At 43.9% G+C, this 72,089-nt stretch overlaps 2 protein-coding genes and 1 long non-coding RNA gene across 7 annotated transcripts; 1 reads left to right on the forward strand and 2 right to left on the reverse strand.

Moving 5' to 3' along the window:
* Positions 1–8,271: 8,271 nt before the first annotated feature.
* On the reverse strand, positions 8,272–9,539 carry LOC144713675 (putative phospholipase A2 homolog 2). Of its 5 annotated transcripts, none has more exons than XM_078588332.1 (5): positions 9,404–9,539; positions 9,147–9,307; positions 9,027–9,063; positions 8,782–8,904; positions 8,272–8,532 (listed from the first exon to the last, which is right to left on the reverse strand). In XM_078588332.1, exons 2-5 carry the CDS (start codon positions 9,282–9,284, stop codon positions 8,357–8,359), a joined length of 474 nt encoding a protein of 157 aa, XP_078444458.1. In that variant the 5' UTR covers positions 9,285–9,307; positions 9,404–9,539; the 3' UTR covers positions 8,272–8,356. The 5 variants fall into 5 exon arrangements, with proteins under 5 accessions (XP_078444458.1, XP_078444460.1, XP_078444462.1 ...); XM_078588334.1 differs by having other exon boundaries at positions 9,392–9,538; XM_078588336.1 differs by having other exon boundaries at positions 9,408–9,534.
* Positions 9,540–26,042: 16,503 nt separating this feature from the next.
* LOC144713778 (uncharacterized) lies at positions 26,043–28,021 on the reverse strand. The gene is made up of 2 exons (XR_013584147.1): positions 26,847–28,021; positions 26,043–26,769 (listed from the first exon to the last, which is right to left on the reverse strand). It is a non-coding gene; the product is annotated as an uncharacterized LOC144713778 (long non-coding RNA).
* A 14,125-nt stretch (positions 28,022–42,146) lies between these two features.
* On the forward strand, positions 42,147–42,656 carry LOC144713971 (uncharacterized). Its single transcript, XM_078588711.1, has one exon. The coding sequence runs from the start codon at positions 42,147–42,149 to the stop codon at positions 42,654–42,656; it is 510 nt and encodes a 169-aa protein (XP_078444837.1).
* The last annotated feature ends 29,433 nt before the right edge of the window (positions 42,657–72,089 follow it).

Here is a 72,089-nt window from a genome sequence, read left to right on the forward strand (position 1 = left end):
CTTGAGTCAGAGCCTGCACATACGAAAAAGGACACATCACTCATTACATCGTAGTTACATATACCCAATTAGGGTTCTATCCGTCGGACTACCACAACGTCGACATCTAATATCCCTATCTAGCTACCAAGCTATCATCCTCATTACCGACCAGAGAACATCCTCGACGACGTCCAACATCATAATTGCCTCCATGTTCATGTATAAACTTGTTTTCCATGATTAACCAAAGGCACAAAACCAAAACAAATTTTTTACTAATACTTATTATGATGGGGATCATCTGGCTCCAAATACCTGACCTCAATTAGCACAAGTACGAAGAGTGGATGTGAAAGACCTCGCCTTTGTGTATTTGGCCTAGTCTAAGGACCTGAAGGTTCACGCTATCTTCGTTGGTATTTTGGTTTTCTTTTTTCTTTCTTTGTGGGCCTATGTCTTTGTGTGTTTGGACTGGGGTATGTGGATCAATATCTATAATAGAGGATCCATCAAATGTACGGTTCTCTCTCTCTTCTAGCTCTCATTGTTCCCATATGTAAATTTGGAGAGGGGATGGATGGTACCCCCTTGCTTGTTATATAATAAAAAGTAACCGTCTTGCCCTCCTCTATGTTTGATCCACTTTCAGGAACAGCTAAGATAAAGAAAAACAGCCATTATTATTTCGTACCACATCTTGCCCTCCTCTATGTTTGATCCACTGTCAGGAAAATGCTGACGCAACCACCATTCCCCATTTTTCAGAAAGGCCGCCCATGCTCACCCGGAAATTGCTGTCAGAAAAATTAGAAGTGGACACTGCCACAATCAACCACGGTGCTTGTGGGACTACAACACACCAGTTACAGGAACTCTATCATTTTTATAGTGTTAGTACCCTGTGGGCCCCACTACCATCGTCACTCTATAGGACCGCCTCATACCGACGTAGCGAAGAAAATTGCTACTCCTAGTCAGTCCTCATTCACTCGATGGGAACTCCACCACCGTGCCACTACAAGGTGACAATGCGCCATAAAAATAGACTCTACCACCACTCCTTCACCTCTTAGCACCCACAACGACCTGCCCCCCTCGTTGCTAGAGGCCCCATTGGCGCTGTCAGAGAAACTGCCCCATTACAGGCTGCCATTCTGAGGATACTCACACCGATAACCTCTTTGTGCGTAATCATTACATTGGCCAATCAAGCATAATAAAGGTGATGCAAGATGACTAGAAGAGACAGGGTAGGAAAGACTATCTAGTATAGGGTGGGATAATTCTGACCACAATTCACATAATCAAATTCGAAGATTTAAATCCAATGTAAATACTGATGCTGCAGCCCCTTTCCTCGTTCGAGGGCGGGAGTATTGTCTTAGAACCACCGCGGTGAAAACAAAGCAACAATTTCGATAAAGTGGAACGGTCAATCGCTAGAAGATTCAAAGGCCTAATCAACTAATAGCTAGAAGATCCAAAAGCCCAAAGCTAATGCGACGGCGGTGGACAAACAAATGAAGAACACGAGATGAAGAACACCAACACCAAAGAGGGTTGAATTTACCTCGACACTAGAGCAGTGCGTCGCGGCGGTGCGGGTAATTATCGGCGCGTCGTTGGCAGGGTGAGTGACGTGCGCTTTGATAGGGTGTCACGGATCTAACTGGTAAATGGTAAGCGAGGTGCACTGTTGCAAGATGTAGAATCTGAAGGCCTAGATGCTGATTGTAGAGGTTGCATAGGCGGACGGCTGTGAGCGACCGCCACGTGGGCGGGCGGCTGGCCTGCCCGCATGGGCCCAAGATGGCAGCATGCGCGTGCGCGGAGGACGCGGGCAGGTGGCCTGCGCACGCGTATGCAGACGGTGGCCTGGGTGCGGCGGGGGAGGACAGTGGCCTGCACGCGGCAGGGGTGAACGGTGGCCTGCACGTGGTGGGCACAGACGGTGGCCTGCGTGCGGCGGCTGCAGGCAGATGACTGATGCGCGTGGCAGGCGTTGGCAGAAGACCTACGCACGCACGTAGACATGGGCAGGCGTCTACACACTACAGGTGCAGGCGATGGCCTGGGCACGTGGGCGCGGCCGGGTGGCCTGCATGTAGGAGACGAGAGCAGGCGGCTGTTCATGTAGAGGGCACAACAGACGATCACGTGCGCGACAGGCTCAAGAGACTGATGGCTTCCTCGACGGTGACAACGGCAATAGGAGGCAGTGGCGGCAGCTTGGGAGGGATGACGGTTAGGGAAAATGTGGTTTTAGAAGAAGAAACTTCAATTCCAAAAGAAATTCACCAAGTTTTTTCTTACAACATTGGCCTATGTATATGCCTTGGAAGATAGAGAAAATAAGATAACTGGCCATTAAAAATTCTAAAAGTAAACGACGTTGGCGACGTGTCAACGTGTCACGCCAGCGGACGAGCTGAAGTTGGCGTTGGCGCTGTGTCATGACATGGGGGGTCCATGTGAAAGTGGAGGCACATCTTGTACTGGCGCGTCGTTGTGATCAAAAGAGCGCACAGCTTTGGATTGATGTGAGCATGACCTATCATTTAGAACTTCCCTGCACTTCCCGGCCTTATGATTTCTGTATACTTGTGACGGATCGGATAAATAATGACCCATTTATTTGTTGTTTTATGCTTCCTCCACTTCTTCATTTTCGCGACTCTAATTTTTTTTGTGGTTAGAATGACTAGCACACTAATGATATTGTTAAGGGTCCACACGTCTATTTTATATTTTATTCTTTGCTAAAAATATTGCATCTGTTAGGTTGTAGACCAAAATATTTCTACTATTTTCTATCTATAATCGCAGTCTTTCATTAGAATTTTATGGATTATGCTACAACTATAGTGGGAGATAACGTGGAATCATTGAACATCATGAGCCTCCATATTGGGTTTGGTTGTAATCTATGTGGTCAGCCACCTCGGAAACCCACCCAATTCATTCATATTTCCATGCAGTTAGTTAGAGTCTCCAATGACGAAGGCATAATTGCACAATACACTGGATATATGCCTGAGATAATTCATCGACACAATAAGGATTAGTACTTTATTATGTTAGCAAAGTGCAGTTTCACATTTTCTTCATTTAGAATTGAATGCAGGTGAGCTAGTGATAGTAATGGTATGGCTGGATAGGTTTTCAATCAAATGGTCACTAACCTTCATGCTCACAGTGATCAATAGTAACCCTAAAAATGGATTCCGCGTGTTAACTCTTAATACTTATGCAATAATTTTAAAATTTCCCATTCTCTTATTTCCAACTTTCCTCCAAGTACTTTTTTTTATATATGTTCATCAAGCTAGGTATATATAAACTACATTATTCTCTAAACCACTAAATTTCCAACCATATTTGTTTTAGCCAAGGACATTTTAATATTGGGAAGCCAGCTGTATTTATGTATCATTTTTTCATTTAACAACAATTTAACGATATTTCTAAATTTCGATCTCACTCAGATTCTTTTGTTAGGTAGCCAGGTCTTCTCCTCTAGAAATGTAGAATATATGTTTAAGTACGATATGAGTTAGATGAATGGATGAAAATGGATCTAGCTGTTATTATCAGAAAGGAAAGTAATTGTTATTATGGTTTTACAAGTTAAGGATATCTATGAAGGTATGTCTATAGATGGATTTGTAGAATATATTTATTTTTTAATAGGGCACGAAAGTGTTCTCTTAGTGCAGACATTAAAGTGAAATCTATAGGTCATCGATAGGGTGATTAATAATCTCAAGTTTAGGGTTTTGATTCCTCGTTAGTATTTGAGGCTATTAAATAAAATTCATTTAACTGTTCTTACTCAGGAATATATAGTTTGTGATGAGAAAACAGAAATATGAAACTATAATTAGGGTGGTAGTGTAATCCGGTAAAAGGTTGTAATAGTTATGAATCAAACTTAAAATTAGGAAAGAAAAAAGGAGGTAAAAGTAGAATTGATGGAGCAGGCCAGGACGGCCCACCAGAGACGTCTTCAAGGTGACCATACTCGTCATCGACAGCACCGGCGGTCCGCATTCAACCTGACCCCAACGCCAAGGCCTCAGTAAAAACACCCGGGTTTAAGTCCCCGATGCGCGTATGTAATTTTTACATTTTGATCTTTGTCAGTTCGTGCTCGATCGATTCATCATTTTACCATGTTCTTGTGTTTGTTTGCATCTTGTTCTTATCCGTCCTGTCATGTGTCATGTCATTTTCTTACCATGTTTGTTTTCTGATCAACTTATTTTTATTTTGTTTTGTGTTTTAAAATGGGGTCCCTTTGTATAAGGACCCCCTTGTTAGACCCAGTTGGACCCTATTGTAAGTGCCCACCATGGCCCTATATAAGGTCATGATAGGCGACATACAAATCCAGATTTGTTTTGTTTTTGTGGAAGTTACACGCCTGCTCTCAAATGTCACGAGGAGGGGAATAATGGGAGGAAGAGAAGAAGGAAGAAGAGAGGAGAGGGAAGACAAAACAGAATGAGAAGGAGAGGGACGCCGTCATTGCTCCTTCCACTTGGTCATAGTGCCGGGTCTGACGCCCAGCTGCCGCCACCGATCACCCTCCTATGGGAATACGGGCGTCTCTGTCGTTGCCTTGTGTACGCCTGTCCAGTGTGGTCGCTGACCTTTCCAATTGACTGGCCCGACACACGATCGTGCACTACGCATACTGCCCAACTAAACCCATCGATATCAAGGTTTGCACGCACAGTTCCTCACCCCAGACCTCAGACGCAGGCGTACATTTCACCCACTGCCCGTGTGCTTCGCGAGCACGGTGCACGTACGCTTTGCTTGACACGGACGCACCGCCTTAGAAGCAGTGTGCTTATTCAGCCTTCGTGAACTTGATACCACGTCAAGCGCCGCCGCCCCACCCCGTCAGTAATCCTGTTGACCCAACCATTCATTGACCGCTTTGCCAGGATTGTCCAACGACTGCGTGCATCTCTACTTGGCTAGGCGTGGCTTGACAGACTAACGCTTCTATAAATCCACCCAGTAAACATCTTAATCACGCCGCTCGTTGAAGTCGCTGAGGAAATCCACGTACGTGCTCATCATCTACACATGCCATAGGCTCGACATCACCGTCCAGCCGTTAGGCTAGTTGATCCTGCACTCTGTACCACGCTGCTCAGCCATGAACCCTCCGACACATCTCGCCTGGTATCTCTGACTGCTACATGATGTAACACCACTGTCGGGAACGATCAGATAGTGTTACACAATGATCAGACAAACGTAAAACACAAAATGCCGACGGAAAATGATGCATAATTTTAAGAAGTGACGAGTAATTAGATCAATTGTTGAAGGTCGCGAGACGCAGATGAACTATACGACACGTGATGGGTGTTATCACGATCAAGCCAATGACCCGAGTGATCAGATCAAAAGACAACGAAAAAGGGGGAACGAACTCGTCCAAGAACGTCCACACTGCCAACGTAGTTGATCCGACCCGACATCGTCAAGAAATCCTCCAAAACAATTATAGTGGCTAATTCCTAAACTCTGTTTAATTTCACTCGCGACGATGAGCACTTGAGAGATCGATACTGACAAAGGTAAATAACACTTTAAAATGAAGAGGATGGGGGGGAGGGGGGGAAGGGGGAACGTATGACCTTGAGTTGATTGTCGATTGGAGACAATCGTGGTTCGACAGCAGAGCAGAGTAATCCAGCATTAGAAGAAATGTAACCTGGCGCTAGAATCCATGATAAGTCGCAACGGAATTTAGCAGAAGTTCCAAGCACGGTAGTTTGAGCCCAGCATTGACGCAGTAAAATCAAGCGTGGATTCGTTGATGGGATGTAGAGCACCAAAGAATTGATCAGCTATGGAGGCCACCTCGCGGAACATTGGAGCCCAAAGAAATGATCGAGAGCTTTGACCGCGGAGGAAATCCTCCTCGCACACAGGCAGTGAAAAGGGGCGGCGGGGAATAAACCTGAACAGGCACAGGTTGCTGATCAGCTGTACAAAAAACCTGAATGGGTCTCACCCTGCTGGCTTGTTTCTACAATGAATGATGAAAAACTTACTGCAAAATGGGAACAAGAAAGACATCTATCAAAACTTGATAAAGTGGAGAACTCTTGTGGCTCCTTTTGGAGCTGCCACTAGCTATCTAAGAAGAATGACAGCCATGGGTTGACAATGGAAGCAGTTCAATCGAGTTAAATGAGGATCTAACTACTGCAATAAAGTTTCAACTCGGGACCCCTTTACATTTGGTGCATCTATATTCATATCAGAAACCTTCCCCAATAGGCTAAAGCTTCATAAAGTTAAAGATGTGAAGTAAAACTATTCAGACCTGATGTTTAGGAAAAATCTATTTAGGGACACCATAAAAGTATTCTTACATTTATCTGATGGAGCCCCGAAAAAAAGTTATGTTTATTATGATGCAAAACTATCCAGACATGATTTTATTGTATATGCCAGAGCTAATTTTTAAGATAATTCAGTTTTTCTCTTGCTTGACATATGTATGGAATCATCCATTGTATACTTGCTACATTGTCAATATTAAAGTTAAATGTTTCTGTTCTAAAATACAATGTGATAGGATTTTGATATTCTGGATAGGGTTTCGGATCTCACTAAAGACATGTGTCGCACTGTCAAATCTTGAGCTAGGTTTCGTGCTTGGGATTGGCGTGTGCCGGCCTCAGTGCTTCGAGAAGAACACTGAGCAGCCTTGATCTCTTGTAGCGGAAGCTTGTGCAATTGCTTCAGATCGCTTGAAAGGGGTTAGAGGAGATGTTGGTGCTAGGCACCGTCAGTGAATAGGGTAATTGCATTGATATCTTAAAGAGTACATCAAGATTACATGGGGGAAGGCGAGGGGTGTTACAAGGAACGAGACGAGGTGCCTTGCGCCGGGGTACTGTCGCCACACCGTCTCAGGGCCGTCGCTCCGCGCGCGCGTGCCTGCTCTGCCGCTACACAAGCGCGCCGGGCCGGGCGCCGTGCACCCGTGGGCCTGGCAATCACACACGCCACCCCTGCCTTGACGATCACACTCGCCACCAACACCCATGTCAACACTCTAGCGCGCAGTCTGTGCGACGCCGCCGCATTCGACGCCCCTGAGCTGGGCACTGCGCGCCCAGGACTACCCGTAGGAGCGCTACGCGCCCGCTGTGCCGTGTCGGCGTTCTCTGTGCGCCACTTGCCTTAATCTCTTGGCGGGGATGTCCCCCACCGCGCGCCCCGCATGCGCAATGCGCGCGCTGCCTGCGCGGCCGCTGCGCAGCATCTCGCACAACTCCACGCGCTGCACCCGCGGCATGCCACCCGGCCTGTGCATCCCCTACCTGCGCGCAGCACTTCCTGCTCCTGCGCGCAGTGCTCGACGCTGGCGCGTTGCGCTGACGCCCGCGCGTGGCGCTTGGCTTTGGCGCGCGGCGCATTGGCGTGCGCACCCACACGCCGATCAGCCCGCGCGCCCAGCATGCGTGGACCGTACCTGATCCGTCCCGCTCTGGGCGTGGACGGGCACGTGCGCAGTCTGCCGTGAATCACCACCGACAGTGGCAGTGGCCTAATAGATCAGGTATTTGGATATCACTATCCATTATGACTCAGTCCTTAAAATATCGTGAGCCAAAATACAACGGACACGCCCTCCCAATAGGCACGCAGGCCTCTGGGCAGGGAATGCCGCCTAGTTAGAGGAATGTGATAGGATTTTGATATTCTGGATAGGGTTTCGGATCTCACTAAAGACATGGGTAAGAGACACTGGGTTGGTACACTAATTGTCGATGCCCTTAGCAATGAGTCTTAACAATAAAATAATAGGGAGTTTTGGGCTTTTGATGACTTGATTCATTTATCCGGTCCATCGATCTGGACCTTAATTGAAGGTCAAAAGATTTACCTCTTCTTCATTTATGTATACTCCACGTTCATAAACCGTATGATAAAAAGACTAAAAGTCACAAAACTCACAAGAGGAGAATTAGAGGTGATGAAATACTTTACACGAGTTGTAAGATAATCCGTATTCGTGCTTTTATTTTTCAACTTTTTGCCGTTTACATCCTTTTTAGCCTATCTTGTGCTACGATGTACGATTTTTTGTAGAGGGTAAAACTTCGCCTGGCGGACTATTTTTCTGTGTCTGAGACTTGAAAGCAGAATATGATTTTATCGGTCAATAAAGACCCGATCGGGTTTTTTTCTAGAGGGAATGATATTCACGTCAACCTGAATATTTTACGCCCTAGTTCGAACGCGTAGATATGCTCGCAAGATTTGTTGAATCTTTATGATTAGGTTAGCGATAAAGAGGGAAGAAAATACACGGAAAAGTAAGGAGCAGGGCGCTCTATGGCTTCTCCAGAAGCTCGCCAAGTAGCACGGCGGCTTCAAAGTAGGGCGTTACGGCAGAGACGATCTCCTTAGGCGAGCATTGGCTCCCTGCGAATGTTGCCCCCATAATGTTCTTGAAGGGCTGGATACAGTCGAGGAATCCCTGGTTGCAGGATACACTCAGGTAATCACCTGATCACAGATTCTCAACCAAGTAAGCGACAGACAGACGCAGAACAGACGAGCCAGATATGCGACGCAAGAGACAAGGATAGACAGAGACATAGAAAAACCTGTGTGTTTGCATGTTGTTAGGACATCTAGGGTTGTGCAGGTGGAATCAAAGTCTAGAGGAAAGAGTAACGGCGGGCGGAAGGTTGATGGTTTTTATCTAGATTTCAAGGGAGCTCTAATAACAGAGATAGGAGATATTGGAGTCACCTTTGGCCCGAATGCAGGCATCGTGGATCTGGCAACAGGCGTCAAGAGGGTCGCAAGGTGCTTCTCCTGGGCATCCACCATATTTAAAGCCGCAGTACTTGCCGTACCTTAAAAGTGGGGCAACTAAGAAAGAGGAAGAATAACAAGCAACAGTATTAGTTGGACGAAGCGTGACCAAATCCATATAAATCAATATCGAGATGAGGAACAAAAAAGGAACGATCGAGGACTGAGGGGTCACTTACACGTGCAAAACATTGATTCGCACGTCCTGCTGCAAGGCTGCAGTAAAGCCAGTTAACAATGAAAGGGTTAGAAAAAGTCATCATCAAAAATGAAAGTCAAGCATGATCACAAGATCCTACCGTCGGGGGAGATATCGGGGTGCCAGTAATGAGGCCGCCAGCAGGGACAACCGACGAGCAGAGGAAGAGCAAAACAAGGACAAGCAGATGCTGATTCATACTCACTTGTAGCCCCGGCTCACTGGTAGTGGCTGACATTCAGTTCGGCTCCTTGTTCACAACTGCAATCCAATTTGAGATCTAGTAAGAAAGAAAACCCCGAGGAGATCAGGCAGACGCTGGATGGTGGTTATGCCAGGAACAACCATTATATATACCTACAGCGGCCGCGATGCCCATGGCAGAAAAATTCAATTAACACCTTCCGCGAAGAAGTTATCCTGACGGCCGCCACGATGCCCAACACTGAGATCGCGAGTCAAGCGGCGCCAACGGGATGACATTTTATCAAAGCCATAATTCAGAAGGATTATGTGGGCTGGAACCTAATAATATCTTTGTGACGTCAATCATGAACGCAAACCTCCACCGTTGATGCCCATTATCACCTTTGGGTTGACGACTACAGGCCCCCGTTGACAAGGATCCTTTTTATAAGCTGCACCAACTCGTCAATGGCGTTGACGCAATACGGCAAACCATGTGCCAGACATTACGGCGAGAGAGACAAATCATCAACATCACCCGCGATACTTGACCTTTCCATTTCTCGCTTGGAACAGTTTTTTCAATGGCATTTATGGCGATGTTCATATCCGGTTTAAATCTTATCGCGGCACGTCCGTCATATTAAAGTGTAAATCAAGGAGCGCTAATGGGTTCAAATTTATGAAAACTATTATTGGGAGTTACCATGTGGCGTCCAACATGACATCGTCTTTATAATGTCAACCACGAACATAAACCTCCCCAGTAGATGTTCTATTATGACCTCGAGGTTTCTGACTTGAGCTGGTGATTGACTACAGATGAGTGGTGAATAATGCTAAGAAAATACTACAACCTGTCTACTCGGAATGAAAGGAAAACGAGACAAGGTACTACTTAACAAAGCAGTTGAATTCATCAAAAGGATACTCACCTTACGAAGCGGGACCAACATAGTTTACATTTCAGAAATTATGCATGCATTTATTTTCTCGTTATGAAACTTTTGTTTGTAATTTTTGCTTGTAAGTTTTATAAGGGTTTTCTAATAAACTCAAAATTGTGTCGCGTTAATTGATTGTTTTGGACTCTAATAAAAATACTTACGAAACTTTACTCATCGAATATAACCTCACACTCATGAGTAAGGATCCCTTGTACAGGGAATGGTAGCTTGGTAATTTAGGACTATTTGGATGGGGATATAGGAGAAGAGTAAGGATACCTATACCATATAAAATGATGATGGGAATTACTACTTGAGTTTGATTTTGGGGGAATAAGTAAATGGAAGTATGCTTGAAGATGCAGAGTAAATAAAGTGAAAGTATGTAAACTCTGCTGGCCCATATATTTCAGCAGATGTAAGCCAATTTGTAGATTCAGGCGAGTTCTTCTTTTTCTTTTTCCTCTTCAGGTGAGTTCGTAACAGGACATTTTACAGTGGTGCAATGACACTTTATGTGATGACTACATGATGAACCCGAAATAAGTCTTGAAAACATACTCTTCCTAGGATCATTTTTGGACCATTTTACTGATATTGTCTTTACTCTTTATGCGAATTTTAAGTTTTTGTTAGGTTCGAAATAAAATAATTAAATCACACAGTCCGTAAATATACCCTTAAATTGTCCTTTGATGCATTGTTCAGAAATAAATATGAAGATATCTAAGATAAAAAACAAATCCAGTACCTCAAACATCCCTGCTTTTAGATATGGAAAACAGTTGATAAACTAGAATTTGGGATAAATATGAAACTTTAAGGATCTGCTTTATGCAGAAAATTAAAATAACTTTTTTCTTACTTAGTATAGGATATGTAAGGATTGAATCCAAAACGAACCAGTAATGATAGTGTAAATTAAAATTCAAATAAATTTGAAAGCAAACATTTTTAGTGATTTTATATTTTTCCAAATGTTAAACTATTTTCTCAAGAGAAAAATCACTGAGATGAAAAAAAACAAGTCAAAGTTATTTTAAACAAATGATATTAATATTTGCATTAATTTTTAATATTCTTGAGATTTATCTTTAAATAATTTAGATGAATAAATAAATTTTAAGGAAAAAATAGAACCTTAAGTCATCCTTCCCACAGCTAATTAGAAAATCTGCTGGATTGGACGACACAACCGATAGAAATGGGCAGCAATGGGTAGTGGAAAAAACAGTTGTAAATTTTGTTACTAGACATATTTTATAGTGGTATTTTATGCATTGGAATGCATGAAGTTTAGATTGTCCCTAACTAGAAGAAAAAGTTATAGAGTTCAACAAACATTGAGGATATCACAAAAATCTTCTTGTCAGTTCCCACGACTTCCAATAGTGCTTTGTTTCTCAAAGAGTCTTGATCTGCCTTGACTTTTCTCTCCTCACTCTTGTAGACCAATATTGTTTTAAAAAAATATATGATCTATTAGGCCTCGAAAAAAAAATTGGGAGCAGAAATCCAAGATAAGATATAAAGAGTGAGGAGAAGAAATTAACAAGAAACGCCATAATTCGTCTAGCAGTGGATTTTTTCCAAGGGTTTCGAGGGGTAGTATTACTTTATTTACTACTCGTATCTATGTTCCTTCCTTACTAGATTTCAATATAGGCCTCTCAAATTCAAATCAGGAGTTAGTTTTACAATTCTTGCTTTTAATTGACCCAGTTTTATAGAGGTTCAAATGGGCTCAGAGCTGGGTTCTTCTGTGTTGGGCCTCTTCATATTATCTAGGAGATTACTTGGATTTTTACTTTCCTTCCATTTCTTTCCCGAAATCCCGATTTTATTTATATAAGTGCTCTTTTCTGAATAAAATTGATGTTGGACGTCGTCAATAGCGTCGTTCGATGGATAATTCCCTGACAAGGATATGTAACTAGGTGATGGGGTGACCTAGGTGGATGTACGAGCAGGCCCTGCCTCGAGGGGATTTGACAAATTCCAAAGCTACGCGGTGGGTAACCAGCGAAGGTGGCGGTGACCTTGTGAGCTTCGTCGGAGCAACGATGGTGACTACGACGTTGAACGAAATGATTCTATTGTGGCTCGTACATTACGGATGGGCTCAATCTGTACCAGGGAAAATCACTCAACTAGTAGTGTCTTTTCTAAATATAATCTATCACCCATGCTAACCCGAGTGTGGTAGAGTGCAACCGAACAATATACTCAAAGACATAATATAACAGACGAGCAAGGAGAACGACATACCTCGTCGGGGGTATCGGTTGACGTTAAATTCTTTGTCGATGAAAGGGGTCGATACGGGCAGACGTGGTGGAGAGTTGTCGGAGACTAGTCCAGTGTAGCTAAACAAGAGGTGGAGCATGGCACTGAAGCAAAGGCGAGGGAGGGTATCAGGTATGGAGGGCGGCTTCGTAGTGGTACGATCCGGGCAGCATGGCACAGCTTGCCAAGGCGGTAATGCAGCTTGGCTGCACGGATGGTGCGTACCTTGGCATGTGCAGATGGGCTGTCTGACTACGCAACTTAGCCCTCAGCTGCGATGTTGCAAGGATTGACTGCGCGATTGAGCAGCATGGCTGTGTGGTCAGCTATGCGGCCAACGCGGCTGGGCAATGTGACCGTCCAGCTGAACGGTCAGTGCTGGTGTAGCTGGCGTTGCTGCACAGTCCAGTTGTGCGGCTGCATGGCTTAGTTGGGCGGTTAGCCTGGTTGCGGCAAGTGAGGCTGCATGGTCTGGTGGTGCGGCTGCACGGCTCAACTGCACGAGCGGTGCTATCAAGTTGTGTGGCACTGGGGTCTACGCGGCGCATTCATCCACAAAGGGTGCAACGCAAAGTAAAGTATCGTCGAGGGATGTCCGCAACTGTGCGGCAGCGGTACCCACAGTGGTATGTTTGTTCATGAGTGTGCAGCAGGGGAACTTGTCCGTGGCTCGTTCGTGAAGGAATGCAACACAAACCCCGCGTTGACCTTAGGGAAATTATCCCATGACATCCGGAGTTGTATGAACACAGCGTCAATGCGCGAATAAATGATTGAACCTGAGGGGTCGGCATTGTGGCGTTTCATAGAGGGACTGGTGGGCTTTGCCAACCACTACTTCAACGTTCTCTGACCACCCTACAATAGGGTTGGCCAGAAACCATGTAAGCTTCAACACATCCTGAGCTTGAGCACCAAATAGCTCCCACACAACCAGGACTCTTGACAGCTTCAAGAGGTCCAGAACTTAAGCACCTGATAGCTTTTACACGACCAGGACTCACACTAGGAGCAAAGCACTCTCGCATGGAACACAAGAAAACAAAAAAAAACATAAGGTACTAAAAAAAACTGATGTCCACAATTCATCAAACACCTTGCTCTTTACAGAGCAACTACAAGAGCGAGAAGAGAGAATTTTGATAACTAACTTCACAATGTGGCAGGTCCCTTGCAGACTCATGTGACAGCTCAGATCACCAAAGCCATTCGTACTGCTGACTGGCTACGCTTAAGCCTGAAAAGAAATAACTAACACGTGAAAGAGAAACGGATATCTGAACTTAGTTTCACCGGACTGGATCAACTTCATCAATCTCCTCCTTGATTCAGTCCTTTTCTTGAAACACCCTGGATTCCAATACGTTCTCTCACATCAATAAATTTTTATCTGCCATGTGATTTAGTAAATATGTCAGCAAGTTGGTCTTCGGTCTTCACATAATCCACCGTGATCAATTCATCTTCCACACATTGTTGTATGAAGTGATAGCGTGGGTCTATATGCTTGGTGCGACTGTGATAAACTGAATTTTTGCTGAGGACTATTGCTGACTTTGTCTAGAAGAAGCTTCATAGCTTTTCTTCCATTCCTCTAAGTTCTCTGATAAGTCGATTCAACCAAACTCCTTAGCATGTAGAAGAAGTAGCTGCAATGTACTCTGCTTTTGAAAGGCCCTACTGACCAAAGATCTGTTGAAGAAAAATACTTTCGTAGAGGTATTCTTCCTATCTTGTTCATCGCATGCAAAGTCACTATCACTGTACCCAATTAACTCTGCTCTTGTATGGCCCTTTTCATAAACCAACCCATAGTCAATTGTCCCTTTTACATACCTCCGGATTCTCTTGAGTGTGGTGAGATGTTTCGACGTGGGATGCTCCATAAACCTGCTTAGGAATCCCACATAGTAATTCAAATAAGGGTGATTGTGAGTCACATACGTTAGAGTACCAATAAGGTTCCGATAATAGGTAGTATCAACCAGTTACTTAATTGATTGACTAAAATTTATCCTCACTTCCAGGGGAGTATGAATAGAATTCAATCACACATTTGAGCCAAATTCAGAATACATATTGCATAAGTGCCCTGGGATAGAGTGATTCGACCTTCTTCTTTACTCACATTAATCCCTAGATAGGAGCACAAATGTCCAAGGTCAGTCATCTCAAAGTGATGCTTCATTTGACCTTTGAATTCATTGATGCCGTTTTCCCTTCCACCTGTGACAAGTAGATCATCAACATATACTACAATGATTAAATGAATTCCATCATTGGTCTTCAGATATATAGATTGTTTGTACTTTCTTCTTCTGAAACAAAGAGAAATAATAAAATTATGTAGTTTAAAATACCATGCATGAGGAGCTTGCTTGAGTCCATAGAGTGCCTTTTTCAGCTTCAATACATGCCCTTCCTTTCCCTTTATCGAGAATCCTACGGGTTGGTTGACATAGAGCTTCTCCTTTACATCTCCATCTAGGAAGGCCGATTTCACATCTAAGTGGTGTATTAACCACCCTCTTTGTGCTGCAATGGCAATTAGGATTTGAATTGATTCAAATCGATTAACTGGTGCAAATACCTCATCATAGTGTATGCCCTCCTTTGAGAATACCCTTTCACCACTAGTCTTGCCTTGTGTCTTATTGCTTCACCAAGTGCATTCTTCTTGATTTTAAAGGTTCTCTTGAGTTCTATTGGTCTGCAACCTTCCGGAGGAGCAACTAATTCCCAAGTGCCATTTCAGTCAATTGCTTCCATCTCCTCTCTCATTACCAGTCTCCATGCTACTTTTTGACACTCTTCTGCATAAGACGCAGGTTCTTTTGTATACACCACGCATTCTTCTACCTCAGAATGAGGTTGGCTGGTTTCATCATACAATTGAGTAATAGATTTGAACCTTTCCGGAGGATTTTGCTCAGATTCTGAAGATTGAGAAGATGAGTATTCATGGATTATGGCGCACACCATCAAGGATCATCGACAACGTCATCCTCGCCGCCAGCCACCATTGTCGACAGCTGGGTGAAAGTGCTACATTATCGTAGTTTGATTTCACCATTTTTCTTTTAGTCGTCTTTTGCATTTTCTTCGTACTCGTCATGTTTTCATCACATTGTGACGCGTCCTATGCCCGTGTTTTCATCGTCATGAGAAGGGGTCTCTAGTCCTTTCCCCTTTTTCTTCTAATTTTCAGTTTTCCCCTTCTATTTTTAATGGGGGGCCCATTCTATAAGGGCCCCTAATGGACCTTAATTTTTGTTTATTTGGGTTGACCACTAGGGGCCCAATTGACCTCTTTATAAAGGGGAAGGATGGGCACCCTAGGTCAGGCAGATCAGGAAGAACAAAGAAAGAAGAATCATGTTTTTTTGTGGTCTCCCTCCCTTGCTTAGGGAAGAAGAAAGAGGGAATCGGAGTTGAGGGAGAAGAAGGCTGTGAAGAGGGAGGATAACAAGGGTCATTGTCCTCATTCATCCATGCCGTCAAGCCCTGGGAAGAAGGACAGACACATGTTTCTCCATCCGAACTTCCCAACATTGCTTCCTGGCGGGTCACCTTCACCGGCGACAGGTGCAATGCGATCAGCGCATCTGCACCGCCTGTGGTTTGATCGAACATACGATTGTGAACGTAGAAGGTGTGGCATGCTACCCGATCACATTCAGGCAACATCTTGGATCCCGACACTTAGTGAACTGGAAAACGGCCAAACCAAGTCATCCGTGAACTCCCAAAGCGTGCCAACATGGAGGTCGATCAACCAACGACCATTCGCCCCCTAGAAATGGTTCATTCGACGGGACTCGCTCTCTCTCAATCCAGCCATTTCTGAACTATAGCGAATCATGAGAGGGGTGAAGCCGATCAACTTCGGCACCCCACGGAGCCCGTAAGTGTGTGGAGGGTCAGCCCGACCAACCACGAAATATGGGGTATCACTTTCCACCCCCTCCTCCTCCGAGCTTTACCATCGCTCCGGCATCATCATTGCTCGTCGAGCTGCCATCCGCTCTCCGGCACCTCTCCGCCCCACGCGCTTCGACCGCCGCCGACTATCAACGAATGTTGTATCACGAGCCACCGACAAGGTACATTGTTCTCTATCGTCGCTCAATTAATTATCTCTATTTTTGTCTTGATTCCACTGCGCTCGGGCTAAATAGATGAGAGAGGTATTTGAGAGAAACTATGACATATTTGAGTGTCTAACAAGTACGGACGAGTTCGTCTGTTTTGTGCGAGCCCTACAGATTGATTCCATTCAGCTGCCCAAGCCTTCGTCGCTCCGATGAGGTTTGAGAGACCACCATTGCCATAACCCGGCGACCTTGTTCAAGCTCAGACCTCAGCGCCTCCCTCGAGTCGAAGCTTGCACGTACGATACATAGGGAATTCATCCATTACATCATAGTCACATCGACCTGTTAGGGTTTATCCGTCAAATGACGAGACCATCAACGTTTGGTACCACTACCTATTACTGGTACCAAGCCATCATATTTGGTGCCGACCAGATGACATCCCCGAAGACGTCCCATATCAATGGGTCTAAGAGATATCATCAAAAACTTGGACTTCAGAGTGATTAGGTTCACCACCAATTGAAGTAGTGGAAATAACAAAAAGGAATGTGAGTTTAGGGATACTTTCACATTTGTTCTTCCAATCCCATTTGGCATCTTCTTCAGACACAACATCTCTACTGATGTGAACCGTACCTTTAAGTGTGTCAAAACATCGACAGTTCATATCATATGAACACCATAGGTGTACTTCAATCATCAAGCTTCTTCTGATGACTTTTAGTGCATTTCACATGTACTACACATCCAAACACTCGTAGATTCTCAATTGATGGATTCCTCCCTGTCCACTTCTCATATGGTGTCATACCATCCAAACTATGAGTAAACAATCGGTTAAGTAGATAAGCAGCAGTACTTGCAGCTTCTCCTCATAGTTCTTGAGGTGAGTCCTTCTCTTTCAGCATACTTCGGACACGGGACATGACTGTCTGGTTCTTCCTCTCAACAACTCCATTTTGTTGAGGTGAGTGAGGGGCAGTCAGTTGATGTTTGATGCCCTTTGAGTCACAAAATGAATTGAAGTCAATGGAATTAAATTCACCTCCTCTATCACTTCTGACACATCTTGTCTTTAACCCTTTTTCAGCTTCACCCAACCTCTTGAACCTCTTGAATTGAGACAATGCTTCTGATTTTTGTTTCATAAATGCCACCCATATTAATCTTGAGAAATCATCCACAATTAAGACGAAACAGTGACTTCCTCCTAGAGTGGATGGATTGATTGGACCACAAATATCGATATGCACCAACTCAAGAGGTGCGCCGGCTTTATAGTTTGACCTTTTTGGAAATGGAGTTCGACTCTCCCAGCCAAACAGCTTTGGCACACATAATCAGGTATCTTGATTGTCGGTAGTCCTTCCACTAGCTCATTATTTACCGTATTATTTACCGTATTATTCAGATGGCCATAACTGGGATGCCATATTCTACTTAAATCATTATTATCTTGTGAGAGGAGACAACCTTCACCCACTTGGAGTTGCAGCAAAGAGAGGTGCCCATGTGTGCGATGAACTCTGTCAAGAAGGATGTCATCTTGATCATAAATTGTCACAGCTCCTTCGTGCATAATCACCTTGTATCCCTTTTTATCAAGTCTCCCTAAGCTGAGAATATTAGCACACAGCTTAGGTACAAAGAGAACACCATGGAAACAGATGCTATGTCCGTCCTTCCTCAAGATAGTAAAACTTTCCCTGCCTTGAATTTCAACTCTTGAATTGTCGCCAAACTTCACGAAACCTTCTGCTGATTCATCAAGTTGGGTGAAAAGATCTCGATTCCCTGTCATATGACTGGTAGCTCTGGTGTCCGGATACCATAGGTCAGAGTGGTGGTGCTTCATCTCTGAACCTTGAAGTAGTATTTCATTATGGGCCTCTTCAATGGCCACGAGGAACGAAGAGGTAGATGAGGAGGGAAGAGGAGATACTGCTATGTTATCCAAATTCCACAAATCTGAGACAATGTGTGTGAATTTCAGCGCGAAATCCGCGAAGGAGTCAGTATTGGACATCACAAGAAGCTCATAATCACGCTTCAGGCCTTGGATGCCCAATTGAATAACACGATCTACTCCCAAATTCCTCTATCGCATGATCTCTGATGGAGCATGAGACCCCGCTCCATCAAGGACGACGCCGAAGCACCCGCTGTCGTTAGTGACACCTGTTGGCTCAGGCCCCACCAGATCAGCTCACCAAGGCGAAGGCGAAGGTATCTCCATAGTTTTGATTTTCTCGGACCATTATCATCGTGACGGTCCTTTTCGTTTCGTCATTTCCCCTTCAAACCCTCTTCCCTTTTGTTTTGTTTTAATACATTTGTATTAGTGGCCTTAAGAGGGGGCCCCTTTCCTAGTAGGTTCCCTCTCTTTTGGTCCCTCCCTACATAAGGGAAGAAGAGGGCACCCTAAGAAGATAGAAGACTTTGAATTTTTGGGAAGAAAGGATAGCCCGACGACCTCTAGAGAGAGGAAGGAAAAAAAAGGAAGAAAAAAAATAAAGAAAAAAAAGGAGGAAAAAAGAGAGGAGGATGGAACTAGAATGGGGCCGACAGCTGTTGCCGGTTCCGCATTCTGTAGAAACGCCACCGCCAGAACCCTAGGTGGCTGCCACTACGCCGCCTAAGCCCTAGGCTGCCTCCCCATGCAGATTCGGAAGCCATCGCCCTACACGACGTGGTCGCCGCCCAGCTCTGCCCGTGCCGCCCTGAGGGCCGACGCCTCGCGCCACCCCGAGGGCCGCCGCTCCTGCACAGCCCCCACGCCGCCCTGAGGGCCACCGCCCCGCACCTCCTCGAGGGCTGGCACCCCCGCAGCATCCCGAGGGCCGCTGCCCCGAGAGCTGCCAACCCGAGCTGCCTCGAGCGGCACCACCCCGTCGCTGCCTGCGCTCTGCACCTCTCCCTTGCCGACTCCACTCCTGCACCACAACTCCTGAGCTGCGCCACAATGCGAGTCAAGCAACGCCGGTATCTTCGCATCGACAGGCATACGACTCCGGAATGACTTAATCACATTAGATTGATTTAATGACTTAATCACTTTCTCTGTTGGAATTATTGGTTTTGAGGCTGACTATATTGATGATTTAATTAAGATTAAGTACAGAAATAGATTGATATATAATGGTGATATCCTGAGTTCACGAGTGTATTAAAAACAAAAATTTCTATTTTTTACCTGAGGCTGATGGCATAGAGACTATTTATATTTCTAGTACATGAGATGAGTTTTCAACTTATGGGAAAATAGTAAACATGGGAAATTCAAATTACGAGGATTTCTCTTTTATACTATGAAATCATAATCCATACATGTGGCTGTTGGACTCCTAATAAACTACCATATTCCATTTTGGAATTCCAATTCTATATATACCATTTGGAGGCCTAATTTCATACCCACCTTTCTACTCGGTCTCTGAAAATTGCAGTAAAAAATCTAAAGAGAACTTTCAGTTCTGGAAACTATATGGTACCATTATTTAAGCAGTTTTCAAGAGTATATTTCTTTAAAAACCCAATCCAAGTCCAAAGGAGCTGGATTCTTTTTTTTTTGGTGCATGGTGGTTCAAGATTAAAAAACAAGAATGCTAGTCTCCAAATTTTACACATCCTTACCCGTTGTGATAACTTTGATATCATTAATATATGTTTTAGGTTGATTATGATGTGTTATTAAATTTATAAAAAGTTTTAACATTCACACAAATATAGAGAACTTGGAATCACGCCTATTTGTTGAGTTTTGAAATAGTTAGAAGGATTTGAACTTGACCTGGAGGAATTATGCAGTGGACTAAGCATGTGGAAAGACTGATCTACGGGTATTGGTTCAAGTTAATTTGGAAAATTTCTTATGAGATATTTGCTGTTGTTACTCCTGCTAATAATCCATATGAATGAGAATCATATACCTTGAAGCAGGAATGAAAAATATATTTTAGTTTTAATCACCAAAGGTCAACCACGAATCAATGAATTTTATTAAAAGAGAACATAGTTGAGAAGATGACTAGAAGAAAGAAAGACCACAAACAAATATGTATTGTTGCAGAGAAAGGATAGATACATTTACTAATTCTCATGTCTGAAATATAAGATTTTCGGTATCAAAAAATATTCCTATTGAAATACATGAAATTACACATTGTCTTGAGTACCACTAGAAGTATATATTAAGTGTTGTTGAGGCGAAATGCATAATATTTAGAAATCTATTATTCTTGTTATATCTGTGGGGTCATCAGGTCAAGGCTTTGGGTGCCAACGTAGAGAAGGCTTCAGGGGCATAGTTTAACTTGGTCAAGCGTCATCCTTTCATAGTGAGTTTGGGGCTTAATCATGACATAGCTTCACCAACTTTGTCCTTTTTTGTATCCATATTCATCCCTATTTACAATTGATTTTCTTGTGGGCATTCATACAAAAACAGTTTGGCTACATCATCAACTTGGGTCAGATACCCCTAATTGCATTAAGGACTAGCCTAAGCTGTATAAGAAAAAACTCTGTCTGTAATTTCCTCTACCTAATTTCCTAGTTAAAAAAATCTAATTTATTTAATAAAAGATGATATAGCTAGATAAACTAGTTTAACTCCTCCCCCCAAGGTTATTCTTTATATCATCATGGGGATCACTATTATCAGCATTCAGTACCACGTATGCTAAACATAACTCTTCTCATCTCTGTGATGTCACCCAACTGAGATCACTTTTCCCCCAACTGTCATTCCCTGTGGAGAAGACCCTTACTCATCACTTGCTACCTAATTATTTATGAGTATAGGTTTATAAATTTTATTGATTAAAATGAAATTCTCGAAGACATAATTTCACCCCCAATTTTGAGTTATTCAGTTTTCAAATCAAATATTTAGATGAATTCTTTGGAAAAACCAATGATTCTGTTTTGGTGATTAAAAACTAAATACAGGCGTCAAATAATAAACAGAAATAATAAAGTATCTAAAAATACCTCAACAGAAGCTCAATATCTTGATACTTTTTCTATCCATGGTTTTGTATCATTAGGTCCAATTTTTGTATGGTGTCATGAAAACAATGTTCACAGAGCCATCACATAAATGAAAATGATAAAAGGCGGGAGTTAAGCCACATTTGGCCCATTATGTTGATAGTGAATACTACTTCACTCTCACTTCCCACCGTGTCTTCTTTGAGATTTAGCGTGAAATAATATTTTAAATAAATCATTAAAGAACTTAAATTCCATATAATATAATGGAGGCTCATGTCATAATTTTATCAGGAGATGTATTCATTCAAAAAATTCATCTAGTCGACCATTCACTCTAAAACCATCATCATTTGCCCGAATACAACTAAGTTTTATGTTATATTAATTTTAACCATTATTGAGTTTTATTTCATTTAGTTTTTCATTGTTCGATTTATTTACGTACTAAAATCAATACTCGTTTTAGTAAGCCAATCTTACCAACTAGTACATCAGGCACTATTGTGACTCAATTTGAAGGTCAGAATCAATCAACAAACCTACTCATCGTATTCCAGTTGTATATGTCTAATATATAGTTTCTCATTAAGCACACATGAACATTCCCACCAAACACATTTGGGATTTAATCTACCGTGAATGTGATCCGTGCTTAGCTTATTATTTTCATTTTTGATGATGATTTTATTTATGTCCTTCGCTGAAAATTATGTTTGAGCTCTTGATTCAGATAGCCTAAAATCAATACTCATTTTTCAGCACCTAATATGGTGTGTAAAAAGTACTGGACAATAGCCTAAAACATTATTTTGTATGCGAGATCAAATGCTTGTAGTTTGAAGTGTAGTTTCCACCAAGAGACTAGGAAGGATTCACTTCAAATATAAATGAAAAATTCCTGTGTGAAACTTAATAGGGAAATGACAAGGATTGGAAATTTCACAAAAGATATTATATACACTTTAGAGAAAACAAAAGAAGAAGACAACATAACTCCTCCCTTTTTCAACTAGCTAAATTTGGCAGTACCAAATCATTGGATTTCATTAAATAAATCAAATTTAAATTTTTCATAAATATTATTTTCTATACCTGAAAATATATCTATGAGATAATTTTATATTTAAATTTAATACTCCTTCTTTACCTTGTATATAATAATTCATTAACTTGGATATAAATCAATTGAGGTAGGTAGATAACTCCACCTTAGTCCTAACTTTTTATTTGTGAAATGATGACTGATTGACATATATGTGGGCCCCATGAGATGAATTGAAATTTCATAGAAATAAGAATCTCCATCCAGCACAACACCATCATCCCTCCACCCAAACTAGTACATAGTGCATCTCCATGAGGTACCTGTTGTCTCCAAGGCCATGGCTAGACTCCAAATGCAGCGGTCCGCACTAAATCTTTGGAAACAGCCTAGCTCTCGCTGAGACAACTTTATTGTCAATCTATGAACTTATTGAGCTGAAATCAAAATCCATGTGCATTTTTTTATTCAATTTAAACTGATATAAATTGGACAACCAAACTGCCTACGCTTTTAGTGACCCACAAAGTTTAAGCAATTGAAAAAAATTATGGAATTGTACTAATAGTTCTTAGAAAAATATTAAATGTGTTTTTGCTAGATTCATAAATAGAGAAGCTAAATATGTGGATATGGTTCATTTATGTGTCCTGGATTGGTGTAATGGTACAATTGACTTAGTTTTTTGTACCTAGGTAGATGAGAAAGATAAAAAGGGATGGTTGTCGATCCCGACAGGTAAGGTGACAAAATGAATTTGAAATATTTCAGTATCTAATTAAAATCAACTAGTTTATACATAAAAATAGGGTTCCTTAATATGTTGTTGTTTAATGCAAAACAATAAAAATGTATAATAGAGAATTAATAATGCAAAAAATAACTAAATTCAGTTTGAAACAAAGATTCAGATCAGCTGTTAAGTCAAATGTGAAAATGAGATATTTCTAATTATATACAATAAGTTCATGCTATGAATCTTTGTGTTTGTCTCTTATGACAGTTATGAGCTGAATAAATCTTCGCATACACATTCAGGATAGACTTTTACTTATTGGAATCAGTTGTTGTTTAGAGGATCATGAACTGCCTCAAACCTTCTTGTGGCAGCTTCTTCTTCTAATTTGACTTCAAGTGTGTTTTCTATAATAAGCCTTCCCTTGTCTCTCGCCAGGTAGAAGGGCTGTCACCACATTGGATGGAGACATTAAAAGACAAATAAAATTATAAGGAGGACTTCTATTGTTTATGTTTCAATAACCAGTCCCAAACTTGCTGAGAATGGCGATAATTCTGGTTGGACGATTTGGGTATATAGAAGATAAATGCTCCATAAACTTTTCCTGTTGATATGTGACAACTCCTCACTATTTTGCATTGGTTGGGTCAGAATTCACCTTCTCGTCACAAGAATGTGTTCATCGGTGAAAGATGAGGGCTTGGAATAAAAATACATAATATTACCCTTGGGTATTTGACTGGTTTGTTAAAGGATTCAACAGCTGTGATTCCATCATGGCCATGGAATATCTTCTGTTTTGATAGTCCTTAACCTAGTTTGTGCTGTTAACGTAAGCTTTTATCTCAAGTTGGCCATTCTTCACTCGTAATCATTATCATCTGGTACTGATTAGTTGGCTAAAAGAGAGAGAATTAGGTATTTAAATAGGGGATTGAATCTGCTCATTCTATTTTTTTGTTATGATTTATGGTCAATACTACGAATTTTGGTATTAAGGAAAACTCATTTTGAAATGGGCTTTAGGCTGAGTCATCGTGAAGCCCAAAATTTGCATTCTCTGTAGAGTTTTTACACACAATGGACCCCATATTTCTGTGGAATACCTTTGGGATTGAGGACAATAGAGCTTCATCAAATGTTTATTTTTGGGTATCCTTTTTCATCCCTATTTCACGTGATTCGTTTGGGGGGCATTCACACAAACACAGTTAGGTCAAATCATCACCTCGGGACGAATACTCCCAAATATCATTAATATTTATCCCTAGCTCTTTAAAAACTTAATTGTGCCTTCCATTTCCTCAATATAATTTCTTACACAGAAAAATCCTATGTTAACTAAAATAAAATTAAATCACTACAGATAGAGAACCTAATTCACCCCCCTCCCTTCTTAGATTATTCCGTATCCACTTAAACTATCAATTTTTAGGTCAATTATTAAAAATATATCATGGGTTCCATCCAATCCCACATATGATTGAACTCTCAAAATATCTGAAGCGTGCAACCTTTCAATTCAAATTTTTGAATAAGTTGATCAAGGATTTGCACATCATGCCCTTGTGAATGATGATTCTATTGTGATGGTGTGGCAAACTATCCTTAAATATAATTGAAATAAACTAGAATATGATAAAGATGAGCTAGCCTCATATAGTACTGAAATTCTTTAGTTAAATCTCAGAACATTTCAATAGTCACCAAAACAGTATTCTGACTTATAAAATCAATATATGTATATATATACGAGCCTGAAGTCCGAAAGTTTAAAGTGAATAATGCCCAATACAGAAAAAGTATGTTGATCTTTACAAACAAAATATAATGGATTTAGCCTTGCTAAATCCAAGATAAACGCAGAGCATTTTAACATGCAAATGAATGATATTAACCTTTTAAATATATGGGTCATTCCATAACCATCAAGCTGCACTCAAATGTGAGTCTACAATTTGTTAAGGTCAACAGATATCTATTCCAGAAATTTAATAATTAAAATGAAAGTTAATTTTTTATCTTTCATATTACCTGGGGGATTGGCATTTTTTTAGCATGAAATTCAAGGCCCAAACATTCCCTTAGGTTTACCACACCGCCATGTTTCAGTATTTGCTCCTTACAGAAGGGGAAACCTTAAAATTGGTCTGCTTCATGCAAGTTAATTGCCTCGTTACAGCTTACACACATGCAATAATAGTTATAGTTTTCCTTTTTGGAAATAACGAAAGTATAGAATGATAAGAATAAAAATTCACATAGAATCATTTATCCACGAGAATCTCAATTAGTATTTTAGTAAATACATTTTAGATAGTATAGAAAAAAAATTTTCAGATACAACTATATTTCAAAACTATTTAGAAATTAATAGCAATTTATTGAAATTAGTTGTGATTTGAAGCACTCGCTAACATAAGTTAATCCCACATTTCCATTAAATCTATATAACTTGCAAAGCGAGCAGGACTAAATGATTTGAAAGGAAAATAGAATGTAAAATCAAACTTCAAGATTATTTGTTTTAAGAGGTTTTAATGAGAGGTATTATACAAAGAAATTAAAGTATGGAATAATAAAATTATAACTCTGGAGTAATAACACATGGAAACTGTTACTGAACAACTAAGGTAAAATTGATATTTTGAGGCCATTTGGAACCAGCCTAGGAGTTAAAGACATAGATAGATGATGAACATGATAAAGCCAATCTTATTTTAACCTCTGCATTGAGAGAAATCCAATACTCTAAATCCATAAAATCATTGCTATGGTATAACCATCATAGTGCCCCTTTGGAGATGTTTAAGAATGAAATTAAAGTATTTCGACTGAAATTACAGTTTCAATCCTACAAGCACAAAAGTTTCGACTCTCAAAGTAGTAATGGTGCCAGATCTACTAAGATTGGGGCAAGCTTTCTCAATAATGTTTTTTCTGTCCCCAATGTTTCTCAATTGATCCACTTGTATGGATGGATACATAGTTAGAGGAAAAAACTCGCCTCAAATATTGGGTCCAATCGAACTGGTGGATCTGAGAATATTGGTGATGTCGAAAGTCGTCTAGGACGTTATCGGGTCGGCACAGAGTATGATGGCTCGGTACCAATAATAGGTAGTAGATTCGAACGTCGATGGTGTCGTCTTCCGAGGGGTGAAACCTAACGGGTTGATGTAACTGCGATTCATGGAATGAACGTCCTACGTGCAAACTCCGACTCGAGGGAGGCGCTGAACTCCAAGCTTGGACGGGGTCGCCGGTTGACGGCAACGGTGGCCTCTCGAACCTCGTCAGAGTGACAAAGGTGTTACGGCCGAACGGATTCAATCCGTAGGGCTCGCACGTAATGGACGGACTCGTCTGTACTAGTAAGGCGCTCAAAATATGTTCGTAGTTTTCTCTCAATTCTTTCCTCTCTCCCCTACCTAGCCCGAGGGCGGTGGAGTCAAGACAAAGGTAAATGGCGAGGAGTAATATAACAAGCGGTGGAGGGAGGACGTACCTCATCGTCAGGTGGCTCGTCATGCAAGTTGTTCATCAATACAGCGACCAGGGCAGAATGCGGTGGAGAGGAGTCGGAGAGGATTCGGCATGCTCGACTGGCAGTGCAGTGCAGGTGCGATGGACGGTCAGAGGAGTGGGAGGGAGTTGCAGGAATTCGCCAGGCGCTCAGCCGTCCTGGGCAAGTGGGGCCTCAGATGGACCAGCACGGAACGGTGTCCCAACCCGGAATTTGCGCGGGCCGATGACGACCCTGGGCGGCGCGGCACTTACGTGGGCAACCCACACAGGGCGGTCACGATCTCGTAAATTCGGCGGCTGAATTGATCAACCCCGGCCCAGGTATTGACTCGGCGCACAAGGACGGCTGATGGTGCCCCTCCGTTGCCGTATATCAAATGGGTCCAAGGGAGGGGTCTTCCTAGGCAGCGGAGAATCTACAGCAGCCCAAGCAAAGTTTCGTCAATCCCACCGAGATATGGGTCTCCTCGTCCAGGTAAAGGGATGGAAGGCTGCGCTCCCTGTGGCAACGACCGAGAGCAATGAACCTCGCGTTCAGTGCCGGACAAAATTGACCACCCGAGGGAGAAGCGGCAGCTGAAACTTCCGCCGGAGAACTGCTGCGCCTGAATTTGGAGCACACGGCTGCAGGGATGCTGGAATCGGTGTGGATATCAGTAAGTCCACCGTGGGCGTCTTCACCACGGTTGCAAACGGCCACTGACTCGCTTGATACGCCCGTTACAAGCGCGCAATCGGAGGGGGGGAACAAAAGGCATTGGTGGGCCAATTCGGGCTGCGAAATTCCGGCGGCGGTCGGAGGGGGAAAAATCAGGAAGGATCTCGGTCACGAGGTCGACCGAATAGACTCCTCCCTATCGATTTCCTACCCCCTTGTCACAATTCTGCTCCTTAACGCATTTCCTCTTCTCGGCTCGATGAAGCGACCGACGGACGTTGAAAATCATCGCCACAGGATCAATTTCCTGCTGCGATGGGAGAATACTCGGGAAGGGTTTGGCCACTTTGGAGGCCAGATTCACCTTCCTCTGATCAAATCTCCTCCAATCCTTCAGCAATTTTTTCTCCTCCAAGCTCCTCCTCTTCTCCCCCCTCTTCGTTCTTTCTGAACGAGGGATGAGACCAAGAAAGACACAAACACAAATTCACTTTGATATTTCCTGGTCTATCCTGTTTAGGGTGCCCCATCTTCCATTACAAAGGGAGGAGGTCAAGTGGGACCCCTAAATGGGTCAATAAGGGGCGAAATGGGTCTATTAGGGGGGCCCTTATATAAATGGGCTCCCACATTATAAAATAAAAGAAAAATAAAGACATAAAAGAAATCATGAGGGAGGCAAAAACTAGGGGTCCCTCCCCGTGATGACGATGACGGGCGTACGGGACACCTCACCAATGCGACAAAAACACAACGATGAGAACGGGAAAAACACAAAGCACGAGGAAGAATGACGAAAACGAAAACGTGATAATCGGGCATTTATCACCTGATCTTCGATGATAGTGGCAGGCGACGCGAACAACGCCGTCGACGATCCTTGATGGCATGCGCCATCAATCCTCTTGGGGTCAGAAGAACTCGCCTCCATCGAGTTGGGGTAGCTAGTGGCGGCATCCGGCAAGGGCCTGTTCATCGGTGGCGTAGGTTGTGCTCTGTGGCGACCGAGTCATCCACACTTGCACATAGGAGCCTTCACGGTACCCTGTCCCCTGCATCGTTAATTACCCCAAGCAATATACGATCGACTGACTCGTGCCAATCGGGCGAGATCACCAGGGAAGTGGTCGCAACAAACTCGCTCACATTGAAGGGGTTTAGAAAGGCCAGGAAGGAGGGGAGAGAAGGGGCTCGGCACAAGATTGGGCCCGCCACATTAGAGGTGGAGCTGGTCCCCTAGGAAGGAGGGACTATGGAGACATAGGCGTGTCTGCCCACTCGTCGTAGGGTCGAGAACGGGCCGACGCTACGAACATGTAGCATTGTGGCCGCTCGGGAGAATAACTCTCCAACCAAAGTCTCACCGACACTCGGTTTCCCACATCTAACACTCCGAGTCGACTCTACAGGTTGGCAGCCTGCTTATACTTTGCATGCCTATATGAAGATCTAGCATGATGATCATGATGCAGCGACAAAACATGCTGGGCGAACGTAATGAGAACCTTCTACGGGTGCTAGGGTATGGGGTCAATGAGGGACTTGGCTGTTAGCAATCTCGGGTGGGCTCAACCCGGTGGCGTGGGCCTCCAAGGAGTCAAGTGCAATCTCAGCGCGTGGGGTAGGGCAACGACGGTTGGCCGTTACCATGCGGATCGTACGGCGGTGCAGCGCATCCGCCGCTCATCATCCTGTCCGTGGAAGAGCGGGTGGTCTGCACCGGGTCAAGAAAAATCCTGAACGAAGCCGACAGGGACGCTACGTGTCTGCTCCAGGCAAACGGCGCGGGCGGCCGAGCTGGCGGCGCGGCTGATCGGACGACTGGAATGGGCAGCTCTGGTAGTTGGGCGAGTAATGTGGGTCTCCTGACTGGTGGCGTAGGTGCTCCAGCGGGCGGCGCAATCGGCTGGGCACGATAACACGTCATCGTCTTTGTATCTCGGCTCTTGGGGGCCCGCGGGATAAAGGGCGATCGTTTGCCCAACTGTCTTGGTCAAGGCAATCTTTGCTGCTGGTTTCGTGGGTCATTATTTTTCTTTAGGTCATTCTTTCATAATGAAATCAAAATGCATTAATTACATGCTATGAATTAAAACTATGTATGCCAATTTGGATTCTAATATTATATAAACTAAGAATCACTTATGTTTTGAGCAGATTTTTTGAACTGAGATATACATATGTACTTTTGTCTAGATATGACAATACAGGTATAAGGTATCTCACGCCGCACTACATGAGTGGGACCTCACGTATCTCATAGCCGAGTCACCCTATCATGAATATCATATTGATGCAAGATGACTAGAGGAGACGGGACAGGTTGACAACGGGCGTAGGATATTGGCCAACTAAGGAATGGGTAGGATAGAACCAGACCACAAATCACACGATCGATTCCAAAGAATTAAATCCGATGAAATAGTGATGGTGCAGCACCTTTCCTCGTCGAGGGCGGGAGTATTGTCTTCAACCACCGCGGTGATGCCAAGCACCAAAATAAATAAATTTGAATGGTCATCCGCTTGAAGATTCAATAACATATTCAACTAGTCGCCTGAAAAAATTCAAAACTGACGGCGGTGGATGAACTCTCGAGGAACATTAGATGAAGAACGCGGGACACCAAACAATGTAGAAGTACCTCAACACTAGATTAGTGCGTGACAATGTTGCGAGAGATTCTTGATGCATCATTGGCGCTGGAGATTGTCGTGTGCTTTGACACGGTGTCGCGGATCCAACTAAATGGCATGCGCGGCGGCAAGTGGCTGAGAGGGCAGTAGGGGGCGCGATGGGCACAGGCAGCCAGGGCGCGGCAGGCGCAGGCAGCCGGGTGCGCAGCAGGCACAGGCGGCCAAGCACGTGGCTGGCACGGGCGACCAGTTGGCGTGGGCGGCGGTCTGCACGTGGATGGCTCTACACGGGCGGCTACCTGCATGGGCGGCGGTCGGCGCGCGAGCAGGCCTGCGCGGGTGGCTACCTGCGTGGGCAGCAGTCCGCATGGGCGGCTTGCTTGTGCAGACTAGCATCCTGCGCGGACGGCTTGTCTACGCGAGCTGTCGGCCTGCGTGGGTGGCGATCCACGCGGGCGGCTTGCTTGTGCAGACATACGGCCTGCACGAGCGACTGGCCTGCGCGGACGGCGGTCTACGCGAAGAGGGGCGGCAGTGGCAACGACGAGCGGTGGCAGCGGCGACCCGAGAGGGGGGGAGAGTTAGGGCAAATCTTCCAAGAAGAATAAAACTTCAATTCTTGACAATAGATTCGCCAAGTGTATCGTGCAACATTGGCCTACATATAGGCCTTGGAGGAAAGAGAAAATATGAGAGATAAGATAAAATAGATGACGTGCTATCGTATCACGTCAAAGGGTACTTCTGGATCTGGCGTTGATGACGTGTCATGATGCATGACGTGTTGTGTGTAAGTGGAAACGAGTCCGATTCCAGCGCATTGACTTGATCGTTATCTGGGCGGTTCTGCAGTTGATGTTATTGATGAGTCAGGATGCAAGACGTCTCGGATGACGGTGGCGGCGTGTCCGAAGATGGTGCATTGACGTGGTCGCCACCACATATACCTAGTGATTAATCCCTCATTAGATTTCATTCCATCTGAAATTATAAGTAACATAATATCAACCTTTTACTGAGCATATACTATGAAAAAGTGATCCTAATAAAATACTAGTGATGAGGATAGATTGCAAAATGCTAACTGAGTGTGAATGGGGAAAGTTAATGAAAAAGACAGTAAAGCTCAGAAGAAGAGTTAAAAGAGGGCTAAGGGAGGATGAAAGAATGGTTATGTCACCGCATAAAGCCTATTCCACAGATTTGGACTAATAAGGTTGATATAGAATACTGAGAAACATGGTGATGTATTGATGTATTATATATAAATCTTTCAACAATTGTGTGCTTGTTATTTAGGAAGAAGTAATAAAGCACATGATGCGGGGAACAAAATTATGATGTCTCAACAAATAACCAAACCATATTTTATCTTCTTCTGTTGTATGTTCTTCTATGCTCGATGCTTAGTACTTTCATGTTTTTTTTTACTTTCATTTTTTGGGGAACGGGAAAAAATATATAATACGTAAAGACTATCTACTGATGATAAAATGAATGATATCAAAGTAGAGTTTAGCATATGAAGAGTAACAATACGTATGGAAGTGAAATAGAATGGATATCATACCAACACACCCTTCTTGCCAAACTGAAAACTGACTCCATAATTATTAAAATATAGTTTTCATCATCCAAGGATGATAATGATACACTATAAAAGCATATGGTCCCTAGAAATACATTTCATCCAAAGGAGGAAATATTTTGTACTTTGAGTGATCATTCTAGTTGCACTCAAGAGATATTTATTCACCCCTAGTTAAATTGCAAGATGAATATTCATAAATGTTTATGATGCTAAAAAATATAAACTTCTTCCCTCCCTATTGAAGCATGTAGCATCCTAAATGCACATGTAGAAACATTAATTCTCAAATAAATTTAGAGGTTCATATTTGCGAACTTGAGTTGATGTCTCTTGATCAGAGGATCAGACAGAAGTAGGACTGATTCTTGTAGTAGAGAGGAATTGAGTTCTATACTCGAGCTTCTTGTTTGTGATTCCTGGAAGATTAAAAAAAGTACAAGAAACAAATAAGGAAAAGCAAGGAAAGAATTTTATCTCCCCTTATTTTAAGAAAATCTAATACAAGCAGGAAAAAATATTAAACTTAATGCACCATAATGACCAACTTAACATATTTTTTCTGAAATGGATGAATCCTCATGCATTAGAGTAGGTACTAGACCCGGACCAGCCACTTCATGAAAGTGTGCAGCTTCAAGGTTCACTTCCATTTTCATACAAAACACTAAAACTAGAAAAAATGTCACGGTCATTTGAAAAAACAATAGAAATAAAGATTACAACATCAAAACATGCTTCTATAAGATACTAAATTCCTATCTGGACAAGATATTTAACGAACCATCCTGGCCTCTAGTATTTATAATCACATCAATGTATTTGGTGATTTTTAATTATATTTTACCACTTTAAGTTTGTTTGATCAATAAATTAGTTCCAATATGTGCTTTAGGATAGGGATAATTGTGCCATTTATTTCATTGAAATTAGGACACACATAAACGTACCACGTATTCATTAGTAATCAATTTCTTCACTTCAAATAAATCAGTGAGGGTTTACAAAAAAGTGTCGATAAAGAGAAAAAAAAGAAAATTATGCATGGCATGTAAATATATAGTTAATTTGGGGAATAACATGATCTAACTCAAGATGACGCAGTTCCAAATAAAATAGAAATTATATAAATAAAATTTCAGTTATTACATTATCACAGATTAAGATCCATTAGGTCATGGATGATTAATGAGATCCACAAGCAGGATTAGTTAGATCCACGGACTGATATAACACGTAGTCGCCGGGATCAAACGGCACATGTTACAACACAGGATTTAGAGAGTATGCACGGCAATCTATGAATGCACTTTAGAAATAGCTCTTAACAAGTGAATAGAAGCAACCTATTGATTCAGAATTATGATTTATTTGATTTCCCAGAAGGGGATTGTCATGATCAAACTCCCATGGATCCGTGTAGATCACTAGAATGCTTATGATGGGAGGAGCTCAATGGCCTAAAGGCGTCCAAGACTATTGTTATCAAGTAACCAATCCTCCACCACAAGAAGTATCTTAACACTCAATGAGGGTGGCTATCCCATGTGTAACTCTTTAACTCGGACAGAAAGAACAAATAGCGGAAGAAGGCACTAAGGGAGGCAATAATACTGACTAAGAAAATGGGGATTGGATAGAACCTAGCATAGGCGATGACGGCCGAAGATCAATAACGATGATTGGAAATGAATGCAAGCAAAGTGATAACTTGTACATTATAATGTTATATTGATGTATATTGCATTACATATATGTGTTTTATTGGCCATATTTGAATGTTATCATACATAAATGGACATAAATGACTTGCATTCTGATTTTATGACTGTTCTTTAATTTTTAGTATTTTTTACGTGGTATTTAACCTTATTGCATTAAAGAAATATTTTTTACAGGGCATAAAATCTTTGGCTAGAGGTTGGTGACGGTTTAACTAATTTTTGGGCATTTGTCTATATTTTTTTATAATTTTCTGGCCATAATTTAGCCAAAAAATGATTTTTAGAACTGAAAGAATATATTTTTATTTATTTGGAATTTAAAAAAGCATGCATCCATGTCATTCGCACGAAATTTGGAGGAATGAGTGGATGCATGAAAGGAAAGCTTTATTGGCTCATTATGACATTGCAAAACCCAATGCCATATTTAGCAAATTATTACTTCAAAGGGACCAACGTGCACGGGTGGCAAGGTAAAGGAATGATTTGTTTTTTTCTGCGTTAGCTTTTTCGTGCAATAAATTCACATAGAGAATCGATCTCCAGATGCATTCATTAAATGAGACTTTTTTCAAAATCATTAAAGGCAGAATTGGTAACCACTGTGTACATTGACTGCATGCTGAAATCGATTACGTGTATATTTATAAGTTTTAAAAGATTCCTCGTATGCGGAATCGATTAGTCATGTGCATTGATGCATGAAAGGAAAGCTTTATTGGCTCATTATGACATTGCAAAACCCAATGCCATATTTAGCAAATTATTACTTCAAAGGGACCAACGTGCACGGGTGGCAAGGTAAAGGAATGATTTGTTTTTTTCTGCGTTAGCTTTTTCGTGCAATAAATGCACATAGAGAATCGATCTCCACATGCATTCATTAAATGAAACTTTTTTCATAATCATTAAAGGCAGAATTGGTAACCACTGTGTACATTGACTGCATGCTGAAATCGATTACGTGTATATTTATAAGTTTTAAAAGATTCCTCGTATGCGGAATCAATTAGTCATGTGCATTGATTGCACATAGTAAGCAATTCCATGTGCGTTTAATGCGAGGCAAGCTCACCTTTATTTTTTATTTTTTTTACTTAAAAAAGGATACAGAGCGGGACGTGGTGCATTCTCCTCTACATAAATGCGACATCATTGAGCAATGATTGTGGCCTTTGGAATTGCGCAAAAACGTGTCAGAACGCGATCGAATGGTGGAGAAAACAAGGAAAGTTGTCAGCCAATAGAATAATGCCTTTTTTTAGATATATGGAAGAGAGATAAAGTGATCCAACGGCCATGATTAAACGCCAGTCAATCTTTAATATCTTGAGATCTAGTCGTGTGATTGCACCCAAATTTTGAGGGTAGGTTTGTTTTTCATCCTCTACAATCCAGACGGTTCGATGTTTAAAAGGAGGTCAGGAAGAAGGGGAAAATGACTTTTGAAAGCTCTCCCCAAGGATTTGGCCAAGAAGGACATAGGTGATGCTTTGGAAGTCGACAGATCTTGGTTCATCATTGAAAATTGTAAGTTTCCAATTTGCCTTTTGAACTTCTTCTTGAACGATTCTAAAAACGCCAAGGCATGGGCAAAATGTACATGCCCTTGAACCTGATTTGAAATGAAATTAACATTGCATTTTGATTTTGATTCAAGATCTGACTTTTAATCCTTAGTTATACATTGATTTTCATGTATGTTGGCAACTTAGATTTCTAGATTAGGGTTGAATTTCACTTTTAGTTCATTTTTCCCCCAAATTCCACTGATTTATCTCTCTAGGTTAATTCTTCTACTTTCTCTCTCTAGATTTAGAAATTGATTTTTTGAAAATTGAATTCAATATATAAAAATCTAAATCCAAAATTTCATCCAAAAATTTGTCCATCGTCAACTCCAATTGGACAATTTCCTTTCTTGCTGTCGGAACCCGCTGGAACACGCTGCAACGTTAATTACTTCTTGCAATATAAACTCGACATGCTCATGCCTCAGTGGGGGTGGTATGGAAGATGGGTCTCTCACTCGCATCACTCGATAGGCCAGTGAGGGTGTGAGACTCTAGGGCTCTCAGACTCTCTGGCGTAGAGTGGTATGGGGTTAGGTCACTAACGTTAAAGGTGGAACTGATCCCCCACAATGTAAGCATTCTCGTTAATCACACGGGCTATCGAGAAAGGTCTGGCACTATGAGCGTGAAGCTTCGTAGCAACCCTAGGAGAATATCTCTCGGACCTCAATCGGACCATGACGAGGTCAACCTCGGAAAAACTGACAAGACGTCGACCTACATCAGTGGCGGTTTTGTACTTCTCATTTTGCAAAATGATGTGAGAATGAATGTTATGATGCATGTCCCTCATGTAACGAGCTAATGAAATACTCTCCTCAGAGGTTCTAGTATGAGGGTTTAGGGGGGCGAGGTCTAGCGGTCGCCGTGGTATCTCGCCATAAACAATCTCAAACGGTGCGCGACCCGTAGTACGGCTCACCGAGAATTGTAAGCAAACTCTGCGCGTGGGAGTACACGGCCCGACGATGTAAGGTTGTCCCCAATGAGGGAGCGCAATAAGTTTCCTAGGCTACGGTTGACAACCTCCATCTGTCCGTCAGTCCGTGGGTGATACGTGGAGGAGAACTATAGCTTTGTGCCCATAAGTATCTGGAGTGTCTTCTAGAAATAGCTCGTAAATCTGACATCTCGATCGGAAACCAGCGATCGGGGTAAGCCGTGAAGCCTCACGATCTCGTCGAAGAACAAGGTCGCTACACGCGAAGCGTCGGCATTTTTCAAACATGGCACAAAGTCGACGATGACTAAGATAGAGTCGTGTCGATGGGCGGTCTTCGAAAGACCGAGAATGAAGTCCAAGCTAACATCGTCCCAAGGACGCGTCAGCACCAGTAGGGGCTTGTAGAGGCCAGCATTCTGCTTGATCTTCGCTCGGGAGCACGTCAAGCATCTGGAGACAATGTTGCCGACATCCCTCTTCAAGGAGGGCCAATAGAACTAGTATTCCAACACAAGTATGGTCTTGTTGACTCCCGGGTGTCTGCTGAGGCCACCTGCGTGTGCTTCCCAAATAAGGAAATATTGTACGGAAGTGCAAGGAATGCACAACCTCTTCCCACGAAAGAGGTACCCTTCCGAGAGGCAGTACTCACTGTGCTTAGTCATCAGACCACCACTAACGACGCGAAAGATCTTCCCGTAGTCGGGGCAGTCTGCATAGGCCTCCATCATCCGCTTGAACCCCGTGACATGTACTCTCATCTTGTTGAGGACATACAGTCAACGGCTTAAGGCATCGGCGACCACATTGTCCTTCCCCTTCTTATGCCGGATGACAAACGTGTAATCTTGCAGATATTCTATCCAACGCGAGTGCCGATCGCTGACTTTTTTCTGGTCGTGAAGGTGCCTCAGTGCACTGTGATCGGAGTAAAGGACGAACTCCTTCGGAAGAAGATAGTGGCGCCAGTGTCTCAAGGATTGGACGATGGCGTAGAATTCATGGTCGTAATTCTCGTAAGGGCGCCTTGTGTCGTCCAGTTACTAGCTGAAAAATTCAACAGGGTGCCCTTCCTGGCTAAGGACTCCTCCCATGCCCATGGTCGAGGCATCACACGCAACTTCAAAAACCCTTTCAAAGTTGGGTAGTCATAATACACGGGCTATGGTCATAAGGTGTTTACATTTTTCGAAGGCCTTCTCGGCAGCCTTCGTCCACTCGAACCTCTCGAGACAGATCAAATCTGTGATGGGCACGGCAACTCCACTGAAATTTGGCACAAACCGGCGATAGAAGGTGGCTAGCTCGATAAAACTCCGGACGTCGTGGACGTCCTTCGGCTGCGGCCACATAGAGATGGCCTCGACCTTGGCGGGGTCGGCCGGCACATCGCACTCCGACAAGATGAAGCCTAAGAATGCAACCTCTACGGAGAAGAAACTACACTTTTTTGGGTGAGCATAAAGCTTCTCTCGGTGTAGTGCAGAACACACCTTGCGTAGGTGTTGGAGGTGGTCGGATCGGGACCGGCTATAGACTAGTATGTCATCAAAATAAACAACGACAGATCTTCCAATGAACGGGGGCAGGACCTCCACTCGAACGTGTTGGGGGCGTTCGAGAGCCCAAAGGGCATCACATTCCATTCAAAGAGGCCATCCTTAATCTTGAAGGCCGTCTTCCACTCATCCCCTGGTCGGATGCGAACCTGGTGGTATCCACTACGAAGATCAATCTTCGAGAAGATAGTCGCTCCGGCCATCTGGTCGAACAAGTCTCGTACGCGGGGAATCGGGAATCGGTATTTCATCGTGATTTTGTTGATGGCCCTCGAATTGCAGCACATGCGCCAAGTCCCATCCTTCTTTTGCGCCAATATTGCTAGGACTGCACACGGACTGAGGCTCTCACGAATGAGGCCCTTCGACAGGAGCTCCTTCACCTATCGATACAGCTCATCTACCAGGTCCATCCGGTAGTGGGGTAAGTTTGGGAGCAATGCACCCGGTACGAGGTTAATGGTGTGTTGGATATTGCATACGTGTGGGAGCGTGTCGGGAAGCTCGTCAAGGAACACCTCACTGTACTCTGACATGGGCTCGGCTAACTCTAGGGCATCTGAAGTGGGCGATGGGTCATCCGAAGGGACGTCAAAGGCAAGCGCGTAGCACACAGGTAGATCATCGGGCTGCTCTTGAAGTCCACATCGAAATATGCACCCATTCATGATAATCGGGTACTTTGTCTCTCGTGGGAGCTTCTTCTTACGATCCGTAACAGCCTTGAGAGCGTCAATCCTTGGGGTGGGGGGCGCGACCTGCGTCGGTGCCCATACCAACAGATACCATAGTAGTTGGCGTCCCCAAAACATGAACGACACGATATTTGCCCGGCCATCTAGCCGGACGTTGTGGTCAAATAGCCACGGTCGTCCAAGGATGATACTGCCAATCCTCATGGGCAAGACGTCGCAAATAATCGTATCCTCGTACGTGCTCATCTTTAGAGGGATGGCACATTGATACTTCACCGGGAGGGTGGAAGCATCTACCCATGATACGTGATACGGCGCCGGGTGGGGCACTAGGGCCAGTCCGAGCTTGGCCGTGGCGTCCTCAGAGACTGCATTAATGCAGCTCCCGCTATCGACTATCAACTTGCACGATCGATCCCTGATCTTGAGATAGATATAAAAGATCGAAGAACGCTGCGCGAGATCGTCAATGGTCACTAATGGCGTGGCCGACGGTGACGGACGTGTAGTCGAGATATCTGGGTTGCGCGTAGGAGATCGGGTACCCTGGGGCATTGAGGCCGGTGTCGTGGTAGTGGCTGGGGTTCCAGCTGGCGTTGGGGACTACTTCACTGTAGTAGTGCCGGAAGCCTGGGAGGTTCGGCTGGCGGACCGTAGACCGACGTTAACCAGTGGTCGGGGGGGAGCGTGGGTGCTCATGGGAGCGGAGGTGGGTGTGATCATAATGACTCCGACGGGCACCTCACACTCCTCATCATCGGGGCATTCACCTTGGTAGACGTCAATCTTGGGGTCCTCCTCCGGTGGTGGGTCAATTGTGTTTCCCTTGAAATCCACAAAGTTCAAGGAAGGGCAATCGGCCCTTCGATGGCCGAATCCCTTGCACTTGAAACACTGCATGCTGCTGGTAGCGGTAGAGTCCACCGAAGAAGAAGGCGGGGTGGAGCTGGCTGACGTCGTCGTCGTCGGGCTGGGAGACTTCACAGCTGAGGGGGTAGTCCTCGTCCATCCCATGCTCGTGGCCGCTCTGGTGGTGGAGCTGTGGAGGTTGTAGCCCTGGCGGTGGTGGTCACCGCCGACGTGGCGTTCTTCAAGATGTATTCGCTACCTTCTACTATTTTGTAGGCTAGGTTGATGGTTGCTGGGTTTTACTCCAGAACCTTCGCTCCGAGCTCGGACCTTAGGCCACGGACGAAATAGACAATCTGCTGCTTGAACTGATCGACCGTTGTGCACCGCATGCGACACTATTCGAACTCAGTGATGCATTCACGTGCCTTCCGTTGACCTTGTTTCAGGTCGAGCCACCTCAAGAGGATGTGGGTCATGTGGTGGGTCGGGACATACTTGTCCCTCAATCGTCGCATCATGTCAGCCCAAGTCATGGGGGGTTCTCACTGTCTTGCCGCGGCTTCGACCTCGTTCAGCCAAAAGATTTTATCCTCCCGCGACCGTCGATCTAGCCTACAAGATCGTTGAGGATAGCGAGTACATTATGGAGAACTCCACGTCGGCGATACCCCTTCGGCGAGGGCTGCAACCCCCTCAGCCCTGAGTCTGAGTACGAGGACGACTATGACCACTGGGTGGACGAGAAACACCCTCCCCACGTTGAAGGTCGCCAGCCCGAAGACGACTACTCCGGCCCATACCACCCCACCCACCTCATCCGTGGAGTCTACCGCTAGATTCCCTGCCCGGACGACTAGTGGCGTGCAGTGCTTCAAATGCAAGGGGTTCGGCCACCGGCGATCCGACTGCCCCTCCTTGAACTTCGTAGACTTCAAGGGGAACCCGATCGACCCCCCCCCGGAGGAGGACCTTCAGGTCGACGTCTGCCAGGGTGAATGCCCCGAGGATGACGATGATTGCGAGGCACCATTGGGGATCATCGTGATCACACCCACGACCTCGAGTACCATCGCCCCACTCTGACCGTTGGTTAACGTTGGCATACCGTGCGCCGATCGCATACCCCGGTCTCTTGGCATGGCCAAGGTAGAGCCGCACCCGTCTTTTGCCGGGACCCCAACCCCTATCCCGGACTGCACCTCGGCCCCTGCACGGCCAACCACTCCCGCGGTTGAGTTGAAGGAGACTATGGCCCCACCACCCCAGGGCTCCACGTCCTCCCAGCGGCCCCCAGACCACGCGGCCGCATGCCAGTCACGGTCGGTCACACCGACGATGACTGTTGATGACCTTGCACAATGCTCTTTGATCATCTAGGTCTATCTCAAGATCGGGGATCAAACGTGCAAGTTGATCGTCGACAGCGGGAGCTGAATAAACGCAGTCTCCAAGGATGCCGTGGCCAAACTTGGCCTGGTTTTAGCTCCTCATCCAGCACCTTATCACATGTCGTGGATTGATGCCTCCACCCTCCCGGTGAAGCACTAGTGTGCCATCCCACTGAAGATGATCACGTATGAGGATACCGTTATCTACGATGTATTACCCATGTGGATTGGTAGTATCATCCTTGGGCGCCCGTGGTTATTCGACCACAACGTCCGACTAGATGGCCGGGCGAACACCGTATCATTCGTGTTTTGCGGACGCCAGCTCTTATGGTACTCGTCGGTGAAGGCGCCCACTTGAGTCCCGCTCCCGGCGTTGACGCCTGAGACCATTGAGGTTGGCATCGACCACAAGCCGAAGCCCCCGCGAGAGCCACGATACCCGTTAGTCACAACCGGCTGCATTTTCCGACGGGGACTTTTAGAGCACCCCGGCAACAAGCCTGTGTGTTTTGCACTCGCCCTCGGCGTCCCTACCGAGAGTCCATCACTCATTTCCGACGCCCCGGAATTGGTTGAGCTTATGTCAGAGTTCGGCGAGGTGTTTCCGGCCGAGCTCCCCGACACGCTCCCTCCATTGCGCAGCATCCAGCACGCCATTGATCTCATGCCGAGAGCATCACTCCCAAACTTGCCCCACTATCGGATGGACCTGGTGAAGTACCAGGAGCTGTACCGACAGGTGAAGGAACTCCTGTCGAAGGGTCTCATCCGTGAGAGCCTTAGCCCGTGCGCAGTCCCCGCACTCTTCGCGCCAAAGAAAGACGGCACCTGGCGCATGTGCTGCGACTCTCGGGCCATCAACAAGATCATCGTGAAGTACCAATTCCCGATTCCCCGTGTGCAAGGCTTGTTTGATCAGATGGCCGGAGCGACTATCTTTTCAAAGATTGACCTTCGTAGCGGATACCACCAGGTACGCATCCGTCCAGGGGATGAGTGGAAGACGGCCTTCAAGATTAAGGATGGCCTATTCGAGTGGAACGTGATGCCGTTTGGGCTCTCAAATGCTCCTAGCACGTTCCAGCATTTGATGAACGAGGTCCTCTGCCCGTTCATTGGTAGATTTGTTGTCGTCTATTTCGATGACATATTGGTCTTCAGTAGGTCCATACCGGACCACCTACAGCACCTACGCGAGGTGTGTTCGGCATTGCACCGGGAGAAGCTATACGCTCACCCGAAGAAGTGCAGTTTCTTCACGGCCGAAGTTTCGTTCCTTGGTTTCATCTTGTCGGAGCACGGAGTCTCTGTCGATCCTGCCAAGGTTGAAGCAATCTCTTCATGGCCGCAGCCGAAGGATGTCCACGACGTCCGGAGTTTCATTGGACTGGAAACTTTCTACCGCCGATTCGTGCCAAACTTCAATGGGGTTTTCGCGCCCATCACGGACCTAATCCACCTTGAGAGGTTTGAATGGACGAAGGCCGTCGAGAGGGCCTTGGAGGAGCTTAATAGCCTCATCACCGCAGCCCCCATTCTTCTGCTACCCAACTTCGAGAAGGTTTTTGAAGTTGCATGTGATGCGTCAGCGATGTGCATGGGAGGAGTCCTTAGCTAGGACAGGCATCCAGTTGAGTTCTTCAGCAAGAAGCTGGATGACATGAAGCGCCAATACGAGAACTACGACCGCAAGTTCTATGCCATCATCCAATCTCTAAGGCACTGGCGCCATTACCTTCTCCCGAAGGAGTTTGTCCTATATTCTGACCACAGTGCGTTGAGGCACCTGCACGACCAGAAGAAGGTCAGCGATCAACACTCGTGCTGGATAGAATACCTGCAAGACTATACGTTCGTCATTCGGCACAATAAGGGGAAGGACAACGTGGTCACCGACGCCCACAGCTGTCGCCCGTATGTCCTCAACACGATGCGAGTGCATGTCACCAGATTCGAGCAGTTGAAGGAGGCCTACGCCGAATGCCCCGACTTCGGGGAGATATTCCACGCCATTAGCAACGACCCGACGACCAAGCGCAGTGAGTACTGTCTCTCGGAGGGATACTTCTTCCGCGGGAAGTGGCTGTGCATCCCGCGCACCTCGACACGAGACTTCCTTGTCTGGGAGACACAGGTCGGTGGACTCAGCGGACACCTCGATGTCAACTAGACTATCCACACGGTCGAGTACCAGTTTTACTGGCCGTCCCTGAAGAGGGATGTTGGCAACATCGTCTCCCGATGTCTGACGTGCTCCTGAGCAAAGATGACCAAGCAGAATGCAGGCCTATACAGACCCCTTCCAGTACCGACGCGTCCTTGGGATGATGTTAGTTTGGATTTCGTTCTCGGTCTCCCTTGGACTGCCCATCGACACGACTCTTTCTTAGTCATTGTTGACCAATTCTCGAAGATGGCACATTTCGTACCATGTTCAAAAACAGCCGATGCTTCACGTGTAGCGACCTTGTTCTTCGATGAGATCGTGAAGCTACACGGTCTGCCGCGATCAATGGTGTCCGATCGAGATATCCGGTTTACAAGCTATTTTTGCAAGACACTGTGGATACTTATGGGCACGAAGTTGCAGTTCTCCTCTGCGTATCACCCACAAACAGACGGACAGATGGAATTTATTGCGCTCCCTTGTTGGGGACAACCTTAGGTTGTGGGACCAAGTACTCCCACGCACAGAGTTTGCTTATAACTCCACGGTGAGCCGCACTACGGGTCGCGCTCCATTTGAGATTGTTTATGGCCAGATACCACGTAGGCCGTTAGACCTCACGCCCGTAGACCCGCATACTAGGACCTCAGAGGTGAGTATTTCATTTGCTCGTTACATGAGGGACATGCGTCATGACATTCATTCTCGCATCATTTCACAAAACAAGAAGTACAAGCTTGCTGCTGATTTCGGTCGACGTCCAGTCAGTTTTCCCGAGGGTGATCTCGTTATGGTCCGATTGAGGTCCGAGAGGTACTCTCGGGGGGTCACTACGAAGCTGCATGCTCATAGTGCCGGGCCTTTCCCGATAGCCCGTGTGATTAACAAAAACGCCTACGTTGTGGGCATTCCATCCTACTGGGGAATAAGCTCCACCTTCAACGTCAGCGACCTCACCCTGTATCGCCCTATGCTTGAGAGCCTTAGAGACATAGAACCTCATACACCCACCAACCCGTTGGGTGATGTGAGTGAGGGACACTCCCCTTCCCCGCCCGTCCCTCCTCCCATTGTCCCTTCCTCGCCCACACATGAGCATGTTGAGTTTATATTGCAAGAAGTAATTAACGCTGCAGGGGACAAGGTGGATCGCAAATTCCTTGTTCATTGGCAGGACCGACCGTCGAGCGAGGACACGTGGATCTCGGAGGAGGACCTACGGCGACTTCGCTTGGAGCTCATCCAGCCCTTGGACAGTATCATCGGCTCAAACTCGTCGGAGCCGAGCTCCCCCCACTCGGGGAGGATGATGGGGGACCATCCGCAACCGGAAGCGCCAAGTCATCCTACGCCAGCACGTCAGCAACCACGTCGTGAAGCTCGAGCCGACAAGAAGAACCCGGAGTTCAAGTACACGGTGTGACGAGAAGGCGTCCCCATTTCTATTTTCCTTGCATTTTTTGAACTTTTTCGTTGTGTTTTTGTTTGGGGAGGGCCTCCGTGTTTTGGCCCTTCCGTCGTACTCCGAACTACCCTGTATGGCCCGATTAGGGGGTTTTGACTAATTACGGGCCTCCCCTAGGGTCCCTTCTCTCCCACTATAAAAGGAAAAGATAAGCCCTAGAGGAAGGGGGAGAATTTTCTGAAGTTGATTGAGTTTACGTAGTTGTTAGAATGGAGTTTCCTTGAAGGTGGAGAGAACGCCTGCCTGTAGATCACCGTCGTTGCCCTCATTCGCCCATCACCGTTGCCCGTCCAAAGTGTCCATCGCCGCACATCGTCGCCGACCACCGTTACCTGTTGTCCGACATTGGCCACCCACTACTGACCGATGCCTGAACCGGATTTCCTAGCCAGCCGACCGCCTGCTAACACCAGCCTGCTGAACCGTCCCCGACACCCGAACAGCCTGCCTGCCAGGCTGCCAGCCCCGCCCTCCAGAGCATCTATCCGCAGACCCCCAGGGTGCCGGTCCCTCGCACCCTCTTGCCTGCCCTGCCCACCGTTGCCGCCATCGAACGACCTACGAGGTCGAAAATCTTGTGCATCACCCTCTTCGACCTCGTTGCATCACATCTTCTCTTCTACTCGATAGTCTCTTCTCCTTATATAGGTGGGAGAAAAGGGGAGGGTTACCCTAAGGATAACCCTGTAATTTTAGGGAAGTTGTGGCCCAAAGAAAAGGCGAATCCCCCTCCCCAGTGGACCCCCAAAACAGGTATGAGGAATACAAGGAGGGGCCCAAAAGCGACACGGGCCCTCCCACAAACACACACACAAGTCTAGGGGAAATTGAAATGCATAAAAGAAAGAACTCGCCGGGAGGACCGCGTCAGGCTGTATACTTGACTGTAGGGTCCTCATCGGCTCAGGCTTCACGGCGTGGTTGCTGACGTGTCACCGCTGGTGGACCTTGTGCTTCGGCTTGCGGATGGTCCCCCCCCATCACAGCATTGGTGGTGTCGATGGTGGCAGTGATGGCGGCGTTGACCGCAACGTTGACGGCATCGCTGGCGAGGATGATGAGCTTCAAGAACGTCAACGGTTCAACCGTTCAAGGAATCATTTTCTTGATAGTCTATAAGAACCCAATACACGGAGAGAAGGATACGTCGTCGATAATGGTTCTTCCATGACTGATCTCGATGTGGTGAAGCTGGCGCGTGCGGCGAAGGATCCACGATCTCAATCCGTTGCAGATCTACAACTGCTACTACTCTCTCAAGAAAGGAACACGAATTCTAAGAAGAAAGATACTTTTCATTATATTTTACATTATGATAATGATAAAATTATGATAACTTCTGATAACAGTGGAGATAAATTATGATAACTTGCAAATTAACATGACTAATTAATGAATTTTACATTATATTTATGTATTTTAATGACTATATTTGCATGTTATCATATAAAAATGAAGATAAATCACTTACATTTTAATTTTACTATTATTTCTATTTTTTATCATTTTTTACACGGAATTTAACCTCATTTCAGTGAAGAAATAATTTTTTACAGGGCCTTAAATGGCTAAATGTTGGTAAGGGCTTTCCAAATTTTTCTGGAATTTTTCCATATTTTATATAAATTTTTTACCATTATATAGCCAAGAAATGGTTTTTATATATTTAAATAATACATATTAAATATATTTGGCATTTTATAATATAATTATATATTTATCAAGTGGCATCCACGTCATTCACCCGAAATTCAGGCGAATAAATGGATGAATTTTATTTAAATAAGAATAGAGAGCGAGAGAATGAGCATTATTAGCTCATTATGGCATTGAAAATCGCAATGCCATAACGAGCCAATCATTACCACATATATGACGCTGCAACCGACAAACGTGATTTTATTGCACGTGAATCAATTAGCCACATACATTTAGGTCGTAAGTGTGTGCATTTAATAAATAAGTGCATGCGGTGTCGATTCGCCGCATGCATTAAATACACACAGAATCGACGACGCGTTTGGGTCAAACATTGCGGCTATTTTGTCTTTTTCTGTGTATTTTACAAAATAAAATAAAACAGGGCGACGTGGCTTGTTTCTGTCCATTCAAAAGGGTTTCAAATACCCAATGATTTCACGCTCTACACACGCAGAAATCCATGATGAAACGTCAAAAATTGCGGCTGGTTTTGTTTTTTTTGTTTTTTTATATACCTAGGGTGACGTGGCTTCTTTATAGCCCTTCAAAGAAGCCAATCACTTTCCAATGGTTGCGGCTGTTTGAAGCGGACAATCACGTGTCAGAACGAGATCCGAGAAGGCAGAAAACGAGAAAAAATCATGCGGAACCAATCAAAAAGTGCCATTTCCAAGCTTCTTGGAGGAGAGATAAAGTAATCCAACGGTTCAGATTAAGCGCTAGTAAAATGATAATATCCTGAGATCTAGAGGTCAGATTGGGCTGAAATTTTGAGGGCATGTTTGTCTTTTCCCCCTCTACATTCCCTACGGTTGGATCTTTAAATAGAGGTCTGGAAAAAGGCAAAATTGACTTTTTAAAGCTCTCTCTAAGGATTTGGCCAGGAAGGACACAAGTGCTTTGGAAGTCGACAGTTCTCGATTCTGCACTCAAATTTGTAAGTTTCTTGAACGATTCTAAAATGCCAAGGCATGGGCGAAATGTACATGCCGTAGAAGTTGTTTTGAATAAAATTAGCACTGCATTTTGATTCTGATTCAAGATCTGGTTTTTGATCTTTAATTCTACATCATTAGATTTTTAATTTAGGGTTGGATTTCATCTTTTTCCCAAATTCTTCACTTTCTCTCTCTAGGTTAATTTGTCTCGTTTCTCTCTCTAGATTTAAATCTTTATTGTTTATAAATTTAATATATAAAAAGGCTAAAAATAAAATTTTATTCAAAAACTCATCCTTCTTGAAGTCCAATTTGAAAATCCCTTTCTTGATTATTAATTTCCAGTTTTTTATTCATAAAATTTGTCTTAAAAGTTTAATAATAATTGGGAAATTAATAATCTAAATTAATCTGATTTTATAATTGAAATAATTCTATCTTGAGATTTTTGACCGAAATAGTGAAAATCAAAATTATGTTTTTTACTTAATTTTGATTAATTAAAAATATTATTAAGTATAATTAAGATTTATTAATTGCAAAATTAATTCATATTTGAATTAATTCATTAAAATTGGATAAAAATTCTTACTTGCTGCCTCCCTTTGGTTCGACCCCTTGCTTGCTCTATATTCTATATTTAGTGATTAAGGGTATTTACAAGTTTTATAGTATAAGTCTAAACATGAAATCAACGACATATTTACACGAATGTTTATGCTTATCAACTGCTGCCATTGCCGGGGAGGCCCGGTTCGAATTTTAAAAAATTATGCTCTTAAGTGATAGCCCATTTTTATACATTCTTGAATTGAATTTAATTTTGCATTTATTTTTTGGGAATTTTAAACGCAAACTGGAAATTGCAAAAATTGTCATTTCTCTCTATCTTATATTTGATTTCTCTTGTTCATCTAAGCTAATTATCTTACTATTTGTGTGATTGACATAGCATGAATGGTAGGAGGTCCTTAAATCCCTGTCTAGTGAACCTTGAGACAATCAGTAGAAGTCCTTGCCTTGATAATATTTTTGAAAGCTCCGAAGGGGAAAATCAACAAATTAGTGAAAGAATGGAGGATAACCAAAATTGTAGAGCTAAACAAGGAATGAGAAGAATCAGATTGAGAGATTATTCTGATCCTCCAAAGAGTGAAACTTACACTAGAATTTCTGCTCCTTCACCTGAAAAATGTTAACTTTAGAATTGACCCGAACATGATCAATCAATTACCTACATTTTATGGATGATTTAATGAGGAGCCTTATGAGTATTTAGTTATGCAGATATGTTCTGCTTATAGTTATGCAGGTGTTCCTCAGGAAATTCTCAAACTTAGGCTATTTCAATTTGCATTGAAAGATAGAGCCAAAGAGTGGTTCAAAGGATTAGGTCAAGAATTTCAATCATGGAGTGAGATGCAATCTAGTTTTTTAAAGAAATTCTATTCTTATGGAAAGACCACTTCAATTAGGAAGGCTATAAGAGATTTCTATCAAGGAACTGACACCCTTGGAGAGGCACGGGAGAGATTTATGACACTTACTAGGAAGTGCCCACATCATGGAATTCCATCTCATGAATTAGTTCAAATTTTTTATGGTGGATTGAATGATCACGAACAGCACCTAGTAGATATATCTAGTGGAGGAATGTTCCTTGACACTCATTCAGATGAATCCATGAAACTTATGGAAAGGTTAATGGAAGATTGGACGTATTGTCAAAGTTTTTCGTACACTAACCGAAATGTAGGTCTAAAGCGTGGAGAAATCAATGACGTCAAAGCAGTTGAGCCAGAGATCAGAATGGATAAATTGGAAAGAGACACGAGCAAGATTGGTAAAACAATAGAAGATATGAGTAATAATTTTAAGTCTTTTTGGCAGGAAACTAAAGGAAAGGTGAATACATATGAGGGCAACAATTCTACTAAAACCCCTTGTTGTTTTTATTCTAGTGAAGAACATTCTGATGAATCTTGTCCTATGGTTGAACAGGTTAACGGATTTGGGAGACAAGATGGAGGACATACTCAATGAAATGCAAGACCTAATCAGAATTGAAGCAAAGGACGAAACAACAACTTCGCATCAAAGCAATTAGTTGCGCAACAATATCTGCAAAATTTTCAAAATTTTTCTAAGCCTTTTTACTCTCATTCTAACAATAATAACTCAACTTTAATGGATTTTATCAGGGAAATGCCGGAAGAGAGAAAGAGCATGCATGAAGAAAGGAAAACGTTGATGCAAACCTTAGAAGAGCACAAAAAAGAAACTGAATTACTCAAGGGAGGACAAGGCGTTCAAGCACAACAACCTGCTCTCAGAATGAAAGATAAATCGGAAGAAATCCTTCAAAGAGAAAGCCATCCAGGTCAACTCCCTACCCAGCCTAATATTAATTTGAAGAATATCATGTTGTGTGTAGATAGGAATTTAGAATCATCATGTTTTATATCTTCCGAAAATACGAATGAATCTTGCATTAGTGAAAATAATAATGTTGCATCATGCACTGGTTTTATGAATAATTTTTTATATAGTTGTGAAGAAGTTATGAATGAAAAAAATAATAAGGATGAGCAAGTGCATGCAATTTCAAAACTTAGAAGTGGAAAGGTTTTGTTGGATCCTCAAGAAAAGGGTGTAGGATTGAATGAAGCCAAAGAGAAAGAAAATGGAGAGATGGAAAATGATCAAAAAGATAAGGGTTGCCATGATGAGGAAAGGCATCCAAGAATGGCAGACCCTAATCCAGTTGATTATAGGCCACCCTTTCCATTTCCTAGTGCATTAAATATAACCAAGCAAAAACCATAAAATTCTCATTTTCTTGAAATATTTAAAAATTCAACCATAACTATTCCCTTACTAAGGCAATACAAAATATTCCTTCCTATGCAAAATATGTGAAGGAATTGTGAACCCCTTCTAGGAAGCAAAAAAGAGTAGAACTTTCTGAAAATATTAGTTCAATTTTATTGAATGATATTCCTAGAAAAAGAAGAGATCCAGGGGCTCCTCTCATTAAATGTGAAATAGGAGGAATGGTTTTTAGCAAATCACTTCTTGATTCAGTTCCTAGTGTTAACACAATCCCTAAGGCTTTGTATGATAAATTTAAATTTGGTGAACTTGAACCTATTTTTCTTGAATTATAATTAGCCAATGGATCAATTAGGCAACCTTATGGAAAATTAGAAGATGTTATTGTGAAAGTAGAAAACTGTAAATTTTTGTTGATTTCATAGTTGTAGATATGAAAATAACAGGAAATCTTAGCCATGCACCTATTATTTTAGGTAGACCATTTCTAGCTTATTTTCGGATTTTGGCCATTTCTAGCTAGGCCAAAATTTGGTTATCAAGTCCAGTGCAAAGAGACATCCAATAAACAGTATTTTATTAAGCTGCAATGGGAGTTAATAGAGGCAATAAATGACACTACTCAAGCATGTCTCGCCTAAATTCCTCATGGCCCTAACGAGTGTTTATATCTGAAGTTGGGTTGATTGCCATACCTGCCCAATTGACAGAAGCACTTTAGAATAGACGCTGGAAGGCAGCAATGGCAGAAGAAAGGCAAGCATTACAGAAACATAACACTTGGTCCTTAGTTTCATTACTGCAAGACAGAAATCTAGAGGGATGTTGACGGGATATTTATTCTCAAATACCCACTAAATTACAATATTGGTAGATAGAAGGCCCCGCTTGGAGCTAAAAGGTATAGACTGGCCTTTGGTATAAACTAAATACAGAGATTTGGCCTAGTGGCTAAAATGGACATAAACAAAAGTTTAATAGCTCTTGGGCTATCCAACGGTAGGATCGGCAGCCGTTGAATATCAGAGTAACTCCTTACATAGGATTTTTGAGGAGGAAATATACATGAGCGTTCCTCCAAGCTTCAAGGATAGAAGAATCAGAACTGGATGTACAAACTACATAAGACACAATATGGCTTTAAACAGTGGCCACATACATGGTTTATGGGATTAACCAAAAAATAAGGTGCATGCATTATAAACACAATAATGGTGATCATAATTTGTTTTCAAACGTCCACCAATTGAACTGGCACTGTTACTTGTTTACAAAGACAAACTGGTTCAAACCACAAATGATCACGTGGATAATTATAGAGGCCAGGCACAAGTACAGCTTCGAAAAATCTCATAGTGAGCAAGTCAAGGGTGGAACAAACTCTCCTAATGTACATATGATGTACTGCCTACATAGATCAATTTGGAATCATAATCGCTTCCAAATTCATGGATAAACTTGTTTTACATGATTAAACAAAGGCACATAACCGAAAGGAAATTTGTACTAATACTTATTACGATGGGGACCATCTAGCTCCAAAGATCCGGCCCCAATTAGCTCAAGAAGGATGGATGTGGAAGACCGAGCCTTCAAGTATTCGGAGTAGTCTAAGGGCCTGACGGTCTATCTACATTTGTATTTTGGTTGACTTCTTTTTTCTTGTTTTATGGGCCTATGTCTTTGTGTGTTTGGACTGGGGTATGTGGACCCATATCTATGATAGAGGCCCATAAAATGTATGGCTCTCTCTGTTTTCTAGGTCTCTTTGTTCCCATACGTAAGTTGGGAGAGGTGACGAATGGTACCCTCTTTTCTAGAGAATAAAAATATCGATCAGGAACTGCTAAAAATAGAAAAAAACTGTCGTTATTCTTTCGTATTCCATTTTGCCTTCCGCTATGTTTGATACGGTGTCAGTTAAACGATAATGCCTACACCGCTGCCCATTTTTTGGAAATCCCGTCCCTGCTCACCCGGGAATCGCTATCAGCAAAATTAAGTGGACGCTGCCACAATCAACCACGGTGCCTGTGGGATGGCCACACGCCACTTAAAGGAACTCTATCATTTTTTTAGCATTAGTACCCTATGGGACCTATTACTATCGCCTCTCGGTAAGACCCCCTCATACCATCAGTAGTGAAGACAATTGCTACTACTAGTCGGCCCCCCACATTCGCCCGGGAGACACTCCACCACCGCGCCACTTCAAGGTGACAATTCGCCACCGAAATAAACTCTACCACCACTGGTTCACCTCTCAGTACCGACGGTGGACTGCCACCTCGCCGCTAGAGAGCCCATTGGTGTTTTTCACGATAAATCAGCCATCATAGGGCTGAAATCCCGAGGACACTCGTGCTGGTAATAGAGCCGCTGCCGCCCACTGGCATCATAGCTCCTGTTGCCCATGCCTTCGTTCAAGAGGCACGAGTTATGTTGTTACGTCCTTGGTTGGACATGTTGAAGCTGCACGCATTAGCGCTAGATAGTCATGCTTGCGCTTCCAGTCTTAAACCTGATGCCATGTCATTGGGAGCCGAGTGGCATCCCCGGGCCTCTCATGCCATGTCTTAATGCTCCACGGTGTCAGTCCGCATCTGGTATGTACTTCCCTTTGTCTCTTCTGGTTTCTAGCTACATTCTCCTGCGTAATTGACACCGGAGCAGTGGTTCAATCCCAAACCATAATTCCATATCAAGTTATTTAGGGAACATCATGAATGGACAATCTGCTATGTGTAACTTCTCATTAATGAAAGGGAATCTGATCTCTTGCCAGAGTAAAAAACAGCATGTTATTTCACAATGCAAAGCAGAGGCCGAATTCAGACCTACGGCATATGCCAGATTTTAATTACTATTGCCCAAATTGATCCAAGAATATGTGAATATTCCACATGAAACTCCCATCTAGCTACGTTGTGACAACAAATCAACTGACACAACCATAGGGAATCCACTCTAATATGATAGAACTAAGCATGTGAAAGTAGATTGACACTTCATTATGAAACAATTGAAAAGTGATTTCTAACACACCTAATGTCAGGTCTGAAGACCACTGTGTTAATGTCTTAGAGAAAGGGCACACAGCCCTACACAAAATCACAAGATGGGAATGAACAATATACATCATTTTTCTTGAGGGGGATTGATAACAAAGAAAAGTTAGCAACTAGATCATTTTATCTATTTTTAAAGTTTACCTAAACTTTGATATAATTATATATGTAATACTTATTTTTTTTGATGTTCCTTGTAATAGGAAAACGCTGTATAACATTAGCACTTTTTTACGGATAAAATAATGTTTTATTTTTCTCTTTACTTCTCCTCTACTTCTGTCCATAAGCTCTGTTAAGTGACATATATAGTGTCTTACATTTGTTTCTAGAGGCCTTTGACGAAGATGGTATCTTTCTCTTCTTAGTTTCTTGTTCAAATCTAGGTCTAAAATATATGTTTTGAACATAAACAAGAATATCATTCAGGTATAATATCCAACTCTTTTCCAAGGTGAAGTTCGGAGGTTCTTGATAGTTTTAGACAAGAAGCCCATTAGGATTTAAGGTGAGTAAAGCTTATGTCTTGCATATATTTTGGAGATGATGTAAGGTGTGCCCAGAGGCCTAAGAGATAACTATTATGCCCAAAAAATCTTACATAACTAATTTTAGCATTACCTATGCCAGTGATAGGCAATATCTTACCCCTCTTAACTGAACGCTTATTTATTTCTTTTGTAATAAATACAATAAGCAAATTTACATCACCCCTGTATCAACAATACCAGTCAACTCATACTTGACAGTAATAGTAAGTTTCCACACCACCTTGAGATACGGATCCTTAAATTGACATTTAAATTATCAAAGTCTTGGGTCTCTTAACCTATTTCAACCTCTAAAAAATCCTATTCAGGTCTAAATCATGGTGTAGGACCCATAGGTATCCTTATAGGGATTTCTCTAATTGGGATGCGAACAATATATAGACTTATGTTTTTTTCCTTGTTCTTTATGATTTGAGACATGCTCTTTTATTTTTTTCTCACTTTCTTATCCACACATTAAGGTTTATCCTTATACTGGTTTATGCTGGCCAAAAAGATGAGCCCACTTCATATTTGTAATTTTGTATGATTAACTTAAGCATGTTCTCTTCATCTGAAAAAATATGGTAAGCCTATTGGGAGTCAAAAACAAGCCCTTGGTTCAGAACTTGACTTTTTAATCCCCGAAGTCCATTGTTCAACCACATTAAAAAGCTGAAAAGGTGATTTTGTAATGTTCTGACTATTCCTTTCGATTTTTTATTAATATGGATGAAGCGGTCCATTGTAAACCAAACTGTGTTGATTTCTTACTACAGGTTTTAAAAAATGACCACATCGTTTGACCTATATCTATTTTGGATCTAGCCACAGACCGACAAGAAAAAAACTAGGGATTTTTTAAAATCACCCCATCAGTTGTTAGAACGCCATCTATCCCATGAACATACAGGCTACACTAAGGACTCAACTTACAATGGCAAAAAAATGAAACAGTAAAGGGAAACATTATGATCTATTGATGAAGACACCCCAAAAGAATAAGTCATGGACAGTGACATATCGACATTTATGAATGCATTTTATAGATTTAAAGGTTTATCTTTCTAAAAATAGTTTTTTTGTAATAGATATAGCATTGTGTGTGATGAACAGAATTCCATACCATGATTTAATCCACTTGTCATATAAAAGTTTCCAACTTTTTCAAGATGATGAATATAGTCTGAATTATGCATGATTAGGACCATGAATATGACTACAGCATGTAAAGTGCTTTGTCGTGTTTGAATCCTCTTTAAAAGATGTAAAATTATCAGAGTTGTATGAAAAATAAGTTGTGAAAGCAATTACAATGGAGTTTGAGTGCATATAGTACCCTAGCTGTAGGAGGCAATGTAGCTCTGCACGTTGCAGCTGCAACCATAGGAACCAATGCAGGTCTGTAGCCACCAAAAACCCTCATGGAACGGGCAGAACATCTGAGTTCTAGATGTTTCATTCATTTAGATCCATAAAACTGTTGTGAGTTCAAAATATATTTTATCCCTTTTCTTACATGCAATAACAAAAGTTCCTACCAGTTAATTAAATAGTAAAGTAACTAGATTCACGTGAATTAAAGGCAATACGTTTGTGAAATAGTTCAACAATACATTTTAAAAATTTAGGAAATCTTGGTTGTTTGAAATCCTTGTCGCTCATAAATCCTTGTCTTTATTTTTTTTTTTACTTAAATGGGTTCTCTGGTTGGAACAAAAAGTTGTAATTTTCTGATACCATTTAGGCATAATTCTATGTGAAATTGTGACATTTCATAATTCAGAATTATGCTTTTTGATTGTGTCCTGTGTTGTTTTGGTTTTTAAAAATAAAGTTTAAAACCTTTTCTTCACACTGAAATATACCTCCTAGGTGACAACTAATGATAGGTTTCAAGTGGAATACTGATGAGAAACTTAGAATCTTTAGTGGGCATAAATGAAAGGTGAAGTGGAACATATAGATTATATTATAGTGTAAGGAATAAATCCAGCACCTGCAATTGATGGACTATATATCTATTTTATTAGGAATGAGAGAGGAGAGTTGACAATGGTCTCATCAATAGAATGTGACACAGATAGATACAGTTAAATGGGGGATGATGCTTGAATGAACGAGTGAATGGCAATATACCTGAAACTAAAAAGATGTGAATGAATGTGATTATTCTAGGAGTTTGGTACCATGGGATGAGAAGCTAAAGTGATTAGGAAAATAAACATGGAGATGAAATAACTTGAATGTGATTTTATATGCAAGATGAAGTAATATTAACCGAATGACAATAATAAATATATATAGTGAAAAGCAAGGCAGTTCCTGTCCACGCGTGAAAAATCTATGATTTTACCAAATGGCTCACACTTTCAAATGTCCTTACTTTTCTCTCTTTCCTTAGGCTGTACTATATTTTCCGGTACCAGTAGTGCTTATATGTAAAAGGAGTGAAGACTTGCCATTTTGAGAGGAATAAATTGCTGATATGTCAAGGTAAAATGACTAAAGCACCCATCCACCAGTTAAAGACTGTCATAAAGTGTTTAGGGTACCTTATGACTCATCTCAATTCGGTATTGTTGGAGTCCTGATTTATGAAACCATCTATTCATTGATTTCATCGAGGGCTTCAATGATACTCTGCTAATGTATTCAACGTATCATAAAGAGATATACAACATGATTAAATCTCTACATGGTGCCACACATTTTCACCCTCCTAGTGGGGATCAGAATCTCAAAACACATACTATGACCTGGAGTATACCCCCACCAATCATAATCATAATACATATCATCGAGCACCCATCTCATGAGACTTGCAACCAATTGCAATATCCGATAGTAGTTTGGTCCCCAACGCTCATGCATCCTGGAGTATACCACCATCCCACTGAGTATGGTCTAAGTAATACCTTCATTACTTGAAAGAATAGATTTTAGTGTAATCCTGCAGTATACCCCCACCAAACTACACAGTTTGTCTACCCAAAACCTTGTGTCATACACTAGTACTTAGTCCCGCCTCCCAGATAACTGAGCCAGGAGTTGACTCCACCAACCCAACTTAAAGGGATTTGGATCCTAAGACTATAATGAAGGAGGATCTCACATGAGTTTGTCATTCTCGTGCTACGGATTGGTTTAATTTGAGGGATTTTAGGTTTTGTTTCAGCTATCACGAGGAGCAATATGTGACATCTCATATCACACATGTCTTCATCTAGGGCATATGAATTATACATATTTCTTAATGGGACAAGGCTGTGAATGTATGTTGACTATCAATCATAGTCAAACTTTTAAGAACAATATTTCTCTATATTGGATAACCAAAACTTAGGGATCCTACATTAGGTTCATCTAAACTTTTCTAGTATCTCATTCCATCCAACATTCCACAATATAATATTGCAAATAATAAATCAAAAATAAGATTGCAATCTTAAAGCAAACCAAATTACATTAAATCATTTATAAATTGGAAACTCATGAAAACCATCACAAATCAATCAAGAAACAACACTTAATCAATTTTAAATGCTTATAGGAATTTTATTGAATTTAATAATTTAACTCTAAAATTATTTCCGTCAATTATTCCAAATATATATGAATTCACTAAGTAAAGGAATTTTATTCACATCAAAAAATTTAACTTTTCATTTATTTTGATGAATAAAATTAACTACATATTATTCCTATTTTTCTGGAATTTATTCGACATTAAATAACTTAAATTCTGAAACTATTCAACTCAAATAAAGGGAATTCAACATTTTGAATTTATATTTATAATTTATTTGACATTAAAATTTAATATTTAAAGTTTTTCTTGGCAAGGCATTCATAATATGCTTTTCCTGATTTTTCCAGAATTGTTTGGAATTTATTTCATGCCTAAAATAATTTATTTCTAAATTATTTATGGTTTGATAAAAAAAATTCTGCTTTTTAAGGAAATAATATAATTAAACAGAATTCTATTACAATATGATTTACATAGCCTGGTGCTAGTGGGCCATGCCCACCGACCAGCAGCTCTCATTTTCGAATCCCCTTAGGCGCACATTTAAAAATCGATGTTTTTGTCAGCCTATCTGGCGTGGACCTGCCAACGTGACGCCACCTGGCGCGAGACCTGCCTACATGGTGCTTGCCATGTAGGATTCTTGCCTACGTGGCACCTAGATGGCATCAATTCAGCCTTGCGGGTGCCCGCCACGTCGGATGGCATCTTACGTGGCACGGGCCCCGCTGGCTGATTGCCGAGGTGGCCCCCGCCACATGTGTGGGTCGCCTAGAGAAGATCAAGTTTGACTCATCCGTGTTACGTGGCACCCTGGGCAGGCCCCACATGGCCTGCGCTGGCCTGGCCTGGGTCAAGCGATGCTAGTCCAGCTCTAGCCATCAATGAGCCATCGGTGGGCCATAGTAAGCCGTCGGAGCCCGCCATGGCAGAATGGCCCCCGTTCAGTCTGAATGGGTCCTTGCTCCACCATGAGGAGGCCTCGTTCAGGCAGAAAGGAGCCCCATTCCACTAAGGGTAGGCCCGGTTCAAGCGGAACCGGCCCCGTTCTGCCATGGGGAGCCCACAAGTCCTGTTCAAGCTGAACAAGGATATGTTCTGCCCTAGACAGACCCCACTCCACCTTTCAACGGGGTCCGTTCAAGCTCTAGAGAGCCCAAAACAGAGCGGAAGGAGCCTCCGAACGGGAATGAAGAAAAATAGTGTGAAAACCAACTTTTTGCGCTCCATTTTGGACATTTTGATGTCATTCTTCATCCAAATCAAAGCAGAACCTAGCTCTTACACCACTGTTGGGTTCTACAGGTCTTGACAAGGATGAATAAATCTATTCAATAGTAGAATACTTGAATGGAATCGAACAGCATCATTAAACCTATGCAACAAAGTACCTTTGCACGGATCGCATCCGTGATTTCTTCTATCCCATGGCGAGATAAGTTGAGTTACTCAAGTGTGTAGCCTCTAGACATATCCATGTGATCCTTGTCACATCGAATCTCCTCCTCCTTGTTGACGAGCCCCATTCAATCTTCGTCGTCGCCGTTACGTCATCCTGATCGCATTGGGGATGAAGAGGGGGTGTGGGAAGAACGAAGAAAAAGGGGAAAGGCCCCTAAACAATTCTGGCCTAGGTGAATTTTTTTGAGGGCCTTCTTCTATTTATACTAAGTGGGTATTTTTCATAAAACCCTCAAAACTTAAGTATATCTTCTGACATCTAAAAGACCATTTGCGTGTAACCCTCTAGGCCCATGTATCAGTCTAGTTAACAACTCCAGTGGCCCAATAACCTTTATTTTCCCTCCAAATTAATAAACTATATCATCATATAGATTAATTAATGTCGTATTGATTTAACCCAATCAATAGGTCGAGTCTCCAACACCTATAGTGCCAAGCTACACCTTGTGTTCAATAAGATACAAAGGAGTGTGTATCGACTCACTTCATGTAACCAGTTCATCATCGTTTATCGTGTATATATAGTCCCGCATCCACTTCACGCTCCTTGGATGACTTAGGGTATGGCTAACTGTCAAAATCTAATCGGTCATTCGAGTTAGTACTGATGCATTTTGAAAATCATCGGATAACTCTTATCTGATATTTCACTGCCTTGGCCAAAGGCTTCATCGTATCATCTTCCATGAGCTATCACATCTTATACCGAGGGTGGACAATCCCATCTTGATCACTCAATCGTCTATGTGAACTTCTTGATGTACCCAAACTAAGACCGTTAAGAATCCCATGATTAGAGATTCGTTGGCCATAGTCAAAGTACAACTGTCCGTATGTCCACAAGACGTCTTTGGTGTCTTAGGTCTAAGGACCACTTACACAATCGTGATGTGAATCAACCTGATTGACAATTCGGTATAATACTATTCAGGGATTCGTACGGATCAATTCAGTCAATTCTTTCTACTAAAGAGCACCCGCTATCTATCCTTAGTGTCTCCACACTAATGGCTACGGGAACGGTCATATCACATCATATGTCGTAGTTTCTCTCAAATACCTCTCTCATCTATTTAGCCCGAGCGCAGTGGAATCAAGACAAAAATAGAGATAATTAATTGAGCGAAGATAGAGAACAATGTACCTTGTCGGTGGCTCGTGATACAACATTCGTTGACAGTCGGCGGCGGTCGAAGCGCGTGGGGCGGAGAGGTGCCGGAGGGCAGATGGCGGCTCGACGAGCGATGATGATGCCGGAGCGATGGTAAAGCTCGGAGGAGGAGGGGGTGGAAAGTGATACCCCATATTTCGTGGTTGGCCAGGCTGACCCTTCACACACTTACGGGCTCCGTGGGGTGCCGAAGTTGATCGGCTTCACCCCTCTCATGATTCGCTATAGTTCAGAAATGGCTGGATTGAGAGAGAGCGAGTCCCGTCGAATGAACCATTTGTAGGGGGCGAATGGTCGTTGGTTGATCGACCTCCATGTTGGCACGCTTTGGGAGTTCGCGGATGACTTGGTTTGGCCGTTTTCCTGTTCACTAAGTGTCGGGATCCAAGATGTTGCCTGAATGTGATCGGGTAACATGCCACACCTTCTACATTCACAATCGCATCTTCGATCAAACCACAGGCGGTGCAGATGCGCTGATCGCATTGCACCTGTCGCCGGTGAAGGTGACCCGCCAGGAAGCAATGTTGGAAAGTTTGGATGGAGAAACATGTGTCTGTCCTTGATGGCGAGGACGCCAATGCATCAGCCCGGGACACGTCACCGCAGGCAACCGGGGTCAACACAGACGTTACGGATCCAAAGATGAAGTCAACAGAAGTCAACCCACCTCGGTCAACAGGAGTCAACGAAGAAGTCAACACGCCACAACCGTCGTCCGCCACGTCCCCCCCCATGCGCGCCCCCCCCCGCGTCATGACACGACGCCAAAGGCAGATCCACAACTGCCCTTTAGCGTGACGTGATGCACGTTTTCCCTTGCGTGTCTTATTTTCTAGTTATTTTCTCTTTCCTCCAAGGCCTATATAAGGTCATTTGTTTCAAGAACTCATTAGGCAATCATAATTCAAGAATTGAGTTTTCTTTCTAACTCTTCTTGGAGGATTGCCCTACCCTCATCTTGCCCTAACCTTCCCGTCGTCGCCGCCGTCATCGTCATCACCGCCGCCGCGCCGTCGCCATCACCGCCGCTGCCGCGCAGCCAGCGCGTCACACGCCGCGATCGCGACGCCACCGCGTTATCTCGCGCCGCGGCGCTTTGCACTCGCGTCGCGCGGCGCTGCGCGCTGCCGGCGGCGCTGCGCGCCGTCGCGGCGCTGCGCGCGCCGGGCGGCGCGCCGCGCGCAGCGAGCGCGCGCGGGAGTTCGTCGCGCCGACCCGCGCCCCGCTTCATAACGTCAACCAGGGCCGGACAACGCCGAGCGCCGTTCAGTATCACGCCGCCGCCACGAGCAGAATTACCTGCAGCCTCTACACGCACTACGGTGCTGAGGTATACCTGAACCCTGTGGTGTCGGCGTGTTCTCCGCTCAGTATTTTCTCGGAAGTTTCCACCGTCAGAACTAGACTTGGATTTCCTCTTCTTCTCTCCTTTTCTCGAGTGTTTCTTCGCGACGTGAATTCGAGGTATTGATTTCGGTGCTTAGGCATCGTCGAGGTGGGGGAAGACTGTACTCCCGCCCTCGATAAGGGTCGGAGCTGCACCACCAGATTTCATCGGTTTTAAGTCTGAGAATCGACCGTGATTTCTGTGGATTGTTTTATCCCTTACCCATTCCTACCCATAGCCTCGTCATCCGCCTAAATCGCCCATCCCATAGTCGCCCCACGTCAAATTGGTATCAGAGCCTAACCTGTCGCCCAGCCATTTCCGCCATCGTAGACGTCTTCATTCATCATTTGTCAGTCCCCTTGCATGCATTTGCGTTCAGGCAAACGAGTTCCCGCTCCGATGACAGACCAACCCCAAGACGGTCGTGAGGTGTCAGCCCCTATCCATGAGTTGGCGTCACCCACTCCACCGCCCTTCTCGCCTGGACGTTGATCGAGTATACTAGACGCTTTCCATGATGGTTTTCGTGATATGAATACACGAATGACCAACATGGACAACCGTCTAAGTAGTTCGATCGACGCGGTGAGCGACCGAACTCAACAACTCGAAAATAGAGGCCCGGATCGTTTTCGCCGTGATCGTGAGAACCACTACCCACCTGATCCTAGAGCTCGAGATCGTGATAGGAATCATCGTTACGTTGATGATCCTATACGTCCCGATGATAGATCCGGAAGTCGAAACCAGAACCGTCTCGAACATGACGATATGATTCCTCCGGATACCCAGATCCAGTTCGTGATAGGAATCGCCGCGACGATTACTATCCACCGAGCCTAGGACCCTGCCAGGATAAGAATCATCCTTTGCGGAACGATCCCTACCCTCCCTTGAAAGAGCTCGTGCACGATGGAAATCGCCCACTACGACGATTACCATCCACCGAGGAGAGGATCCCAGAGCGAGATAGGAATCATCCTCGGAATGATCCTTATCCGCCTGATGATAGACATCGCGGGTGGAACGGGAGTCGTCCGGACAGGAACGATCCTTTTCCACCCGAAGTGGTGGTTCCTCCTCACGATCATCGTCGTGCGGATCACGACAACCACTGGCAGCAGATTCAACGTAGCGTCAAAGTCGATGTCCCATACTACGAGGGATCTAGAGACCCTAAAGACTATCTCGATTGGGAGTCAAAATTGAATAGCTATTTCAAGTGGTACAATATGTTAGAGTGGCAGAAAGTCCAGTACGCCGAGATGAGATTAGGAGGACAAGCCAAAATCTTTTGGGAAAACCTTGAATTTTCGATTTATAACCGCCGTGAGCCGCCCATTGATACTTGGCCTCAAATGAAGGACAAACTCAGAGAAAAATATGTACCACTAGCTTACTTAGACAACCTCTTAGACCAGTGGCATAAACTACAACAGGGTAGACGTCCGGTCTCCGAGTACATCACCCAATTTGAGGAGTTTTACATGAGGTGTCGTGTTGAGGAGAACCCAGCGTTGTTATTTCTCGCTGACAGGTCTCAACCTGCACCTTGAGACGGAACTTCTAGTCCGTAAAGCCACTACGTTAGAGCAGGCCTACCAGATCGTAGAAGAGCTAGAGCTGTGTTAGAACTTACATCATTCTCCTGTGTATCATCGCCCTGCTCTCACCGACGGCCCCTTTATCTACTCCTTATGCCAACCGTGCAATCCAGCGTCAACCTCCCTTAGCTCTTCCAGCACCACCACTACCACCTCTCTCAGCTCCGCCACTTCCAGCTCCCTGGGCTCCTACCCCTACCCGCACTCCATCCGAACACCGTCCCCGCTCCAACTCAATCATTTCTACCCCAACAACTCGTAGCTCACCGTCCTCGAGTCCACCGCAAGGGCCCCTCCTCAATCCAACTCTTCACAACTCGGTCCTTCTGGCTTGACTTGTTTTAAATGCCAAGGTTGAGGTCATAGAGCTTCCCAATGCCCTCTCGAGCCTTGCACATTGGACAGGAACCCTTCAAAGCGAGCCTACCTTAGATGAGCCATCCCTAGAGGAAGAGGAATATAGAGAGAGCCATGTTGTTGATGATTTTGTGCTTGATGATGGATTAGTGAGCTTTATTGGCATCACAGATTGCCCCCCATCTCTTCCTCGTCATGACCCATCTACATCAGTTAGAGGAATTGTCCGTTGCAATCTTACTCAACCTACTACTGACAACCCTGCATTGAGGACGTCCATATTTTACACGTATTTCAAAATTGGTGATAAGATGTGTAAGACGATTGTAGATAGTGGTAGCTGTATTAACGCTGTCTCCGACGTTATGACTTCGCGCTTGGGACTACCGTTGATTGATCACCCTCACCCCTACTTTGTTTCGTGGATTGATGCTACCTCTATCCCTGTGAAAAACCAATGCCGTCTCCCTTGAAGGTCCAATCCTATGAAGATGAGATTTTATGCGATGTTCTACCCATGAAGGTGGGCAGCATTATCCTCGCCGCCCCTTGGCTGTATGATAACGATGTACACCTCTATGGTCGGAGTAATACTTGTTCTTTCATCCATCAGGGCACGAAAATCACACGGCATCCCTACACTCATAACCCGCAAAGGGCCGTCTCGAAATCTACTTCCATAGGCTTGTGTGTTATTAGTGGATCCCAATTTCAAAAGAGCTTGATAGTGAACTGACTATGTGTTTAGCCATGATTCCTGATCACTCCGAGGACTCCTCTACTCCACCCCATGAGGTCTCTCAGCTTCTTGAGGAGTTCGCTAGTGTTTTCCCAATGATTTACCCAATGACTTACCTCCAATGCGCGATATGTAGCACGCTATTGACTTTGTTCCGGGTCATCGTTACCCAACCTTCCCCACTACCGTATGGATCCCACGCAGTACAAGGAACTCCAACGTCAAGTCCAAGACCTCTTGGACAAGGGATTCATTCAAGAGAGCCTCAGTCCTTGTGCCGTCCCAGCACTACTTGCTCCCAAAAAGGACGGAGTTGGCGCATGTGCATCGATAGTAGAGCCATCAACAAGATTACTGTCAAGTATAGATTTCCCATTCCTCGTGATCGACGATATGTTTGATATGATGGCAGGTTCGACAGTTTTTCCAAAATTGATCTTAAGAGCGGTTATCACCAAGTTCAGATCCGACCGGGAGACGAATGGAAAACAGCCTTTGAGATCAAAGATGGACTTTATGAGTGGAAGGTTATGCCCTTTGGGTTGTCCAATGCACCTAGCACTTTTCAGCGATTGATGAACCACATACTCAGACCGTTCATAGGAAATTTTGTGGTTGTTTATTTTGATGATATCCTTATCTATAGCAGATCCACACCAGATCATCTCCAACACATTCGTTTAGTTTGTGAAGTCTTAAAACCGAGCAGTTGTACGCTCACCCAAAAAAATGTTCTTTCCTTGTTAGTCATGTTTCTTTCTTAGGTTTCATCCTCTCTGGTCAAGGTGTATCCGCGATCCGCCAAAATTGATGCCATCACCCAGTGGCCAACACCTAGAAGTGTGCATGATGTTCGTAGTTTTCATGGTCTAGCAACGCTCTATCGCCGCTTCATATCCAACTTTAGCACCATCATGGCACCCTGACTGAATGTCTTAAGGGAACTCATTTTGAATGGACTATAGAAGCTCAAAGATCCTTTGAGGAGATCAAACGAGAATGACTCAAGCCCCAATTCTTCGACTACCTGATTTTGATAAAGTATTTGAGGTTGCTTGTGATGCATCGGGATTAGGAATTGGTGGGGTCCTGAGTCAGGAGAATCATCCCATCGCCTTCTTTAGTGAAAAGTTAAATGATGCTAAGCTCAAATATTCTACCTATGACAAAGAATTTTATGCGATCGTCCAATCTTTTACGTCATTGGCGTCATTACCTACTCTCCAAAGAATTTGTCCTCTACTCTGATCACGAAGCCCTTAAGTATCTCCATTCCCAGCAGAAGTTAAATTCATGCACATTAAATGGGTTGAGTTTATTCAATCATATACCTTTGTCCTCAAACACAAGAGGGGTGTAGAGAACCGAGTCATGGATGCTTTGAGTCGAAGGGTCCATTTGCTGAATGTTATGAAGGTTGAGGTTATTGGATTTGATCACATGAAGGACCTGTACCTTGATTGCCCTGATTTTGCTCCCATTTTGCTGACTTTAGGCAAGAACCCGAATTCTGCTAACCAAGACTATCTCTTAGAAAACGGATTCTTATTTTATGATCGACGCCTTTGCATCCCACGCTCATCTCTTAGGGACTTTCTCGTATGGGAAACACATGCTGGAGGCCTTAGTGGTCATTTTGGGAGAGACAAAACCATCGCAATGGTTGAGCATCGATTCTACTGGCCCTCCCTTGCGAGACGTAGCTAATATAGTGTCCCAGTGTCGTGTGTGCTCTCGCCAAACAGGTCAAGCAGAATACTGGGCTCTACACTCCATTACCAGTTCCTCAAAACCGTGGAGGATGTGAGCATCGACTTTGTGCTAGGGCTTCCAAGGGCGAACAAGCGCCATGATTCCATCATGGTGGTTGTGGATCGCTTTCAAAAATGGCTCATTTTATTCCTTGTTTTAAAACGTCTGATGCTTCTCATGTTGCTCAATTGTTTTTCAATGAAGTAGTTCGTCTCCATGGACTTCCAAAGAGCATAGTGTCAGACAGAGATGTCCGATTCACTAGCTACTTTTGGAAGACTCTTTGGCATCTTTTGGGAACAAAGCTTAAATTCTCTACAGCTTTCCACCCCCAAACTGATGGACAGACCGAGGTCGTTAATAGGAGCCTCTGCAACCTACTACGATCATTGTTAGCATACAACCTCAAGCCTCGGGATTCTCTCACTCCGCGTGCCGAATTTGCTTATAACGCATCAATCCACCGTACTACCAGTATGAGTCCGTGTGAAATAGTCCATGGTCACCCTCCACGCACCCCTACCGACCGCATACCAATGTTACCGCATGCTAGAGTCTCAGATGACGGTCATGAATTCGCGCATCATATTAGAAGTCTGCATGAGGAAATCCGTACACGCATCACCCATAGTAATGCCTCATATAAACAATCCGCAGATTTGCACCGTTGCTGTGAATTTAAAGAAGGTGATATGGTGATGGTGCGGATTAGGCCGAGAGATTTTCTTCCAAGCGGGCTACTAAGCTTCATGCTCGTAGTGCCGGGCCGCTTGATCCTCAAACGAGTTGGGGAAAATGCCTATGCCGCTGACATACCCTCTTCGTGGGGAATAAGCACTACTTTCAATATCTCAGATTTAGTTACCTTTAAAGCCCCACCTCCTTCATCTGATAGCCATGTTCTACCCGGACTTTCTGGTGAGCGAGTTTGACTTGTCCACTCCCCCGTCTCTACCTTCTGACTGGCATGAAATCATCGAGGAAATACTGGACGAAGTAATCACCGTCACCAAAGGTGGAATGGTGCGGAAGTTTCTTGTTCGTTGGCAGGGCAAAGCGCCGATGGAGGACACGTGGATCACGGAGGACGACTTGGCTCGCTGCGCCCAGACTTGGTCAGGCCCTCGAGCTCAGCTGCTTACTCGACAGAGTCGAGTTCTTCGCACCCGGGGAATTGATGGCGAGGACGCCAATGCATCAGCCCGGGACACGCCACCGCAGGCAACCGGGTCAACACAGACGCACGGATCCAAAGATGAAGTCAACAGAAGTCAACCCACCTCGGTCAACAGGAGTCAACGAAGAAGTCAACACGCCACAACCGCCGCCCGCCACGCCACCACCCGCGCACGCCTCCACGCTGCGTCATGACACGACGCCAAAGGCAGATCCACAACTGCCCTTTAGCGTGACGTGATGCACGCTTTCCTTGCGTGTCTTATTTTCTAGTTATTTTCTCTTTCCTCCAAGGCCTATATAAGGTCATTTGTTTCAAGAACTCATTAGGCAATCATAATTCAAGAATTGAGTTTTCTAACTCTTCTTGGAGGATTGCCCTACCCTCATCTTGCCCTAACCTTCCCGCTGCCGCTGCCGTCATCGCTATCACCGCTGCCGCCGCCGCGCGCCCGCCGCTGCCGCCGCTGCCGTCATCACCGCCGCGCGCAGCCGCGCGTCACACGCCGCGACCGCACGCCACCGCTGCGTTATCCTCGCCGCGCGCCGCGCGCTTTGCACTCAGCGCGGCTGGCGCTGCGCTGCCGGGCGCGCTGCGCGCTGCCGGCGGCGCTGCGCGCCGCCGGTGGCGCCTCAAGCGCGAGCGCGCGCTGGAGTTCGTCGCGCGACCCGCGCCCCCGCTTCATAACGCCAACCAGGGCGGACAACGCCCGAGCGCCCGTTCAGTATCACGCCGCCGCCGCCACGAGCAGAATTACCTGCAGCCTCTACACGCACTACGGTGCTGAGGTATACCTGAACCCTGTGGTGTCGACGTGTTCTCCGCTCAGTATTTTCTCGGGAAGTTTCCACCGCCGTCAGAACTAGACTTGGATTTCCTCTTCTTCTCTCCTTTTCTCGAGTGTTTCTTCGCGACGTGAATTCGAGGTATTGATTTCGGTGCTTAGGCATCGTCGAGGTGGGGGAAGACAGTACTCCCGCCCTCGATAAGGGTCGGAGCTGCACCACCAGATTTCATCGGTTTTAAGTCTGAGAATCGACCGTGATTTCTGTGGATTGTTTTATCCCTTACCCATTCCTACCCATAGCCTCGTCATCCGCCCTAAATCGTCCATCCCATAGTCGTCCTACATCAGTCCTTCTTCCCAGGGCTTGACGGCATGGATGAATGAGGACAATGACCCTTGTTATCCTCCCTCTTCACAGCCTTCTTCTCCCTCAACTCCGATTCCCTCTTTCTTCTTCCCTAAGCAAGGGAGGGAGACCACAAAAAAACATGATTCTTCTTTCTTTGTTCTTCCTGATCTGCCTGACCTAGGGTGCCCATCCTTCCCCTTTATAAAGAGGTCAATTGGGCCCCTAGTGGTCAACCCAAATAAACAGAAATTAAGGTCCATTAGGGGCCCTTATAGAATGGGCCCCCCATTAAAAATAAAAGGGGAAAACTGAAAATTAGAAGAAAAAGGGGAAAGGACTAGAGACCCCTTCTCATGACGATGAAAACACGGGCATAGGACGCGTCACAATGTGATGAAAACATGACGAGTACGAAGAAAATGCAAAAGACGACTAAAAGAAAAATGGTGAAATCAAACTACGATAATGTAGCACTTTCACCCAGCTGTCGACAATGGTGGCGGGCGGCGAGGATGACGTTGTCGATGATCCTTGATGGTGTGCGCCATAATCCATGAATACTCATCTTCTCAATCTTCAGAATCTGAGCAAAATCCTCCGGAAAGGTTCAAATCTATTACTCAATTGTATGATGAAACCAGCCAACCTCATTCTGAGGTAGAAGAATGCGTGGTGTATACAAAAGAACCTGCGTCTTATGCAGAAGAGTGTCAAAAAGTAGCATGGAGACTGGTAATGAGAGAGGAGATGGAAGCAATTGACTGAAATGGCACTTGGGAATTAGTTGCTCCTCCGGAAGGTTGCAGACCAATAGAACTCAAGAGAAACTTTAAAATCAAGAAGAATGCACTTGGTGAAGCAATAAGACACAAGGCAAGACTAGTGGTGAAAGGGTATTCTCAAAAGGAGGGCATACAGTATGATGAGGTATTTGCACCAGTTAATCTATTTGAATCAATTCAAATCCTAATTGCCATTGCAGCACAAAGAGGGTGGTTAATACACCACTTAGATGTGAAATCGGCCTTCCTAGATGGAGATGTAAAGGAGAAGCTCTATGTCAACCAACCCGTAGGATTCTCGATAAAGGGAAAGGAAGGGCATGTATTGAAGCTGAAAAAGGCACTCTATGGACTCAAGCAAGCTCCTCATGCATGGTATTTTAAACTACATAATTTTATTATTTCTCTTTGTTTCAGAAGAAGAAAGTACAAACAATCTATATATCTGAAGACCAATGATGGAATTCATTTAATCATTGTAGTATATGTTGATGATCTACTTGTCACAGGTGGAAGGGAAAACGGCATCAATGAATTCAAAGGTCAAATGAAGCATCACTTTGAGATGACTGACCTCGGACATTTGTGCTCCTATCTAGGGATTAATGTGAGCAAAGAAGAAGGTCGAATCACTCTATCCCAGGGCACTTATGCAACATGTATTCTGAATTTGGCTCAAATGTGTGATTGAATTCTATTCATACTCCCCTGGAAGTGAGGATAAAATTTAGTCAATCAATTAAGTCACTGGTTGATACTACCTATTATCGGAACCTTATTGGTACTCTAACGTATGTGACTCACAATCACCCTTATTTGAATTACTATGTGGGATTCCTAAGCAGGTTTATGGAGCATCCCACGTTGAAACATCTCACCACACTCAAGAGAATCCGGAGGTATGTAAAAGGGACAATTGACTATGGGTTGGTTTATGAAAAGGGCCATACAAGAGCAGAGTTAATTGGGTACAGTGATAGTGACTTTGTATGCGATGAACAAGATAGGAAGAATACCTCTAGGAAAGTATTTTTCTTCAACAGATCTTCGGTCAGTAGGGCCTTTCAAAAGCAGAGTACATTGCAGCTACTTCTTCTACATGCTAAGGAGTTTGGTTGAATCGACTTATCAGAGAACTTAGAGGAATGGAAGAAAAGCTACGAAGCTTCTTCTAGACAAAGTCAGCAATAGTCCTCAGCAAAAATTCAGTTTATCACAGTCGCACCAAGCATATAGACCCACGCTATCACTTCATACAACAATGTGTGGAAGATGAATTGATCATGGTGGATTATGTGAAGACCGAAGACCAACTGGCTGACATATTTACTAAATCACTTGGCAGATAAAAATTTATTGATGTGAGAGAACGTATTGGAATCCAGGGTGTTTCAAGAAAAGGACTGAATCAAGGAGGAGATTGATGAAGTTGATCCAGTCCGGTGAAACTAAGTTCAGATATCCGTTTCTCTTTCACGTGTTAGTTATTTCTTTTCAGGCTTAAGCGTAGCCAGTCAGCAGTACGAATGGCTTTGGTGATCTGAGCTGTCACGTGAGTCTGCAAGGGACCTGCCACATTGTGAAGTTAGTCATCAAAATTCTCTCTTCTCGCTCTTGTAGTTGCTCTGTAAAGAGCAAGGTGTTTGATGAATTGTGGACATCAGTTTTTTTCAGTACCTTATGTTTTTTTTTGTTTTCTTGTGTTCCATGCGAGAGTGCTTTGCTCCTAGTGTGAGTCCTGGTCGTGTAAAAGCTATCAAGTGCTTAAGTTCTGGACCTTTTGAAGATGTCAAGAGTCCTGGTTGTGTGGGAGCTATTAGGTGCTCATGCTAAGGATGTGTTGAAGCTTACATGGTTTCTGGCCAACCCTATTGTAGGGTGGTCAGAGAACGTTGAAGTAGTGGTTGGCAAAGCCCACCAGTCCCTCTATGAAACGCCACAATGCCGACCCCTCAGGTTCAATCATTTATTCGCGCATTGACGCTATGTTCATACAACTCCGGATGTCATGGGATAATTTCCCTAAGCTCAACGCGGGGTTTGTGTTGCATTCCTTCACGAACGAGCCACGGACGGGTTCCCCTGCTGCACACTCATGAACAAACATACCACTGTGGGTACCGCTGCCGCACAGTTGCGGACATCCCTCGACGATACTTTACTTTGCATTGCACCCTTTGTGGATGAATGCGCCGCGTAGACCCCAGTGCCACACAACTTGATAGCACCGCTCGTGCAGTTGAGCCGTGCAGCCGCACCACCAGACCATGCAGCCTCACTTGCCGCAACCGGGCTGACCGCCCAACTAAGCCATGCAGCCGCACGACTAGACTCTGCAGCAACGCCAGCTACACCAGCACTGACCGTTCAGCTGGACAATCACATTGCCCAGCCGCGTTGGCCGCATAGCTGAGCCGCACAGCCATGCTGCTCAATTGCGCAGTCAATCCTTGCAACATCGCAGCTGAGGGCTAAGTTGCGTAGTCAGACAGCCCATCTGCACATGCCAAGGTACGCACCATCCGTGCAGCCAAGCTGCATTACCGCATTGGCAAGCTGTGTCGTGCTGCCAGGATCATACCACTACGAAGCCGCCCTCCATACCTGATACCCTCCCTCGCCTTTGCTTCAGTGCCATGCTCCGCCTCTTGTTTAGCTACACTAGACTAGTCTTCGACAACTCTCCACCACGTCTGCCCGTATCGACCCCTTTCATCGACAAAGAATTTAACGTCAACCGATACCCCCGACGAGGTATGTCGTTCTCCTTGCTCGTCTGTTATATTATGTCTTTGAGTATATTGTTCGGTTGCACTCTACCACACTCGGGTTAGCATGGGTGATAGATTATATTTAGAAAAGACACTACTAGTTGAGTGATTTTCCCTGGTACAGATTGAGCCCGTCCGTAATGTACGAGCCACAATAGAATCATTTCGTTCAACGTCGTAGTCATCATCGTTGCTCTGACGAAGCTCACAAGGTCACCGCCACCTTCGCTGGTTACCCACCGCGTAGCTTTGGAATTTGTCAAATCCCCTCGAGGGAGGGCCTGCTCGTACATCCACCTAGGTCACCCCATCACCTAGTTACATATCCTTGTCAGGGAATTATCCATCGGACGACGCTATTGACGACGTCCAACATCAGTTTTATTCGGAAAAGAGCACTTATATAAATAAAATTGGGATTTCGGGAAAGAAATGGAAGGAAAGTAAAAATCCAAGTAATCTCCTAGATAATATGAAGAGGCCCAACACAGAAGAACCCAGCTCTGAGCCCATTTGAACCTCTATAAAACTGGGTCAATTAAAAGCAAGAATTGTAAAACTAACTCCTGATTTGAATTTGAGAGGCCTATATTGAAATCTAGTAAGGAAGGAACATAGATACAAGTAGTAAATAAAGTAATACTACCCCTCGAAACCCTTGGAAAAAATCCACTGCTAGACGAATTATGGCGTTTCTTGTTAATTTCTTCTCCTCACTCTTTATATCTTATCTTGGATTTCTGCTCCCAATTTTTTTTTCGAGGCCTAATAGATCATATATTTTTTTAAAACAATATTGGTCTACAAGAGTGAGGAGAGAAAAGTCAAGGCAGATCAAGACTCTTTGAGAAACAAAGCACTATTGGAAGTCGTGGGAACTGACAAGAAGATTTTTGTGATATCCTCAATGTTTGTTGAACTCTATAACTTTTTCTTCTAGTTAGGGACAATCTAAACTTCATGCATTCCAATGCATAAAATACCACTATAAAATATGTCTAGTAACAAAATTTACAACTGTTTT

The sequence above is a fragment of the Wolffia australiana genome, chromosome 16 (genome assembly GCF_029677425.1).
Source record: "Wolffia australiana isolate 7733 chromosome 16, ASM2967742v1".
Classification (NCBI taxonomy): Eukaryota; Viridiplantae; Streptophyta; class Magnoliopsida; order Alismatales; family Araceae; genus Wolffia; species Wolffia australiana.

What these genes read in the sequence shown, in the direction of transcription:
- LOC144713675 (XM_078588332.1), bottom strand. Translation starts at nt 9,284, where the DNA reads ATGTCAGCCACTACCAGTGAGCCGGGGCTACAAGTGAGTATGAATCAG. An exon ending in CCCCGATATCTCCCCCGACG is followed by an intron (nt 9,064 to 9,146) that starts GTAGGATCTTGT and finishes GCTTTACTGCAG; the next exon opens with CCTTGCAGCAGGACGTGCGA. An exon ending in CGAATCAATGTTTTGCACGT is followed by an intron (nt 8,905 to 9,026) that starts GTAAGTGACCCC and finishes CCTCTTTCTTAG; the next exon opens with TTGCCCCACTTTTAAGGTAC.
- LOC144713971 (XM_078588711.1), top strand. Translation starts at nt 42,147, where the DNA reads ATGAAGCGCCAATACGAGAACTACGACCGCAAGTTCTATGCCATCATC.